We start from the raw sequence: 72,089 nt of genomic DNA on the forward strand, positions 1-72,089 counted from the left end.
CTTAGGACTATCTGTTAGATGAGAAGGGTTTAATTTGTTACAAGGGTATTTTGGTCCTTTCCATGTGTATTCAAGAGTGTGACACGTCTCAGTGGTCCTAGAGAGATAGTATATGCAAGAATATTGCATTTTTTAGAAGCTAAGTTTGGAGAAAAATGGAATTTACAGCTTTATATTGTATATGTATGAATTCTGGTGTGCAAGGTGACAAAACAGCTGAGGTGGCTTACTATGATTGGTTCTCTTTCCTGAAAATATCTGAAATATGCTCTATCAATCATTGGCTAAAGTTGACAGGTGTATATCCTTGGTGTGTGAGGTCTTGTGTATTCAGTGACATTATAAAAATGTTGTTATAGTGACTTTTAGGGTTTTAAACCTAATACAAATTCTAAAAAGTATGTTGCAGCTATTATTCTCTCGAGAGCCTTGAATGAACAAGTTTTTCTGAGTGTTTTGATGATGATTCATGCAAGAAAACTCAATGAATCAAGCCTTGTTAGTGTATTTACTGAGGAGATGATGCTGCTGTTAGTTTTACTGGTGCAAAGGCTGCTCTGAGTAGTGAATCTGAGTTTCAAGTTGTTGTGGTCTATTCTGAGGGTGGACATAGGTATAATTCATCTAATTACACTTGCTCAGTACTGTGTTTATGTTGAAAACATGCTGAAAATGAATTTGAGCTGTGAGATCACTTGTTAGGCTTATTTTCTGGTTTAATCTTGGATTCAAGTACTAATTGGTCATACTTAGCTATTCTATGAGTTATTAAACTGCTAGCAAGTATATTTTGATAAATCAAGATTGTTGAAGTTGGTCTTGTGAAAGAAAAATGGTATGCTTTGATTTTTTAGTGTTCAAACCCTGAGGCTAAAGCTGTATTGTGCTGAAACAAGGATTATGATTGAATTTTGATATATACTCATGCTATGCTTTATTGTTTTAAGTTATGAACATGAGTACTACAGTGAAAGAAGACTGTGTAAGGTGATGGTGATTTGATCTCGAGAGGAAATTCTTATTTTACCCCTAATTGCAGCAGATTGTTGTTTTGAGGTAGTAACTTGGAGTTTTGTGTTATTCAGCTTATTCTAATTGGTGGAAAGACTTGTTTATACTTATTTACATCTATAATGGTGTGTGTGGTGAACTATAAGAGCTTACTAGGTCTAAGCAAGGTTGCTTAGGACAGGAGGGGTGCTTGTAAGCACTGTAGTGTACTAGTGTGTGTATTGGTTGTGAAAACTAGTGTCTATTCTTGTACTTGGGTGTGTGCAGAGAGCGAGACGGCTGAGTGTGTAACAAGATACATACAACTAGTAGTGGACTTTATATTGGCTGAGGCCAAGAACCAAGGTTTTCCCTTGTTGAGAGGGTTTCCTTGTAAATCTTATTTTGACTGATCTTTGAATACTTGTTTAATTGTGTTGAGAAATTTAAACCAAGTAAAAGTTTTAACCAATTCACCCACCTCTTGGTTCAACAATAAATGCATTGAACTGAATCCCAAATCTGTTTAGCAGTTTACATAAATATATAGCCAACGGCTATGTTTGGCTGCATCGAATTGAATAGCCAAAACATAAGCATATCTGCAAACAACTATGGATATGTCTTCTCTTACTGAACTGGCTCTTTCTCAGAACCAGTAAGTAATATAGCCAATCTTGACTTTTTCACCAATGAACATCTTGGCAGATTGTACCCAATTCAAATAGTTGGAGCTATTAAACTTCCCTGTGGTGATTTGAAGTCTTGGATTTTCTGATGAGTTGATGGGAAAAATGGCACCACCACAAACAAAACTTGAGCTAAGAGAATTAACAGTCGAGGATCCTAAATCTACCATAATCTATCGCACGACAATAAATAACTCCAAAAACACCACAAATTCTGTTAATAAATCAAAGGCTCTCCTCTGACCATAAACAATAACAATGTCTCCTCACACCATTCCCGAAAATTCCAAATACAGACTTTTTCAAGGAACGCTACTCACTTACATATAGCCGAACATCCTCCTATTCAACATCCGGAACTTCTCTATAGATTCAAAAAAATTCACCCAAGCCCTTCTAGGTGTTGGAGACCAACTATCCCAATTTACCCAACCTTAGAAGAGTAAAAAAGAAAATGTAAAGCTTAAAAATACATGTTTTTGATCACAAATAGGAAGACAAAAAATCATGTGTAGGCAACATCACATGATGTCTCAAATAGCCTAAGGTGGCTATCGCAGAAGTAATAAGGCTGTTGAAAGATGTGTAAATGTGTTGGCTTTGATACCATGAAGAAATATAAAAAGAAGGAGAAGGAGAAAATTATGTAAAGGCTTAAATGAGGTGAATCACTCATTCACAACTCTATTATTTATAGATAAAAGAGCACATACTCATATTACAAGAAAGGAAATTAAATCAAATCTAAATCAAATCAAAAAATATTCTAAATCATATTCTATGGCATATTTTATAACATAATTAAATCTCTATTAAATCTACCGTAATCTATAACTGTTAGCTCGATAGGGGGAGATGCGGATTTGTAAACTCAATAAATCCATCTATGGGTTAAAGCAGGCATCCTGATAGTCGTTTGCCAAATTATCGTCTACTCTTCTTAAGGCTGGTTTTTCCCAATCAAAGTTTGATTATTCATTGTTCACAAATTGTCAAGGTAATTCTTCAATTTTTGTGTTAGTATATGTTAATGATATCATTAATACTGGAAATGATGATTTAGCTATTAAACGCCTCAATCAATTTCTTGAAGCCAAATTTTTTATTAAAGATTTAGGCAACCTAAAATATTTTCTTGGCATCGAGGTCGCTCGTTCTCAAAAGGGTATTTTTCTTTCTCAAAGAAAATACACTTTGGATATTCTCAAGGACACTAGTTTAATTGGAGGACGTATTTCAGATTTTTTTCATGGAACAACAGTTGCGGTTATCACCAGATGATGGTACTTTACTTCCTGATCCCTCTTTATATCGCCGATTAGTGGGACGTCTTATATACCTTATTGTTACAAGACCTAATATTAATTATTCGGTTCATGTTGATGCGACCTAGCGTGTGCACAAAATAATGTACAACATTTTAGGTTTAGAATTAATATCAAGTGGGCATCATATTTTATAATTTATAAACCGCTAGACACTTATACTATGTAGTATGAAGTGAGAAGGGATCGAACCCAAAAGACCTTTGGCTTGGATTTAAATAAGACAATTGGTTTTAACAAGTAATTACCATAAGAGAGAGAAAATAAAGAGATGAAAATAAACTAAATTAGAGTTAAGGGTTTAAGAGATAGAAGAGAATTTTTAGGGTTTATTGGAATCACCACTAAGCTCATGCAATTAACCACTTGTTTTTCATTAATGGGGAGAACATTATTGCAACTTAAATGTAGCTTCAATCACTAAAACAACTTGCAATCAAGTATGCATGAATTATCAAATGTAAGTATGAATTGTCTACTTAATGACATGTAAACTAGGGTGTAGAACAACCTATCAAGCCTAAGCATACTCCATCAAACTAACCACAATTACATCTAATGAGAACATACATTAATCAAGAGGATAATGGAATTTGCATATAATAAGTGTGGATTATCAATTCAAGCAATGAATTGTCTACCTACTGACAAGTAAACTAATTTGTAGCACAACCCATCAAGATAAAGTATAATCCATCAAATTAATCAGCAATCCCATCCAATAAAACTCATGCCATGGCCATCACTAAACCCAAATAATAATGGAATCTAGCGTTGAGTATAATCCTCTAATCACACATAGACATGCAATTACATAGAGAATTAATAAAAGAACTAATCTTTAACATCTAATCAAGGGCATAACCCTAGATTAATTATATATAGACATATAATTAACATATAGAGTTAATGGAAGAATTAAACCAACACAAGCCATGATTTGTCAAATCAAGCATGTAATTAGGAATCACAAGGCCATAACATCAACTACAACAATATATTAATCTCCCCAAAAATAGAAATACAAGGGTTTAGAAATACTTAAACTTAGGGCTCAACCAAGCCCTAAGTGGAGATCTAGCCCATCATGGTTGTGGTGGTCAAGGTATCAACAAGATCCTCCTCCATGCTTTGCTCCTTCTTCTTCTTCCTTGAAGCTTTAGAGAGATGAGTGTGTAGATGTTCTTCCCCAAACCTTGTGCCTCCACTCTTCCCTCTTTTCTAACCCTTACCTCGTTCTCCAGAGAGAACCTCATATTTTTTTTCCGTAAAATCCAACTTATATCATAAAATAAAACCCTCTTAATTAAAATAATAACTAATCCTAAACTAATGGTTCACTGGGCCTTAAGTAACAAACCCTATTAAAATCCATAAGTTACAAAAATAAGCCCAAAAAACAAAATCCTGTAGCCAAGTAAACATCAATCCCGTAATGCTACTAGGGTTGGAAATTTTTAGTTCTGTGAATAGTGGGGGATCGATCCCCCAGAGTTGGAAATTTTCTTTAAGTCTTATTTAGCTCCATTTTGGCCGCGGGCTAATTGGTTTGCTTCTTCATCTTTGGGAACATCATCAAAGGCCCGAGATTGACCAATTTTGAAGAATAAACACACTAGACGAGCAATGGGCTGCGACCTCTTTTTGCCATTTTCTAAACTTTTTCTGAATATTTTTGATCGATTCCAAAAAGGTTTTAGTGAACCAAAATTTGTCCGTTTGAACCTTATTGACTTGAAATTGACAAAAATATAAATTAGAACTTAAACATGAAAATAAGATAGATGTAAGGCCTAAAATACCCTAGTTTAGGTGATGAAATGTGCAACATTTAAGCACTTATCACATGTTTTAAGGCAATTTATGCACGCTCAACGTAGTGCTTATATGGATGCAACGCACTGTGTTGTACGTTATCTGAAGGGTTTTGTTGGTAAAGGAACTCTTTTATCATCGTCTAACAGTCTGCATTTATGAGGCTATTGTGATTCAGATTAGGTAACTTTTCCTGTTACTCGACAGTCGACCACTGGGTATTGCACTTTTCTTGGTTCCAACTTCATTTCTTAGAAAACCGAGAAACAATTTACATTTTCTTGCTCTTCTGCTGAAGCCGAATACTATGTTATTTCTACTTTAACATGTGAACTTCAGTGGTTAAAGTACTTGTTAGGCGATCTTGGTATTTCTCATTCATCTCCCATCACATTATTTTTTGACAATCAAGATGCGTTGCATATTGCCAACAATCATGTTTTCATGAACGTATGAAACATATTGAACTTGATTGCCACTTTGTTCGAGAAAAGTTCCAGTCCAAGCTTATTGTTCCCAAATACACCCCTTTTACTAGTCAACTTGCGGATATTTTCACCAAACCGTTGGGAAAATATCCATTTCATGATTTGATATGCAAACTGGGCATTATTTCCATACATGCTCCATCTTAAGAAAGAGTGTTAACATGTTACCAAATTTGTAATATATTTGACTTCTTTGTAATCTTTTATTTTAGGTAGAAGTCTTTCATTTCTTGTAAAATTCTTGTAGAGTAAGAATTCCTGAAAAATAAGAAAACGTGTATATTAGTATATTTGTCTATATATAAATAAAATATTAATTGATTTTCTCCTCAGTTGAGAAAGAAATTACCAAAACTATTTGTCTTCTTTACATCATTTGCATCCTTTACAATATGAGTCATATATATATATATATATATATATATATATATATATATATATATATTTTTTTTTCTAGTTGGTACTCACGCACATACTTCTACTGAGATTTGAACCATTGATCTCCCTTTGGGGAGTAAGGGCCTGATACCGTTAGGCCACTAACCCATTGGTAATATGGGTCATATGACATATCATAAAGTTCAAAGTAGACGTTTCATGAGGCAAATCAACTTTACACATGAATAAAATGTATTGCAATCTCAAATATTTATGTAAATAAAAGAACAAGATATATAAAACACATTTATCATCACTAAAGATTATACAATCATGTTTTCCCTCATATACCTCAACCTACATAAATGTCAACAACACGCATCTGACACAATAAATGCACAACACACACTATACCCATAAAACACAAGGAAATAATAGTTTAAATACATAATACACCCCTACCTAAAATCTAGGAGCAAACCCTAGAATCTCCGAAATGCAATGTGCTCTAAATGATGAATAAACCCCAAGGTTTGAAAGCCCTTGTTGTCCCCGTCGCTTATCCCTTCTATGGCTAACTCAAAATCAAAGTGGAAGAGGGAGATATGGAGTCTTGAATGCATGAAGCAAAATAAGGAAATAGAGGTGAGAAAAAGAATGGGGAAGCCGGCCAAGAGAGAAAAAGTGAGATGGTTTGGTGATTTTCTCTTTCCTCACACACAAATACACTTAGCTAGCTTTCCTCTCCAGTCTCCACCACTCATTCTAGTCAACCATGGGCCCTATCAAATGTCCACTTATTAAAAGTGCACCACAAAGTTATAAATATCAACATATGTGTATGTATATGTCACAGAAAATAAATTTGCAATGCCAGCATGTTTCAAATAAATAAATGAATAATGTCGGGAATAAATCCTAAACACTAGACCCGAACTGGGCTTACGCGACCTAAACATGAAAATGCACAAAAGAAAATAAGGAAAAAGGGAAAAGAATTTCTGGCCCTAACATACCCACAATTACCTCATTTCTAAATACATGTGTGTAACAAACTGAGTTGTCAGTTTCATTAATAGTCAGAGATGGTCAACGTTGATGTAACAAGTTTTTAAGCTTCATATGATAAGTATGCCTTTCAAATTAATGTGAAGAGACTTTTGTCTAACGTTAGGTCCAATAGGGGTGATTGTAACAAACTGACCTTTGCCATCATGAAGTAGTAATAGGATGTGTGACCTTTTAGAAAGTCGGTTCGGGAGAGCTAAGAGCAGATAATAATTACTTCCCCTCTAATTACTTCCCCTCTAATTATAATTACTTCCCCTCTAATTACTTGTGTGTAACAAACCAACCCCTATTGTCAACTTCACTACAAACCTGAGATGGTTAATGCTAATATGACAAGTTTTCAAATTGCATATAACAAATATGCTCTTTAAATTTAAATTACTGAAGAGACATGTTTGTTCAATGGCTTGTTATGCGAAAAGATAAATATACCTTTAATTAGTAAAAATTAGATTAACAAAAAACCAGTGAGTTTACTTAAGAAAATGAACTATTATTCACACTAAAATATTATCGATAATTTTTAAAAGGTAACTTTACATCAATTAAGTGTTTTATTTATTTATTTATTTTTTTTGGATTTCCAAGCTAGTACAGAAAATTATTACAAGGAGAAGAAAAGGAAAATTGAAAGATTTCTAACGCAGTTCCGGCAAAGCCAATTGCTAATCATAGCTTGGACTGTGTTATTCAGGACCAAGATGGTGATGTTTTTCTGAATTTCAGAAAATCAATAGATCTACCTAGATCTACATCTTCTAAAGGAAGTCATCTTCCTTATCATGTTTCTTGTCCTCCTTCTCGCCATTCGATTTCGTCGGATTACAGAAAGGACAATCTCCCTGAAGTCGTTGGTTCAAATCAACTCAAGCTGAAAGGAATACAGCAATCTCAGAATCAAATTCCAAGAGGAGTCTACGAGAAAGCACCAATACTGTCTGAATATACCTTTGATTAGGTATCCATGGAGTCTCTTGTTCAAGAACCTCTTTCATGGTTGGTTTCTGTTGTTTCTGTTGTGTACTGTTGCTTCCTTTAGAAGGTGTGTTGAGCAGATCAGCAACATGATCCAAATATGGAAATTGATCATCATTTAGTGGTATAACCACTTTGGCCTTAGCCTTGTTTTTGCCACGAGCCTTTGGAGTATTACCCCGGCCCTGCCCATGGGGGGGCTGATTCATGAACCCTACAAAAATTCACGAGTTAGAAAATCAGGTAAAGAATTAGAACTGCCTTTAATATATTCAATAGAACAATCAAAAGCAGATAAATCAGCTTGCCAACCAGCAAATATCTGTTTGGAAACCAAATTCTTTACATCTTTTTTCAGTACTTGTTTAGCAGCACTACAATCAATGCGTAACAAGAATTTCTGATTGATTAAATCATCTTGGAATTTATAAATGCATTTAACCAAAGAAAGAATTTCCTTTTTGATGGTTGAATAATTTAATTGTGCATTTTTCCAAGTTCCTGAAGTGAAGCGAACAAGCTCTTCTGTTCATGTATTTGGATTCTTCTATTTAAGAATACCACCATATCCAATATTGGATGCATCTGTTTCCACAATTTTGAACCATGAAGAATTGGCTAGAGCTAAGCAAGGAATTTGTTTGGCTCTGAGTTTAATCTTCTGGACGGCCTTGGTGTGTTCCAAAGTCTATGGGGAAGGAGATTTCCTTAACCTGTTGTACAAAATTGTTGTATCCTGTGCAAGATCTCTGTAGTGATTTCGAATATAATTCAAACTACCCAGAAACCTTTGAAGCTGAGTTTTATCCTTAATTTCATCTGGAAATTTAGAAGCAAACTCAATACTGCGATTAATAGGTCGAATTTTCCCATCACAAATTTCATGACCAAGAAATCTGACCTTAGTTAAAAACAGTTTTAGTTTAGGAACAGAAACTACTAAACCACTGCGGTAAATAACATCTTTGAAAATTTTCAAGTGTTTATAATGCTGATCGATTGTTTTTGAAAATATGAGAATATCATCAATATAAACAATAGAAAATTCAGTAAAAGGATTAAATATGTCATTTAAAATATGTTGAAAATTTGAAGGGGCATTTTTTAATCCAAATGGCATTACTGTCCATTTGTACTGTCCAAAAGGTACGCAAAAAGCTGTTTTGTACCTGTCCTCTTCTGCAATCTGTACCTAGTAATATCCAGATTTAAGATCAAATTTAAAAAAGATTACAGCAGATTGTAACCTATCTAAAAGATCTTTGATGTTGGGAATTGGGTATCGGATCCAACTCAAAGCTAGATTAAGTAGTCGATAATCAATAACCAATCGAGGAATTCCTCGTTCTTTTTCAGCATTTTATTGACATAAAAAGCTCTGCAACTCCAGGGGGAGTAGCTATTAGTGACAAGCTTCTTTGCCATTAGAGAGCTGATTTCAGTTTTGCATAATTCCAAGTAGTCAGCTTTCATGTGGCTGGGACTAGCTTTAGAAGGAATCATGAGATTTGTAAATCCCTTTTCATAGGGTAAAGAAACAATATGCTTCTTTCTTGCCCAAAAAGCATTAGGAATCTCACTACAGATTTCCTTTAGAAAGTTTTGTCGTATTGACTCAATTTTCTGTTGCTCAGTGGGTTGTACCAATCTTTGATTAATTGCTAAGGAGGATACCTCCTTTTGTAAATAATTCAGTTGCTTTTCCTTAAAGATAATATTATTTTTAAGAGCATTGATATGCTTGTTTACTGGTGGGTATGCTTGTTTACTGGTGGGGTCAAAAACTGAAAAGTGATTGACTAACCATGTAAATTAGAGCATATTCCATGAGAATCAATTTTCTCAATTGGCATAATCGAAGCTAAAAAGGGGGTGCCCAAAATAACTTGTTGTGCCATATTTCTGATGAGTAAGAAAGTAGATGGTAAACAAATACCTTCTTTACAAATGAAAACATGATTAAGTTTATACTTAATCTGCATCTTACCACCACTTGCACTGATAAGACCTTGAGTGGTTTTCTCAAAATATTGAGTAGGAACCAATCCTTCCTGGATACAGTTCATATCTGCACCATTATCAACTAAGGCAATAGCATTAGTGATAGTGTACTCTTGATTAATTACCAAATTGATAGAGATATACCATTTTTGGTAAGTAACTTGATTCAAGAGTTGAAGATAATTCGTGCTTTCGGTTTGAGGGACTTCAATCTGGGATGATGAAGTTTCAGTTACAGATGTTGCTTTTAAAAGAGTAATTTCCATTTCCATCTAATGTTGACGAGACTTTAACTGGCGAATTTCTTCTTTTAAAAGATTAATCTCCATCTTGAGATCAGGGAGATTAGTAGGACGAGAATTTTGTCCTTGGTGTTCTAATCTGCTTAGAACTTCTTTCATGCTGTAATGATTTTCTGCTCTCAGAAAATCTGGATTATCCGTATCCTCATTAGATCGTGCCAGAGCAGAACCTATTTCAAAGACTTTCATCTTGATTTGAGGATCCTGGATATGATCTATAAGATCCAATAAGGATTGTTGAGTCGAAGTCAAAACATTTAAGCTTAACCCATTCATCTCAACAATTGCCTTATAATAATCATCATGAGAGGGGTTACAGGAACATCTAGGATTTCCAATTTCTGCTTCAGAGGAAGAAGAAGACTGTAATTCCATAACAACATCCCCATAATCAGCTGATGATTCTGATTCAGAAGAACTAGTATTAAGTAACAATTTACTTAATTGAAGTCTCAGTTCATCTTCTATGTGAAGACTACTGAGTTTCTCCTTAGTTCTGCACTTGTTTGCATAGTGGCCTATACGTCCACATTTGAAACATTTAGCCTCAGCTTTGGGCTTTCCTTTACCCTTTGCTTTAGGAATATATTTCCTTTTAGGCTTAATATACTGTCTAGAATTATCCTTTTCCTTTGAATAATTCTTTCTTTTGGAATACTTCCTTTTATAAGGTTTTTCAACCTTATTTCTTTTCCTAGGTTTAGGATAAGATAAGGGAGTCTGGTAGGCAAATTGATCACAAAATTCACCTACTTCCTTCCTACCAGTTAATCTTTGTGCTTTTAACTGGGAGCTAAACCTGAGCTAGACCTTCCTGGATTACAATGTTGACTAATTTACCATAGGTATAGTTTCTGTAAGAAGAAGGTTGGTAAACCATCTACAAATTTGGCTTTCCAGTGCTCATGATTTGCATCATTAAGTTGGAGAACCTTTGCCAAAAATACATCTTTGTACCACCAGAAATGAGTTAAAGATGGACATCTTAGATTCTGTAGAAGTTCACAACTCCGTTCACTAAGGTTGGGTGAAGAAAAAATTAATACACGTGTTTTATTTACTACTACATCCGTAAAAAAATATAGTTTATATTTCAAAAATTATGTCAGTTCAATTTACAAGAGTCACGATTTTCTAAATTTGACACTTTCTGTAGGTAGTATTTTATTTATTTACTTTTAATTTTCTTACATATACAGGAATATATGTTTTTATCCCGGCAAACAAGCAACGGCACTTGAATCTGAGCCAGTGTAACTGAGAACCGTACATAAGTAAAATCCGAATAAAAAACCCAAATAGATCTGCGTTTCCCCGCAAATTTGACGTCGAGTCGAAGAAGAAGAGACTTGGAGAGAGTGGAGAGAGAGAGGAGAGAGGCGAACATGAAGACCACAAAGGGAGGCAAAGTCATGAACCCTACGGACGCCTATCGCAAGGAGATTCGCAAGAAGGAATTAAAAAGGGTAATATATATATATATATATATATATATATATATATATATATATCATCACTTTGTTATCTACTTATATATAGTATGCCTATTGTATGCAACTTTTTGGAAATTTATTGTATGTAGATTTGTTGACGGAGTGCCCAGATTGGTGCCCTTGTTTATGTTACCTGGAAAATTCACTAAATGCCTGCAGTTATAGCTCAGATTCTGATTGTTTTCTTAGAAAATGAAGGAGAAAGAAAAAAAAATCTAAAATTTCTTAATTAAGCCGAACATTAGTATTTAATCTAGTAAAAGTTGAGTTTGTTTCATACTGTGGAAACATAAAAAAATGTCAAATATATATATATATATATATATATATATATATATATATATAAATATATTTCCTCTCTCTCTTTTTATAGTTGGCATTGTTATCGAGGAAGCAGAAATTTGTAAAAGAAGTTTAATTGAATTTCTAATTTAGTAATTTAATTTTCAGGTTCTCTAAGGAAATTCATATTGGCTGTTTCAGCTATGCTACTTACTATATGTATATGTATACTGTGCATATATCTGTATAAGGGGAACACTGGGAGTCTGGGACGTGAATGCAGTTTCCCAATACCATTTATGACATTTGTTTGTTGGTGGGTTAGATTTTGTGTTCACCTGAAAGCATTATTGAACTTATAGCAAAACTTGTGGTTCTGCATACCGGGCACTCTCCATGTGGTGTTAGGGAGCCAGGTTTCGACTCACTTCGGCCCCACCCCCTCCAGGCTCTCCTTGCTAGGTTAAAAAATTATTAATAATAAAAATTATCAACATTCATGTCCCCACGAGGGTTCATAGTCATCTTTCTAGAGATGTCCATTTATTATTATTTATTTATTTTACTTATCAAAAAAAAGGTTTTCCCTTTCTTTTTGCGGGGTCGGGAATGAGGGGGGCGAGGGGTTGGATAGGAGGGCAGGCCTCTGTGGTGTTGTAATGGCTCTATGGTGTTGTGATGCTCCTTCTATTGTTTTGCACTTGCTCTTTTGATTGTTTGATATATATTTTTTATTTTGGTAAATCTGGGTGTCAGTCACTTGTGCTGTTTGGTGATCACTTCTATCTAATAATGCACTTTTTGTAAATTGTGTTCATGCATTTATATTAGTTCTCTTTTGGTATCATTTTTTTTGGGGTCATTTATGGATTCAATGCATCGTCTTAATTTGTTTATCACTTCTTGGGTTGTGTTTTTTACTGTTTAACAGAATAAGAAAGAAAGAAAGAAAGTGAGGGAAGTGGGGATCTTAAAGAAGGATCCTGATACACTGAAAGAGCAAATTGAGAAGTTGGAAATGATGAGTAAGCCTTCATCTGTTTATCTATATATTTTTATATGTTTAATTGTGATTCATGACCATGACTTTTTTTGATAAGCAAAATTCATGACCTGGACATTGTTTGTTATAATGATATATATTTATAACTGAAGTGCTTTTTTCTAAGCATGAAATAATGGAACAAGCAAAATTTTAATCTCTGATTAGGTTTGACTGACTTTGAAACTTCATTTGTATTTTATGCATCTTAATCATGGCCAACGTGCACAATGTTTTTGTAAAGTAAAATCATTCACAATCTCACTGATAGCATGTTTGATATACATAGTGGGTACTGAAAATTGAAGAAAAGAAATTCCTAATAATCTCAGGTTGGCATTGTGATTCAGCTTCCAGTGACATTGTATTTCTACTTGTTTTATAATTGGACATACTATTAATATTATACTGAAGATGGCCTAGTTTTAATATTTTGTATTTATATCCCATTAAATATTCTTTCCATGATTTCAAACGCAATTGAAATTATCTTCTCTAACCAAGGAATATATTTTGTGGTTCCTTTGATGAATTTAAGATCTTAATAGGTCCAGTCTTCTGTTTCGTTGCATTTTCCAATAAAGCTTGGTAAAGCAATGTTTTCCTATACCACTTAGAATACTTGAATGTTTCATTTTGTGCAAAGATTTTAGAGTTTAATTGTTAAGAGTCCTTTTCAAATGAATTCCTTAGGCTCTATGGGGCAATATATGACTTAATCTGCAAGAACAGTTGAGGTTTGGTCCTTAAACTACAATGATATGGAACCTGGTACCATATTGAGAAGCTAGATTTCAATAGCAAACTTATTTTAAAACTGGTATCAACTTGAAGAGCTACATTTCCAATACTAGGTGTCCTTGCTGTGGAATTTGGAAAGATGTAATTTTAAGAAACAAGTACATTGATTTGGAAATTGGAAAATGGTTGTTAAACCATATGGCGTAATTTATATATATTGTGAGCCCCACAAAATTGGACCCTCAACGCTTGAAGACTGTTAAAGTACTTCACAGGGCCTGCAGTTGATTTGGTTTTTTCAAGTAAGAGTAAAACTTATAGCATAGGTATGACTTTGACTTGCTTTGTCGTGTCATTCACATACTCCCAGGCTTGAGTTTCTTTGTAGAAAGACCACTTAGCATGGATTATATTTCTTTTTCTATTTCTTTTCATTTTGGTCTTAATTGCTTAGCATACTAGGTTGTATAATCAATTCATTTTAGTGATCTAAGTGCTTTAGTGGATCAATTACATTGACACCCTATGTGGTTTGCCCTAATTATACATGATTGTTATGTTTGCGACAACCTACACATTCGCTCCCTAAGGTTTGGTGTATGATAACTAACATGCCCTCCCATTAATTAGTTGATGTGTCGTTAACTTGTACCTTGCTATAGGACCTATTTATTCCTTGGCTAACTTACTAAAAGGACTCCCTTAACCCTAAAGCATGACGTGAAATGACCAAAGTGTTCCACCAGTAATTCTATGGGTAAATTACTCTGACCTCCCCTACGGTTCACCTTAATTACCCATAGATTAAACTTTTTGAAAAATAACTGTGACACCCCTGTTTGAGTTGGCAACTGTGGAAGAGTTTACATTCACTGGGAATTTACCAAATTACCCTAAATTTTAATAGTACAACAATATAAGATGTCATGCTGATGTATTCTAGCCAATAATAAAATGACAAGTTTACACCCCAAGCCTTTCTCCTCTCTCTCTCACCTCTTCCTCATATCCACTGCCACTGCCACTGCCACTGCCACTGCCACTGCCACCACCACCACCATGATAGCTACAACCACAAGCACTACGACCACGACCACGACAACCACAGTCACCACCACCACTACCTCTCTCCTCTTTCTTTATTTCTCTTTCTATCTTTTGTCTGTCGCAAATACTTGCCACTTCTATCTAGAACTACCTTCATCGCTTTTCCTCCACCACTACAACCCTCACCATATCTTTTTCGATTGCGAGAATTGCTTCATCTATTGACAAATTTGATGATTTCGAAGGCAGAGAAACAGACCCAGATTTGATTTTGCCTCCAAACCCATTATTCTCAACCGAATATATTCAATGGCTCATGAGTGTGATTCCAATTAAGTAGGAGTTATAATTTTGGACAAAATTTAAAAACAGACCTAGATCTGATTTTTGGTTTCAAACCCTCGCTGGAAAGCTGCACAGCTCACACCCCTTCATCGCTTCCATCTCTCTCTCTCTCTCTCTATATATATATATAACACAAGCACACACATATATGTGAGGTTAGACTTATTCATTGCAAATCATCCATGGTTATATAGTTGCCTTATTAATTTATTGCCTCATTTATTGGTGGCCTAATTGACCATGAACAAAGATTGATCCTGAGCTCTGTGTATGGTATGAGTAAAAGCATCTATAGACTGTGATGGGTTTTGTTGAGAAGGATAAATTATTGGGCTTGATTAAATTGGCACTCAAAGAATATTAAGAAACTGTGTGTTTGTGTCTATATATATGAGAGGTGGAGAGAGAGAGAGAGTGGGGAGGGCGGCAGCGGCGGTGTGGAGAGAGGGGTTGTGGTGGTGGAGAGATATATAGAGAGAGGGGAGTCTAACCCGTCTATATTTTTTTATTTATGTAATACATATAAGTATATAACACATAAAATTAGTTATAAATGTGTATAGTTGTATAAATTTTGTCATTAATTTTAATTATATTGTAATTATATCTATAACTTATTGTTAACAAATGAGCCAAAAAATCAAAATATTAAGGTTCAAATGGTAATTGAAAACTGAGTAAGGTTTATTTTGTCATTTTAAAATAGGAAGGGTAGTTTTGGTATTGCAATTTATTTATCTAACTGACTTTTAAAATGGCTAACGGTCAATTAAGGCAGGGGTAGTCCTAGTGAAGTCAACTGCGGTTGACTGAATTATTTCAACAAGTTTAAGCTGTGGGTAATTTAGGCAAACCTCAGCGGGAGGTTAGAGTAATTTACCCTACTTTTATTAGTCCCCCCCCCCCCCCCCCCCCCTTCTCCCTCTCTCTCCTTCTATTTTTCATCTCTACCCTTCTTCCATTTACCACTCTTTCTCTCAAAAAATTTCTACTCTTTGCAATACGCACACCACCATCTCCGTAGCCACCGCCATCCTGACACACTCTCTTCTCCACCGCCACCACCATGCCCCCACTCTCTCTCTTCTCTACAACACCAAGCCGCCAACTCCTCTCTCTACCACAACCGCTGCCATAAAACAAATTCAATTAGGCCTTAATCTGACACTTCGAATCACCTCAATAGTTTAGTGTATGCACAGTATATTGTACTATGAATTTTACTTACTCATTTCAGTTTTTTCCTTTTTTATGTAACGCGATTCTTGGATCTCTATGTAATGTTGTAAAACAAGAAGCACTACATTATCAAATAAAATTAAGGAAAACAAAAAAAATTATAACAATCCAAATTGGAAATATTTGATTATGAACAGCCTTTGGCCTTCAAATTTTCTGTATACGCCTTGACTTGGTACTTACTAGGTACACATTGACTATTTTTCACTTTTGCAATCTTTAAGTCACATATGCAGCTGGTTGAGTAGCTTTTCAATTTTCAATTGGTGCAGAGGCAGAAGGTGCTCTGGACAAAGCGAGAAAACACAAGAAGAGACAGCTTGAGGACACATTGAACCTTGTTATTAAAAAGAGGAAGGTAATAGCATATATATGACAAACTATGCATTGTTTGCAATATCATCCTCTTTTCAGGGAGAAAACAAGAATTTAGTTAATAACATAGTGATTCAGGGCGTGTGAACTACAAAAATGGCAAATTAGGTATTCTACAGGATTCAAGGTTAGTTTGCTGATTTTATATTATTTGAATGTGTGCGTAATAGTGGTCCATGGGTTTTAATTTGGGTCAAGTTACTGGTCTTTATATGTGGACTTGAGTAGGTTTAAAATAGTCTTAGTTGTTAAAAATTCCATGGGTTCTTATCTTGAAGACCTAATCCTATTATGAGGAGGAAAAATCCAGCAGTCTAAACATTTGTTTTCTTTCCTTCCAAAAGAGCTTCATTAGATAGTTAATTATTGTGTTTGCTTGATGAGTTGAAGCCGTAATACTTTCTTTTATTCTTTTTATTCTGGATCAAATTAGTTACTGGGGTCTTTTTATGTAATCTTTTGTAAGTTCTGGATAGACTTAATTGTCAACATTCTTAGTTTTCTTATTTTGAAATCTAATTCCTAGTCTTATTAGTAGGAAAAGTCCAAACAGTCTTGAGATTTAGAGAGTTAAATAGTGTTTGCTTGATGCAACTTAACACTTGATGGGATGATCTTGGAGACTTCTTTCCTTAACTTTTCTCCACTCTTATTAATAACCACCTGTTTTCAATTCTATCGTTCCTATTTCGACAAAGCTCCTTTCTGTTCATCGAAGTTTCAACATAACAATCCAAATGTGGTGGTGGATTGATCAATTTAGTCGGTTTGTTTATTGTTTTTGCACTATATGGTGTCTAGACATAGTTTTGAGGGCTCCGGTGGGGGTTGAAAAGTTCTATATCTTTTCCTTTTTGAATTAACTTAAGTAATAGGATCATTGGTGCAATCTCCTGTAAACAGACATGCATATAAATTAAACAGTGAAAGATAAGGAAGACATTTAATTTTTACGTGGAAAACCTCAACCGAAAAAAAAATTTGACATAGTATTGAGTAACTCATTCAGCTATGTCGAAAAAGAAGTTGCAAGTCAAACTTTATAACATTGTCGTGCCTAGTACAACTTGTCAAGAAAATGTCTCAGCTTAGTGTCTAGTTTTCACTTGCCTCCTACGAGCTCTGTTGTTGCCGGAGCTTGAATCTCACAAGCCCAGTTACTGTTTTGTTAATGCAATCATATCTCCCATGATACCCCTTCTTTCGTAGCAGTTGCGTGCTTAATTTTCCTTTGATCTCAAAAAATAGAGTATGAGGATGAAAAAAATACTTGATCAAATGATAATGATAATTATCTGAAGTTCTATGTTCTCAATCTGAATCTTGGTGCAATCTGGATGATTCCATGCATGATTTTAAATGACTCTAGGAAGAGAAGACTGTGATACACTAGAGCATTCCTCAATCTGCTGTAAAAAAAAAAATTGAAAAAACTATCAACCTGGAACATCGAAGTAGACTTCTTGGCGTTAGTCCATGTGAACCTTGCCCCTCCAAGCTGAATATCCATAAACTCAAATGCATAACTAAAATCCAAACTCCCCTCATTGCTGCAGAAAAGCCTTCGTGCTCAATCTTCCCCTGGGAACATAATCGAACTGAAGTCCCCTTTGTTATTCCATGGTTAAGAAAGAGTCATTTCCTAGTGTGGCTGGTAGGGTAGATTCGATACAGACTCACCTTTGACATTTTTGCACAAAGTGGCTGATTTCAATATTTGAACCTGTATTTGCCCCCATCTATTCTTTATTGACACCAGATCACCCCAGAGCTTAGTTCTACCGGAGTCTTGCACTGGGCCTATTACCTCCAGAGAAGAACCACTATCCCCCATTAGAGAACAATTGGGATACTGAGTAAGCACCAATTAATTTTGTTTATCTTGCTTAGCACTCTTTGATCCCAGATAAGGAGGTTTCACAGAAATTGATATCTAGGTGAATTGCTTTTTGGGCTTCGTGGACCTCGTGGTATCCATCCTCTCTTGATTGTTTTATTCCAAATTCACCCTAATTACTTAGTTTTACATTAATTGGAAAAGGTAATAATGATAAATAAGGTGAAGAATTCAGAATTATAATTTTATTGAATGTGCTGAAAGAATTGATTGATTGTTGTTGTTATTATTATATCATCACCGTCATCATTTTTTATTTTATTTTTATAACAGTCCATTTTCTTTAATGGACAAGTAACAGCTAAACAATTCTGTTTCTCTTTTTGTTGCTGGTCATTGGTAGAAAACTAGTTTTCTATACATTATATCTAACTTGTATGGCTTATTGATTTGTCTCATTAATTGTATGTCTTCCTGACTCTCCTGGGCAGGAATATGAAGATAAATTGCGTGAAAAGGGTGAGGCTCCAGTTATGTTCAGGTGAAAAATACTTATGCTTCTTCAATTAATTTTTCTTTAAGTGATTTGTTTGGGCAAGAGTTAAAATTATAAATTATCCAACCCGCTCCGTGTCAAAACCATATGGGGGGTTTTATCCGGCCATTAAAGTATGTATTGAAAAGTGGCTGCAAGAAAAGACTTTGATGATTAGACTTTTTATATTTATAATATTTTGTGTTTGGTAAGTTATGTTTAATTTATAATTAAATTACCGGGACCTATTCTATGGTTTGTTATAACTATAGGGACTTTTTCTTGTGAGCAGTCATTTAGGACCTCCTCGAAGACTGACAACAGCGGAAGAAGAAGAAAGAGTCAAGCACCCTAAACCTGAAGTAATTTCTTATTTCACTGTTATGATATTATAGTCTTTTGTTTATATATGACCCACATTTAGTTATTATTTGATGTAGGACTCAGTATACTATCACCCTACACTGAATCCTACAGGATCCCCACCGCCTGGAAAGCCTCCCATGTTTAAATCATCAATAGGTTTGTATAGTTTTTCCAATACTTTACTTAAATGTGTTTACTTCTGTACTTCCTCTCTTCCTCTGATTCTGTTCTCTCTGACTTTCAGGACCTAGAATTCCATTATCAGCAGCTTCATCTAGTGCTGCTGCATTGTCATCAAAGTCAGAGTTGGAGGATGGTTCTTCAGCTGGACCCCCTCCTCCTCCTCCACCTCCTCCTCCTTTGCCTCCTGCTGATGATCTGGATGCTGGAGATGGTTCTATTATGCCTGAATCTTTGCCATTGCCACCACCACCACCTCCAATGCCACCAAAACCTGCTGTGGCAGACTTGGGCACATCAATGCCTCCACCTTTGCCACCGCCACCTCCTGGCCCCCCTCCTAAAGAGCAAATTGCCATACGCCCTCCCTTTCCTCCTTCAATCATCCAAAATGCTCAGCCACCTCCACCTGGCACTTTGGGCAGTGAAAAGGAGAAAAATCAATCTGCAAAGTCAGATAATTCATCCTCCAAGGAGCCAGTTCTGGTAAGCTCTTCCTCAATTACTTTCATGAATTAGAATCACAATTTGAAATCTCTGCTTCAAAAGATGCCCAGGCAAGATTCTAGATCCAAAAAAAAAAAAAGAAGGAAAAAAAGGTGCTCATTTGAATGATGGATATATACTTTTAGATGAAAGACATAAGCATGTCATTACATGACCAATAGTATATATAGTTTGTTTATCCAATAAACATGAACTAGTGATTTTCTTTTTTCTTTCCGGCTAATGCCTTAAAAACAGTTATAATCTCTCTCTCTCTCTCTCTCTCTCTCTCTCTCTCTCTCTCTCTCTCGCGTGCAGGCATCTATTATGCTTCCCCCACCTCCTCCACCACCTGGATTGCCATCAAAATTGGCAAATCAGCAGTCCGAAGGTGTACCATCTGAATCTGATGCCAAAAATCCTTCAGGGGTGATGGATCTTCCTAAGATGGTTCCTCCTCCACCTCCTCCAAGGCAACAGCCTCCAGTGCCTGGGTCTTCTTTGGTCCCAACTTTGCAGCCTGACGTGCTACACCCTGGAATATCACGTCTTCCCCCACCCCCACCTCCGCCAGATATGCGGCCACAATTACATGCTCTTGGACTTCCTGGCCAAGTTGCTCCACCTGGAATGATGGTCCCACTAATTCCAAGGCCACCTTTTGGGCCTCCCCCCATGATGAGACCTCCACTTCCACCTGGACCTCCTCCAATTTCCCAAGATGATCATGCTGCAAGGTTTCCTGCCCCTCAAAAGCCATCATATGTTAAATCAGCTGCATCTACTGTTGTTAAGAGGCCGCTAGCTCAGCATACTCCAGAGCTTACAGCCATGGTGAGTACCTCTGCTGGTTATTCATTGAATTGATTTTATGATTTATTATAATCTGGTGCTTTTATGATGAAATTGTTAACATTTTAGCAATACATTATATACTGTAATTCTGCTTTTTTAGAAAACAATTTTGGTTTTCTGAGAACCCCGAAATTTTGGCTATTGGATTGAAATGCTGTACCATTTGTTGAAACATTGCCTCTGGGGAATGGCTTTTTGATAGCAAAAGATTAACCAGGCAAATTCAACTTTTTAGGAGAGATGATAGCTTTTAGGTCAAAGTCCTTTTAGGATATTTTTATGTTCTGTGGAGGTGGCAAAAAGTTTCCAGAAATTCAGGAACATTAGCAAATATGTAACTTTGTATATGGTATCCTTGTTAGGAGGCAGACCTATAGTGGCAGATTTTTATTTGATTTACATATCATTGAAGATCGTGAATTTAACATAAATATTCGGGGACACAACTCATGTACATGTGAGGTATAGACAACAATTCAAGAGCTCCACGAAGAATTCATATCTTGTATAAACTTAATAAAAGGAGCTGTCTCTCCTCCTGTGGTATCCGCTTCTCCCACCAGCAAATAGTACCTCTACCGAACCTGACACCACCAACTGAACCCCAAAAATAGAGAACACAAGGTGCGTAAATACCAAGCAATCTCTTACGCTAAAAAATGAAGAAAAAAAGAACTGTACGTTTGTTGGTCAAGACTTTGCTACCAAGTGAAAGTTAACAAAAAGAAATGCACCCGGTTGGATTGATATATATGGGTTAAGTGCAAAACCCCCCCCCCCCCCCCCCCCCCCTGTAATATAGGTTATGTGCAGAATGCATCCCTCCTTTTTGAAAAGGTGCATTCTAGTCCATAAAATTCAAAAAACGTGTTCCTGCCCCTAACAACTTCAAAAAAAAGTTCCCATATATTTTCTTGAATATTTGACTCAACTCAGATCTCAGGTAAGATTTTTTTAGGATTTACACTAAAACATTTTATTTGTATTATCTTTAATTTCCTTTTCTTTGAATTTTTTCTTTTTTTAGTATTAAGAAGGTTCTATTGATTGCTATGTGATTTTTCCTAGCAATAGAAATGGGTTTAATTCAACCCTATGTTTGATTGCTGAGAAAACGAAGGAAAAACGAAGAAAATTTGATACATTCTCACTCTGCTGATTATAAATGTTACTCAGCTCAACATAGCTGATTAATTTTGCTTGAGCATACACAGCCTTGGAAAATATACCTAGTACAACTTTTTGTGCTCTTTTCCACTCCGTTGTCTCAGTTATCAAAAGAAGAATGGACGAACTTGTAGGTATATATATATATATATATATATATATATATATATGGACGAACTTGTAGGTATATATATATATATATATATATATATATATATATATATATATGTATGTATATATATATATGTATGTATGTATGTATGTATGTATGTATAGTTGTATACTATTCGGGAAAAATACATATGTATATTAGTTTAAAGGGTATTAGTCTACTTGCGGTGATTTTTTCCCCAGGCCATCAGTTATGAATTTTTGTTTTTATTTTCAGTTTTTGACTTTGAATTGCTTGTAAATCGATAATTTACAGCTTGATATTATTTCTTTTGCTTATATGATTTCTAAGGCTCGAGGATATGATGGAATGGAGAGTTTGTGAATTGTGGATGTGTTTTCGCCATCTCATTTTCTTGCTTTCTGCTCCTTGCAATGGGGCAAATTACTGCTCCCTCTGAAGGTGAACATTATTAATTTTATTTTAAGTAAATATTATATCTGGTTTTGGGGTTGTTTGGTTTAGCTTATCCCATTCTTGGACAAAATGAGGTTTATTTTATTCTTGTCCCAAACAAACACAATCCTACACAAATTGGAGACAAAATGGTCATTTTACATGGCATGTATTTATAGTTGTTAATTTATTCTACTGAAATTAGGGTATTATCGTCATTTTAAGTCTCCAGGGGGCTATTTGCACCAAATTAATAGTATAGGGGTGTTTTACACTACACATGGACTATTTTACACCACACATGGTTTTTTTATTTTTTTGTACTTATCAAAAAAAAAGAAAAAAGAAAGAGAAATTTTTTTTGCACTAAACCCTAATATATATTTTGGTGATAAGTAAGTTGTATTCAAATGCGATCAATCAGGGAACACAGCCCAAAAAAACAAACGAGGACCAAATAGGGCCCCTAACCTTCAATTTGTCCAAAAAATCAACAATCTCCCCAGGGATTTACAATTCCTCCCAGAAACCAACAAAAGAGAGAACAATGATATAGAATTTCAGAACCCCAATAGAGGTCTCCTCCCCATCGAAGGATCCCCTATTCTATTTCTTCCATAGACACAACCAAACACATAGTGGCGCCACCCTCCAACAGTCGCAGGCTTGGGGACCCACTATACAACCTCTCCAAGCCTCAACCATGCCTAACATGGACCGGGCATGACCCACTGAACTCCAAACAAGGTCAAAAGCAACCCCCAGCTGTCCCTAGCCACAGGGCAATGCAACAGGAGATGGTCAACTGACTCTTCATCCCTCTTACTCGTTCAACACCAACTCCGATTGAATTTTAATTGATCTTAACTTTAATCAAATTAAATAATTAATAGTTATACTAATAACTAATTTTCTTTATCTCATCTTGCAATTGATAATCATGTAACCTTTAATCAAGGCAGCCATAAAGAAGTAAAACTAAGTGATTACGTTGATTACCAACGACAGATAAAAAACATGGGGACCTAGCTCAAGTGTAAATAATCCACTATAAGAAAAGTTTACAACCTTGGGTTCTAGAATTTTATCCTTAAAAAAATTACCCATGTTGATGTACCTCCAATCTAGTCTTATGTCTGACCCTTATCGTCACAAGTCTACTTGCTGATCTGATCAATGAATTTGTCTCCACCGAACTGGCCATTTCTTGTAATGATTGTCCTTGGTGCTTGATTTTCCATGAAATCCCTTCATAGGTAGCAATCTATCTCCACCTTTCTCAAGCCAAATTCTTCACAATCAGTGCAAAGATATGATGGATCATGTGATATTATACAAACTTTATGATAGTCAATTACAGCTTCGGCACACCGTCAAGGTTTATCCGCATAGAGGAACTCCTTAAAGAGTTTTTTATGGCGGGAGGGCCTCACAACCCCAACTTCTCCAATTCAAGGTTTATCTGTTGAGAGGAAGTCCTTGTTTCTCGAGGGCTAGGGGGGGATCCCATGTGGAACTTCCCTTGGAGTTGTAACTTGTACCTCTTTCACTCTAGGCAAGTTTAACATTTCTAGTCAGGAATGACTATCGAGGGTGACCTTGATAGGATCATAGCAGTGTTAATCAACAGTATACGAAATAGAATTCTCGCTGCTCATCACTAACACCCATTATTATTATTGTCATTTGGTCGTCGTCATTAGTTGGTCTCAATAATCAATGAACCAGCAGGGGTAACACCATGTGGCCCAATCACATCAAGGGGTGGTGGACTACCTACCCACATTAGACTTTATGTTAAAGCAAACATTGCATCCTCTCCTCCTATTCTCAAGACCCTTTTCCATCCATAATGTCCCTCCCAACCACCTCCAGAGTTCTTGCTTTTGGTCCCATCACTTGCCTTTCACATTAGAACCAATTACTTCCTTGATGGAGTGCCCATTTCTCTGTCACTGGGCTCAAAAGGTTGCGATTTTTCTAGCTGCCACCACTTTGGTCTCAACATAGTCCCATTGTCTGAGATAGCTTGAGGAACAACCTGCTCTTTCCTGAGTTGCATCAAAGCCCTGGGACTTTCACCTTTCAGACTCAGATGTACCACCACTGCTTCCCCTATTCGGTCTTCAATCTACATGTGATCTGGTATGGAAGGAGTCCTAGCTGGTTCTTGTATTTGGCCCAGAAATAAACGAGCCTCTAATCAGCCCCCATTGTGGTTGGAAGACTTCTCCCATCTGGTCTAGTCATCATCTCTTTCACCTACCAGAATGGGCCCCTTATATCTGATACACAGAAAGCCCAAATGATTTAATTTTCTGGTCTGTAGCCCACAATTTCTCCACAGAGCCCTAAACCAGGGCCTGAAACCTTTTATTCGTTCCAATCATATTAGATTGACCCACCTGTCTGAGATCATATTCATCTTTTATGTCTGACTTTTTTTTTTTTCCTGAATCTTTTATCTCTAACTTCTTCTGAACACCATAAACCCAACAATTTCACCCATATCTCCTTGGGCCCCAGCTTAGAGCTTATATCTGCAACCCAACGACAATCAAGAAAACTGGTTCTACATCTAAGATTCACTCTTTTTCTTCAGGAACCTCAGCTTCCTCGATTAACAGAAATTTAAATATAAACAACGGTTCACTGTGATCAACAACAGTAAATCCTGCCCCTATTCCCTACTTTACTCGTTCGTAAATCTTACCTTACTCTGTCACTGGCTGTTCGGGTTCGCGTGTCATAATCCTGTCGTGTCGAACTAGGGGTATAACACTAAACATGTCAGCCCGAACACGACACGATTAATAATCGTGTCACATATCCTAAACCCGAACATGACATGTTTATTAAACGGGTAACACGACACGTGTAACCCGTTTAATAAACGAGTCGTGTTAGACACACCAAATATGACCTGTTTAAAAACAGGTTCAACATGTTTACCCGTTTAACCTGTTTATCCGCTTAACCTATTTAACCTGTTTACTTGCTTAACCTGTTTAATGTGTTTATCCACTTAACCTGTTTAAGATGGCCAAAGATTAAAATACTAGCAAACATTACTTGAAATTTTGTACTGTAGTCCAAAAGAGAGATTAAAAGCCAAAGATATAAATAAAGTCACAAGTCATAAGTTACAAACAGAAATAAAGATAAATCATAAGTTACAGGCCGAAATAAAGATAAGTCATAAGTTATTACCGACCGAAATAAAAATGTTTAATAGAAATGTCAGGGTAACATGCAATCTTCTTAAAAGCCAAAGATCCACAACTCAAAAACTTCCTTCTGCAATCTGCATGCACTCTTTTCTGAAACACCCAAAAGTACAAATTCCTACAAAAACAAGCCAGTGTAAAATAAGTTTAGATAAAATAAAAAAAAATAAAAAAAAAAACAGATTGAAATATAAAAGAATGCATGTAATGGAAAGTTGGAAACGGAGGGGATCCACAAAAGTTTGTTTTGTTTTTTTCTTCATTTTTTTCTAATTTTTTAATTTTGTAGTTAGTCGTGCCCTTTAAGTCCTCACATTCAATCACTCCAATTCAATGATTTTTCTCCATCTATGTTGTTGTTACAGCTTTAAATAGTTTCTTAGCAATTCTGGAAAATGCACATTCAATTGGTGTTCAAGGTACCGTATGTACCTCTTGGAAATTGGAAGTTATTTCTAGTCATGTTTTGGGATTGCATATGAAAAACTGGTGGCATCTTAGAGTGTAATAGGATAATATAAACTTCATACAACATAAACCACCCGTGCATCGATTTTACAGAATTACATTCAATCTATATACAGCAACATAAAAGAATTTAAAAAATGCATCCTAGCTGACTGTCAACCATGATCACTTTCTGTTTGTCATTAAGCTTTCTTCAAACAAGATAAACGGTCAGACCATACTTCGTCACAACATTAACGTTTCCTTGGAATTTACTGGAGAGTTCCCAATCCCAATTCCCAACTTGAATAATGAATACCCAAGACTCTGCACATGTTATTTTACTATATATTAATCAAAATATTTATCTTCAGAGAGTGGACATGTCAAAATCTCAACAGAGTCCATCAAAATCCGTTCGACACACACAAAATATATAGAATCCATCTAAATATTTTATTCTTAAATTTATGAAAAAAAAAAAAAAAACAAAACAGAAACAAATAAAATCAACTAAATCAAGCAGAAAATGAGCTTAAATAAAATCATAATAGAGAGATATTGACGAGCTTACAAGAGATTAGATCTCAAGATCTACAGAAAATGAGAGAGTAAAGACAAAAAAAAATTAGAGAAAACTTGTTTCAAAGTAGATCTGAAAGAGGAAAGACAAAAATTAGAGAAAAGTAGAAAACTTACTTCGATTGTTCAAGGTTTGTGTTCTTCGCTGGTTGCTCGAAATGTAGACTGTAGTGATCTTGGTCGCTCAAAGTGGTGTGGATTTGAGAGAGAGGAGTTGTCTAGGTTATTGACTTACTGGTTAAGGATTCACCGATTCAGAGAGAGAGAGGAAAGAGGAGAGAGAGACTGAAGTCACTGAAGAGAAAGAGGCATTGCGTATAATATATATACAAATATAATAGGGTTTCTTATGTAACCATGAAATGACCAAAATGTCCCCTACTAATCAGGTCAAAACAGGTAACGGGTTAGACGGGTTCACGGGTGACACATTTAATTAAACGGGTATAAATGGGTTATACGGGTTGAGCCCCAAAACCCAAACACGACACGTTTAACTAAACGGGTTATTTGTGTCAACCCGTTTATGACACAAACCCGTTTATGGTAAATCCATTACCCATTTAACTCGTGTCATGTTAACGGGTCGCGTCGAACTTTGCCACCCCGTCGTCTTCCCCCATATGGTCTAGTCATCATCTCTTTTACCTACCAGAATGGGCCCCTTATATCTGGATACACAGAAAGCCCAAATGATTTAATTTTCTGGTCTGTAGCCCACAATTTCTCTACAGAGCCCAGAAACCAGGGCCTGTGACCTTTTATTCATTCCAATCATATTAGATTGACCCACCTGTCCGAGATCATACTTATCTTTTATGTCTGACTTTTTTTTTTCCCTGAATCTTTTATCTCTAACTTCTTCTGAACACCATAAACCCAACAATTTCACCCATATCTCCTTGGGCCCCAGCTTAGAGCTTATATCTGCAACCCAACGACAATCAAGAAAACTGGTTCTACATCTAAGATTCACTCTTTTTCTTCAGGAACCTCAGCTTCCTCGATTAACAGAAATTTAAATATAAACAATGAGCCACTGTGATCAACAACAGCAAATCCTGCCCCTACTCCCTACTTGCAAGTTTACTCGTTCGTAAATCTTACCTTACTCCGTCACTGGCTGGTCCATAAGCACTACTCTACCAACCGAAGCATCTCACAACTCAATGGTCCATCAGTACTTAAAGCCTAAATTCTTGTGTAAGCCTCTCTGCCCCACTTGTTGCTCTGGTCACCCTTTCTTACCATCAGGCATCAGCTTCAGTTTATGTTCTCCTTTGGATAGTTTTCTCAATGCTACTGAACCCCCAGTATGTCGAAAAGCTGCTGCAATTTTTCTCCACCCACCCCCTTTCTAACCTCTGGTCTGTAGAAACAACTTAGAACCTCTGCTTTCCAGACTTCATGAACAAAACCCTCTTATCATTGTAACTCTTTACAACATTAATCTATTTGTACTAGTACTGAATAAATGCACAAACAACTCTTCACCAATACGTCCATCGGAGGCCTGGACTAGAATTTACATATCCATTGAAACCCTCTACAATCTCCTACAACTCTTCAAACTAACTTCCCTTCAGTATTGCTATACAAACTGAAGCACGGAGCCTAGCTCCTTTCTAACATCAAATAGCTCTAAATACGCGCGCGCGCGCGCCCCCCCCTCTCCGGGGGCGCTTTTCACCACCACAGCAGCTGAGAAAAGGACCAACCACTCTGATAGCAGTGGGTTCCAACTCTACCCGATTCAACTTTTTAATGAATTGGTCTTAATTTATTGTGTTAATGGCTAGGTGAGTCAAAGACAATGCTGTACTAAAAAAAAAAAGTGTGCTTATGTGGTTGATCAGTACATAATGCACGCATGACGCACACATATCACTTGAGCAGAATCTCGTCATCCTGAAAAGGGAGGCGCTAGGTTCAAGTTTGGGTGGGGACATTGGTGCTTGCTTATAACTTTTAAAGAAAATTTAACACACATAAATCTAAATTCATTAAAGATGTATACTAAATGATGCAAAGGTTGGATTTGGCTCAATTTTATAGTGTAGTTGCATAAATTTTGGGTTACTTGAATTCTTCCGGTTCATTAGATGTGGGTTCGCATATCCTAATAGTTCTCAGAATATGCTGTTAGTTAGCTAAATGTAATATGGAGCTTGCATGTGCAGTCACAAGGAGCTATTATGGTACAATTGTCACATTGGCCAGTACTTATTGATTGAAGCAGGGTCATTATTTTGGAAACTGTCATTGGTTTTGTATTTTTCCCGTATTGGGTTGCCAAATCAACTTGCTTAATTTTTTTTTGAAAATCATCAAAGACAACAATTTTATATATGTATTAAAAAATAAGAAGGGCCAAATTTTGGGTTAATTTTGTCCTCCAGCTACAGACCTTTGGTTTCCTTCAACTCTACTGTTAACTGGATGTGCACTCCAATATTCTAATCTTAGTCCTATTAGTGGTTTAAAATTGTTTAAATTCAATTGGAGGCTTTGCATGTAGTATCATGAGCCAAGTTAAAACAAGGTTATATCGTAATTGCTATCAGCACATACTGCACATCTTGTCTGGTATCACGATTAGAGTGGAGCTCCTCGATTTTTTCAGAATCCAATTTGTTGTTTATTTCTTCCAATATTGTCTATTTTGTTGTTTGGACACAGGTTCCTGCATCTGTACGTGTGAGGAGAGAGACTGCTATTCTGAAGGTAAAACCAAAGCCATCACTCTCAACCGTGGCTGCAGCAGCTACCAGGCCAGAAGCTACTCCTGCTATTGTGAAACCAGTCTCAGTTAACTCCTCATCAGCACCGAAGGCACAGAGCATTGACGACTCATATACGGCCTTCTTGGAAGACATGAAAGCACTGGGCGCACTAGGTGATTGAACTGATTGTAGCCGATGAGAAGCTGCGAGGAAACAGGACTAGCATGCATGCATCGAGAGGAAAGAAATGTATTGGCCATTGCGATTGATCCGGGGCTTATTTGGATAAATTATTTATAGTTGTCCGTAGCCCTAATTTTCTCTCACAACATTCTTCTGTAATCTCTCCAATTCCTCCCAGTACCTCATTCATTTTACAATTGCTACAACTTTAAGCTCTCAGTTTTCTCAAATGAGTCACTGCTAGGTTTACCGGAAGGAAGAGAGGAACACTGTATGACATTGAAGTTTATAAAAAATTTCTTTCCTTCACATCTGTTTTTTTTCATATTTAACTTGGTAGACGTTTCTCAACTGATTCCAACTTTTTGTTTGAATCAAAGAGAAATTGATGCAGTATGAAAATTTGTGTTTATATTGTATGAAACCTATTATTGAGATTTATTATCCCGACAAACTAATAGGAGGAGAATCTGGGTGCTCGAAAAACTGAATTTTTTAGCAACTAAAGGACTGGATAATGCCCTATTACCACGACCCTATTACCACTTCAGGTATAATAGCATAATGCAATCTTAAATTAAAATTCTTTACAATCATATGAAACTATGAAATAGAGGCTTGCTAGTTTTTTTTTAACGTGATTTTAATAATCTAAATCAGGCCCTTTAGAAGGATACTCGTATGACTCTGTGGGACACATTTCTAATTAATGTTAATAATTGAAAATTTCAAAAATTAATAGAAAAAAAGAGTTGAAATAATAGGTTTTTTTTATTTTTTTTTTGAAAAAATAAAAAGTAAATTCCATCACGCATCATGATTTCGGAAGGTATCAAGTATCGTGTGAACACACACGCACTTTTTTTGCTCACCCCCGGACTCGAGCCCCTCCCCTTTTCTTTGAAGATGAGTAGGTTATACCATTAGGCTAAAGGCCCTTTGGTCGCATTTGTTTAATTATTGTGTGACGTGATTGATTACATCAATTATTTATTTATTCATTTACAGGATTTGTTTTGGGGTTAAGTAGGCTTCCTATTTTGACACATGAGAAATATATCATATAAATACGGAATATTCTAGATGTGAGAATTGAAAATTATATGCCACATTTGACTATTAATTATTCTAGATGTGAGAATTTAAAATTATATGCCTCATTTGACTATTAATTATTCTAGATGTCAGAATTGAAAATTAATCAAAAGTTCTAGAAGCCGCGTGGAAATTCCGTGCCCGCCTCTCTTCATCCAAAGCCATAAAAGTCTCCCAATAGATATCCTACCCGTATGTGTATTTACTTCACTGCCCTTTACAACAACAAAAAAAAATCTGAGTAATTAAATTTAAATATTTGTTTATCAATAATCGATAATTGTGTTAGACTAATCTAGTCATTACAAAATATTTTTTCAGAATTAAACTATAATTTCAAGATTGTTTGAGCTGGCATGCAGCTCATATATTTATGATGATAAAATAAAAGAATGACGTGAATTTATATCCTATCATATAATTGACATTTAAAAATATAAACCTATTAAAATCTTATCATTTGTGTAATTAAAAGATACAGTGAATAATAGTAATATTTGTGTACATTTAATAAACTATAATGAATTTACTCACCAAAAAAAAAAAAAAGCTTAATAAAAATAAAATGACAGCCAAAGGGACATGGAAGAAAGGCAGGGGTAGCATGGTCTCCACGCATGTAAAATACCCGTGCCATTTGTTGAAGGTTGACCAATTGCCAAATATATGGTTGATGGTCACCGCCACATGCTTATTTATATATATATATATATATATAGAGCCTCCAACATCAACTCTTAATTACATAGAAAGACATCATATCCAATACCTGAACGCCCCTCTCTCTCTCTCGGAGTACTACTACATCATTTTCTTTGTTGAAAATTAAGCAAACTGTGTGAAGATGGAAATAAACAGTTCTTATACATCATGGGCTGATCAGTGGGACCCCAACCCAGAAACAGTTCCTCAGGGTTCCAAGAAGAGTAGTGGCAGTAATGGCCTGACCGCCAAATATGGAAAGAAAGTTGGAGAAGGTTTTGGGAAGACAAAAGTGGTGGCTTCAAATGGCATGAAGAAGGTGAAGGAGGGCACTTCTTCGGGCTTTCAGTGGATCAAAGAGAAGTGTCATAAGACCCCCCAGAAGCACTGATCACACACACACACATATATATATATATCTTGTATATTAATCTTAGTATAATACAGAGATCTCACTCTATATGTATCTTATATAGTAATCTGTCTTTGTATTTATGCTTTTTGTAAATTTTCATAATGTGATCACTATTTGTTGATTTTGTTATATTTATTCATTTGTTCATGTAAAATATAACCTGCACTAGATTTCTATATGAGATGTATGATTGATTTTATTTTTTGTAAAAAGTTTCTGAGCATATCTTTTGTGGATGAAGCCCTAATTCTAGTTTCTTGGTCAAATATTTGAATTAAATATACTATACACAAATAGTAACTTGATTCGTGAGGTACACACAAAGTTTTTTTTGTCTAAAAATAAAAATAGATAACAAAAAATTAATATTATTAATATTTTTTAAAAAGATATAAAAATATTTGTGGCGGTTATTTTACAATAAATAATTGATCATTTCCCTATAATTGTTTGATATTTAGTGGAAGCTAAGGGATTGATAGGGATCACTGCAAACTTTTCAAAGAGGTTGATAGGGATCATACATTAATAGCACATAATATGGAATCGTAATAAAATTCCATTTAACACCACACACAATTTCCAGTTTAGTTTTCCTCTAATATCACAATTATTTGATTACTTTTGTCAAATTTCAAAAGTAACAACGACGTAAAACTTGTGTTTAGAAATTTCAAACACCCATTATCATACGTATTGGTTGAAAAATAAAACCAACATCAGATACCAACTTATGGTTATGAGTAAATGTTATATATTTTATATTCATGAAAGCATGTACATTCCAGTCATGTGATTTTTTACAAGCAAGAAACACATGCAATCATGCAATGCAATCATGCAACTCACTCACATTAGCCCTTTTTTAAGAAACTAAAAATTGTCTTAAAAAGGAAAAAAGAAAAAAAAGAAAAAGCAAAAAAAAGAAGATCGAAGAAGTTAGAAACAAAAATTTGGGTAACTTTTGTATGAAGCACCTAAATAATCAATTTTGGTGTGAAGCTCTGAGCCATCATGCATCGGGCTTGAGCACAACCTGAACCCGAGCTTGTTCGCGTGTTAGTTTGGCTAACCTGATGGATTAGGATTTTGTGTTGGTATCTAACTAATTTAACAAAGGAAAAAAATTGATAGAAAAGTTGCGTAACACCCTCACCCTAATCCATCATGTTATTGTTCACTTTTGACTTTCTGGACCAGAGATTTTCTAGGGATCAACCATCCTAATGCTACTCCAAGCTTTGAGAGGTGAAACTTATTTTTAGAAAAAAAGAACAAAAAGAAAAAAATAAAAATAAATAAAACAGAGGAAACCAGCACTCCATGGCGGTGCAACTCATCCATCTAAATCTGAAGTTTTGAGCCAGACCTATGACAATGAATAGCTTAGCCTTACGCATTCATGTGAGCAAAACTCTACCATTAGTTTCTGATGGGTAGGAGTAAGTTATTAATGGTTTTACCTTCTCTTTGACGGATACTTGAAACCTTATTTCCATCTGTTAAAGCCAATTACCATTTCAAGTCCTTACTAGTATATATGTACAATAATCTGGTCCCAAGTTTCAATTGACAGAAACTTCAAATCTGGAGTAGCAAGCAACATGTGCATTTGTTTGAGAGAAAGAGAAGTGTAGGGTGGGTGGGGGGTTTAATACATATAATGTGGGGGCAATATAGGGAGGGAAAAGGGCAAAATTGGGTTTTAAAGTTTACTTTTCGTTGAAAGTGGTCAATGGTGAGAGAGGGGTATTTGCACATTTTTAAAAAATAGGGACTGACATGCACTTTTTTAAAAAAAATAGAGGCTGACCGCGCTTACTTTTGAAAATGAATGAGTCATTGTACAAAGGATAATGTCATTCAAGTTACTTGTTAGGACATCAATGACCTTAATTGTTTTACTTTGAGAAGTAGGTCTAACAAGTGGATCACAATATCATCTCTTGTACAAAACCTATATTGTAATGGTACCCAATATCGCATTATGGAATAAAGCTTCAGTTCTGAAACTTATATGGTAGAAGAGGTAAAAACTTATAGCTAGATTGGACTCACACATACCTGCTCAAGAACAAAAGTGTAATGTCCCGAATTTTTTGGTATTTTTCTTTTATTTATTTTTCGTGCCTCATTTTGCGTGTCACGTGGGCCTTGAGGGTCGTTAGGTACATTTTCACGAGCTTGGGAGTTTTGGGAATGCATTTTTATTATTTTATACATGTTAGAATTTATGGGATTGTTTTTAGAATTTTCGGGGTTGGGACTGACTGTGTGCTCAGGAATCTTTTCTCAATTTTTCGTTAGTGCTTAATGTTGTATTTTGAATGATTTATATATATGTGTATATATGTTTATGAAGTAGATATTTTTGGGGGCATTGTGGGAATTTATATGATAAGTGAAGGGCAAATGAGTAACTTTAGCAAAAAGGTGGATTGCACCACATGGTGACACTTGACACAAAGAGGATCACAAGACCAAATTGAATTTGGCAAACCACTCTTCCTTCTTCCCTATTTCGGCCAAATCACCCCTTCTCTTTAGTTTTCTTCTTTCTCTCTCTATATCTATATACGCACACATATAACTTCATGCTTCGAACCCATTTTTGGGAACCTTAGAGGGAGATTTGAGAGATGACCAGAAAGGCAACTTTGATATACACCTCAAGAGCTTTCATTTGAGACCAACATTGGAGCCATTTGGGGGAGATTTGAATTTGACCTGGCTTAAGGGCTTGTTTAGCTTGCTTCATTGAGGTAGGGATGTTTAATATATTGTACTTTGCCTTTTGTTCAGTTATTCTTCTTGATTTCTCTACTAAGCATGCTTATACGTGAAGAACTTGAAGTAGAATGTTACTTGTGTTGTGTTAGATGAAATAAAACCATGTTTTAGTATAGTAATTGTGTTAGTATGTGCAAAACGGTCTTATTAGTGAATACCCAGTTGACGTGGAGAACTTGTATAGACGCTAGCATGATAATTTACTTGATTATAAGTCTTAAGTATGCTATAATAATTGATTTTGATATATCTTACAAATCCCTATTGAATGCATAATTGAATACCATGCTTATACATATGTGTGATGTCGTAGAATTAATAATGATAGTAAGTGATGCATGTATACATTTATGGTGTGGCATGGTAAGAAGTTGAGGGGGATTTGTCAAAGGATTTGAATTTTGCTAAGTTCAAGAAACAGTTGTAGAAATGAACCGAATTTTGTGAGTCTGGTGCTAATTTGACCTAGAGGGAGTGCGGGTCGAATTTGGATGTGTAACATTGCTTTAATTAGGCCCCAAATGGTTGTCGGATTTGAAGTCAATGATAATTAAGCAATCTCATCTCGGTAAAGTCATTTGGCTATTTTCGATGTGAGTTGTGTCAGTTTAAGACCAGGATTGGGGATGGGAATGAACTTCATTGCATTGTTCATGTTTTAAATTGTTACATTGTGAAATGGATGTTATCGTTGTTGAGTTTGTGATTGTATCCCCAAACATGATCCCGGTCACTCTTTAGTTCATTTTCTTTGGTTGACGACTCAATAGAGTCCAAAGTAGATGCCTTAATTATCTCTTACTGAGCCTCCGTGCTCACTTCTTTCTCTAATATTTTCAGGATATGGCAAGGACGTTGTGGACGATGCACCATCTAAGAAGTTGTTGAAGAAACCAACTTTTGTAATTTTTATATACAATGCTCGGATATGACGTTTATTTTTGTAAAGTGACTCCAATTCGTTCATTTTTTTTGTAAAAGGCATTGTACTCATAACCTCAAAGGTCTCAAACTTGAAACTATATTCTTTTGGACCACTTTTGTACAATTTGGGTTTATAAGTATTAAACTCGTTGACGCCTCGTAAACAAATGAATATGAAAGCTTAAAACTGAATGTGATGTATTTTGGAGACGACATTTCAATTTAAGGGGTATTTATGTTATTTTATTCACGAAAATGTTTATACATTGTTTTGTATATCTTATTTATATTTCGGGACAAGTTTATGACCAATTGGGGGACCAAGGGGTTCGGGAATCATTTCGCAGTTCATGGCATTGAAATTATCTCCCAAGTCACTTCTCAGTCCGATTAATTGGATTTCAATATGATCAATCAGATTTTTCCATACTTAGAAAAATTCCCAACAGCCAATAATCACCTCTCGGTCTGATCAATCGGATTTCAATTTGGTCAATCGGATTTTTCCACACTTAGAGAATTAAAAAAAAAAAAAAAACAAGGCTTGTTTACCCGAAATTGCAATAGTTATAACTTTTTCATTTCTAATCCAAATAGGTCGTTCTGGAGCCCAGATTGTATGATTTTGAGTCCTCTTTCCATTAGTATCGGTCACATTTCATAATTATGATTTGAAATGACCGTTTTACCCTTATCAACCCTAGGGTCTCGGAATGAACCTGAAGTCGAAACTACCACTTTTTATTAGCCGATGTGGTTAGAAAAAATCAGTATGACTTCATTATGACTTTTAACACATGTTAAGGTCTATAGGACTGTTTTACCCTTGGTGTTTATTGGTCCTCTTAGAGACCCGGTTAGTGTTTCGGATCCACGGGTTTGGGTCGTTACAGATTTGATATTAAAGCGATAGTTCGAAAACCATTAGAACAACATGTAGAGGCCTATCTAGGAGGGATGAAGCATGACTCGTGAATAATATTTGCTTATGTGTTAAGGTGTTTATTTATCGAAGCATGTTTAACTTGACCACGTGTTACATATTTAAGTTTATGGAGGAATGCTAAGAACTACTTGTTTGAACCTTAGAATAAGATTTATGTAATGAAACATGCTTAGATGTAAAGACGTGATGCATGTTAATTTTAGATCTTGAAATTATATAAAAAAGCATGTTGAATGATGATTATATGATCAAATATGCTATATGACTATGTACTAGTGAGCTAGGTATTTTACTATATGATGAAGCAGGTAATGGGTATGTTTAGTCACTTACTTACAAAACATGGTATATTGATGATCTAATTGTTACATGTTTAGTGATTACATGATGAATCATGTTACAAATTAAGATAGGTTAGTACTTGTTTGAAGTATAAATTCTATCACATGTTAAAGTATGCGTAGTGGAATTTCTTATAAATTATTTCGATTAGAAATCATTTGTTGTGTGGTAAAACTTGCCGTGTGTACTAGTTGTTTGAGTTAATTGTGAAGCATGCTTAATTGGGGATACAACGTAAAGATACTGAGTGTATGAGGGTTAAACTATCTTATGTGAAAGCATGATTGTGTGAAAAATTGTTTACTTAATAAGTGGCGAAGCGTGCTTTAATTGATTAAGTGCATGCTACTTGTGAAAGTTATAGGTGGTGTAATTCGCCAAAACGTGTTGATATAAGTACCTGCTAACTGTTTAGATTATGAGGTATTCGTTATGAGTTGAAGCATAATACTTGTCTACGTAAATATGGCTTATTTATTAATTATATAGGTCGCAAGTTAATGGTTATATGAGAAGAATGCACTATGTAGTTGTTTAAACATGTCGCCTCATGTCATGAGTTATTTGTTAAGTGTATTTTTTTATTTATTTATATAAATGGAGTAAATACGTGATGGATGGATTATGTACTTAAAATTGTGAGATATGTGTAGAGTTTTAACTCTTAATGGCATATTTAAGGGTATAGAGTTATAATTTGTTAACTATGATTTTGAACTGAAGCATGTGCATTCCATATGCATCCATCACATGCATGAAGTTGGTATAGGGGCATGGTGAAAATTATGTGGGTAAGCATAATTTGTAAAGTTTACGGATGGAGTATGGTTGCATTCATTACAATTGTCATGGGGATGGTTAGAGAGTGTTACGGAAGTGTTATATGCATAAATTACATTAGCTTTGGTATTTTGAATACACTTGGAAATGTATATGAGACTTTGTTGGCATTTATTACTAATATGATTTAATTAACGGTCATGGCATTCACCCCTGCACAAGTATGACCCATTCTCTTGGTCTCCCTTTCTTTACGTACTCATTGATGTATGTTGTGCGATAGGGACTAGCATGTCATGAATGTTTGGGTATTAGGTACGATGTTGGAGGATTGGTGGCTAGGTAGTTGTATGATTGTCGTGCATGCATGTCATGGAAATGAGTGAGTTGTGTTGACTAGCATGGTCAAATGTGTGGTCTGTAGGTCTTGTAGATATTGTTCGCCTTTTAAGGTCCATTGATGATAAGAGAGTATGGTATAGTGGTAGAGATTGCATTTTAGATTCATGGGATTATAGTTCGAGATTGGGACTTGGATTGCCATTGTTCAGGTTTGCTTAGTAATTGGGATTGCGAAGTTGATGTTGGGTTATCACTTTGCCAATGTCAAAGGTATTATGGGTTGAGAGTGATAGGGAATTGGTTACAAAATAGGAGAGTTATGCTTTCTATTTTGGGCTTCGGTGAAATGAGCGAAGGTTTGAGCTGATTTTTGACAGTCAAAGAGTGTTGGTCACAGTTTGTGGTAAGCCAGGGTGAAGAGTGACCCCTTGGGCTTGAAGGCTTTATTCCATTTGATCCATTTGTCTTGTGGCCTAGTGGGTGGGTGTTCGTGAGCGTGCGCAGATAGCACCAGTAGTTTACCACACTAGGTGAGCTACACACTCACAATTCAAATGAGATTAGTTTGGACATTGTGGGGCACTGTAATAACCCTAATTTTTAAAGGATATATTTGGAATTTATTTATTTATTTTATTGCATTTAAATTTATTATGTGGCTATTTATCTATGAGTTTATTTGATTTAAATTGTTTAAATGAATTGTGCGTTTTAATTGTGTGTTTTAATTAATTGATTGTGTATGATTGCTTGTTTAATTAGGTAGAGTTATTTGTAATTATTTGCTAGGTTTATATATTTATTTTATTTAAATTAAAGGAGTTAGATTTGGATAGTAGTAATTGACCACCAACCAAATGGGTCACATGGATTACTTGGATATGAAGTTTAGACGGGTATGGATAATTACCAATGGATATTAGTTATATGTATATATAATGGTATATATGTATATAAGGATAATATTGGTATTATTATTATTGTTAGTAATATTATTATTTTTATTAATAATAATAATATATGGATAGCCAGTTATATATATATATATATATTAATATTTAATTATATATATATATGTATATGTATATATAGTTATATATATATATATATATATATATATATATATATATATATATATATATATGTTTATTTTCCTTTTTTTCTTAATGTAGAAGTTTAATTGGTGAAGGATTAGGAGTAGGGTTAGTTTATATATATAAGTAATATAGGTCTGTGTGAGGGTTATTTACGCACATAATTATAGAGGAGGCAATAGAGATATAGAGAGAGAGAAAGAGAGGCCGCGTGAGGAAGAAGGAGGCCGAACCAAGAAGAGAGGAAAGATGGATGTCTCGTGCGCTAGGACGCGAGTAGTAGAAGGCAGTGAAGGCAAAGCAGAGAGTAGATCGGAGAAGAAGGAGATAAGGTTTTCAATCTAAAACCTTAAGGCGAGTTCTTTTCTTACTCTTCTCATTTGGCTATGTGTTCAATACATGCCTAGGTCAATTCTAGGATAATTAAATAGTAACAACAATTATGTTTGAATGCTTAATCGGATTTAAAACAGTGAGTATGTTTATGTATGTGTATTTGTTTGATTTTGAATCTAGATGCAAAATTACTTGTTTTAAATCGGTCTTATAGTGCATAAAGGTTTTAAATAAATAATTGGGATCGTTTGGGACTTAGTACATACCCTTAGGACCCTTAACGGAGGAGAACAGAGCAAGCAAAGGTCGCCGGAGCTGGAGAAAACGAAAGGTCACAGGAACCCGTTGACCAGTTTGGAGAACCCGATCGACGTCTGGGGGAAAACCGTCGACCGATTTAGCCTAGTGCAAGGTTTTTTGGGTTTTGGTGTCTGGGATGTGTTCGGGTCTATTTTAATGATGTTAAAGTATTGTAATTGAATTGGTAAAGGACTGAAATGCATAATATATATTAATGTGCTAAGGTTTAGATAATATGGAATTTTTAAATAACTCATAAGTTGTTTAATGAATGATTTTGTCATATTAAATTGTTTTAACAATTAAGTGGATATTTAAATGATTTAAACAAGGTTATGGAGGTTTTTGCAATTTAACTGAGATGTATGTTAATTACTTGTGATGTAAGTTAACTGCATACTACTTAGAATTGTTTATAATGCTTAATTAAATGCAATGGAAGAATGTATGATTATTATCATATTTGTTTATGAATTATTTGATGTATATACATGCTTGCATCAATTATTGGATTGGAAATCATTATTAGGATATGATTATAGATTAATGCACCATTGTCAGGATATAGGGGCATATTTTGGATGGATTGGCTAATAAGTTTAGTCTCATTTCTTCGTGTTAGGTTACGGAACCAAATGAATGACATGTATGATACCACTCGATTCTATAGCCACAGGTGATCAAGTCCGAGCATAGATCCGAGGGATATCAAACAATTAAAGTATTTAATCGAAAACAGAATATCAAATGAACTAAGAATAAATAAATAAGTTGAAAAAAAACTAAATAATAAATCCTTATATTAATGAATAATTAATCATCCAAATGAAGTATCCAAAACCTCCGATATTATTACTACTCGGGAATCTATCTAGTGGACCCCTAATAATAATCCTAACTGAAAAACTGAAAAGAAATATAATTCGAAACTAAAACATAAAGAGAATCCTACGTAGAATTGGAAGAGTGATGTGGACTGTCTCTGCTCAGTACGAACAAGCACTATGTCTAAAACTGATGAACACCTGAAAAATAATAGTGGGTCAGGCCCATGAACAAGTTCTTTCTATGACAACCCAAACAGAGACCGGAGAAACTACATATCTATAGTTAATCCATGCAATAACTACATAGTCCATAAATACATATACACACTAAAGGAACCTCACTAGATTATAGGGTTACTTTAACCTGAATAGTAGGCAACATGCAAAACGCACATATAGTGGGCATGAGTACCTAGACCTACCAGGGCACACAACTACGCTATATATAGTTACACATCCCTGGCAATATACTCATCATAACCACTGATCCTGAGACTCAAGCTCATATCATGGTATATATATATATATATATATATATATATATATATATATATATATAATATCCCATCCACTACAAAACTAATCCACTATGTATCATCCAACTTGTTCAGTTGACCTGACACGAATATAAGTAGGACTTAACATTTTAGTTAATCCGTTCACTTATACAAAAATAGGTAGGACTTAATTGATAAGTTAATCCGTCCCTAGAATGCCACTATCCCATACTGATGCATTACATCCATACAATCCAACAGTTGATGTAACAAATAAAATAATACATCAAATAATCCAGAATAAGCATAATAGCAGAATATCTTGCTATCACAAAATAGGAATGACTTATAATTTATTTAAGCTTCCTACACCATATATCCTACACAAACTGAATCTTAATTATGCTGATATTGTGACGACCCTAGATTTTTACAAACCCAGTGTGTCCTATAATGACCCGAAACGGATCTAAAATGCGAAAGCAAAATTTGAACAAGTCTATAGAGATGTACGTCAACCCTAAAATACAAGAACGATCTTCCGAGGAGTCCCGTGACTCAGCGGAAGTAAGACCAGAGTTAAGGTTTCAAAACCCTTCAAGGAATGGACCAAGGGCAAAATGGTCATTCCAAATTGGAATGGGTGACATCGTGCACACCTGGTTCAAGCCATGCATTCCGAGTCACAATTTTATTCTTTGGCTTGCCTTTCATGAAAGAATTCAGGTCCATGAATATCACTCAATGCTTCATTATCATTGGCCAAATTTCTGCTCACTTTGTAGGTCCTTGGAAGAATCATACTCCCATATGTTCTTTGATTGTGAATTCTCCAAACCAATATGGAAATACATTCAGACAAAGTGCAGATTTCATATTTTGGCCTATAGCTAGAACGATCTAATAGCTTGGTCATCTCACTTGGAAGGACAGCTCACAGGATTGTGCAAATTGGTTGTGCAAGCTATGTTTTACAGCATGTGTTTATGCGTTATGAAGGGAATGAAACTCCAGACTGTTTCAGGGGAAGTACTCTTCCCATGCGAACAAGGTTATGATACCATTTTGGACACCATCAAGGGGAACGACGGTGAGATGGAAGCCAACGACAACAGTAGTTAGAATGTTGAAAAAGTGGGACCTCCCTTCTTCTTTCATCCTTAATGGATCGAATTCGTCCTCAATTCAGATGAATGATGCTCTGGTTGTGAACCAGAACACCATTCCTTTGTATTAGATGTTGGGTTGGCATAGGTCATGTTTTTGTGGGTTAGGCTTGTTGGGTAAGTCTGCCATGTTTTTTTTGTTGGATCCTAATTTCCGGTTGGGTCCTCTTATCTTGTACAGTTCTCTTTTTCTAATAAATTGATTTACTTTCAAAAAAGAAAATGAAAGTGCACTAAAGAAAATATAATAAAGGGTATCTTGTGATTTAGAGTAGCAAGCAACATGTGCATTTCTTTGAGAGAGAGAGAAAGGTGTAGGGTAGGGAGGGGGTTTTATACACATAATGTGAGAGGGACAATGTAGGGAGGGAAGGGGAAAAATTGGGTTTTAAAGTTTACTTTTCACTAAAAGTGGTAAGAGGTCATAGAGGGGTATTTGCACATTTAAAAAAAAATGGAGATTGACATGCACTTTTTTTTTTTTGAAAAATAGAGGCTGATCGTGCTTACTTTTGAAAATAAATTCCTCGTTACTTGTTAGGCCATCAATAACCTTAATTATTTCATTTTGAAAAGTAAGTCTTTGGTGCAAAATCTATATGGTAAATGTTTTTTTTACTAAAGAAAGTAGGGGTAAGTGCAAGAAACACCCTGAAGTATACCTTTCATAATACTTTTACCCTTTATTTAAAAAGGTGTGCAAAAAATACCCACATTCTTTTCAATTTGTGCAAAATCAACTCTGGATTAATATAATGTCCATTTTACTCTTTTGCTCTTTCAAAAAAGTCCCTACCAAACTGATTTATTTATTTATTTGTTAAAAAAATAAGACCAAACCGATCTTGTTGTCCCGGTCATCAGACTGGAAATCGAGCTTAAATATATATATACACACAAGTTAATTGAGATCTCTTCCATTAATTAAGGAGCTCATATATATACACACACACACACTCCGTATATATGTTTGTGCGGACCAGGAATGTTAGGATTATTACAATCTCTTCCATTAAGGCATTAATCAAGGTTGGTAGGTATTTCCTTTCAAATCTGAAATCTCCTACATTGTGTGTGTTTTTTAGTGAGAGAGATGGCAACGATGGCAAATAAAAATAAAAGTTTTTTTAGGCAACCCGTCACAAAGTCATCCAAAAAGAAGAGAGAATAATAAATTTGGAAGAGACAAATCCCAGGAAAATCTTGAACAGATCCACCGCTCCAGCCATCATCCCCGTCGCCAGATACGGTGCGTCCGGCGCAAACGCCACCAACACCTATCTGTTCGCCCCTTACGCCGTTCGCCTGCCTCACCATCACCAAAACCCAAACAACCCCATCGGCGAGGATGAAGAAGGCGGACGCGAGAGCTCGGCTGACCGACGGCGGCTCAGATGGGTCTGAACGGCGAGCAAGGTGGTTCTCAGAAGGCGACGCCTCCGTCTTTATCTCCTCCACTCCCCAGCGTTGTCGACATCAACCTGATATATATGTCTGTGTATATATGTGTATATAGATTTATCTGTATATATATAATTTGTAAATTTACAATAAATAAATATATTTATGTGTATATATATCTGTATATATATGTGTATAAGAAAGGTCAAGCACAAATGTCATAATTTATAGTTTATAAGTGTTTTTTAGATCTTGGGGCTCTAATTTTGTTTCATTATTAATTTTTATTTTACTTTATTTACATTTGACTACAGTTTTACAGGGGCGTCCTGAAAGTTCTAGAAGCCGCGTGAAATTTTGCCGCTAGCCCGAGGAAGATTCGTCCGAAGGCATAATAAAGTCTTCCAATAGACATTGAAAACGTTCATGAATTTACTTCACTGCCCTTGTAGTATGTGAACACATAAAAGCTGAACAGGAAAAAAAAATTTCTTTCAGGAATCAAAATTTAAAACTTTATTTTTCAATAATCAACCTAGTTAATTATTCTCAAGTGATTTCGTTGATAAAAAAAAAAAAAATCAAAATTAAATCTAGTTAATTATTTTTAGCTAATTTATTAATTAAAAATTATTTTATCAAAATTAAACGGTAATTCCAAGATTGTTTGAGCATATATTTATGATGATCATAAAATAAAAGGTTGACATAAATTTATATCCTATCATTAAATTGAGATTTAAAAATACAAACCCGTTAAAGTCTATCATTTGTGTAATAAACATATATAAGTGAATAATAGTAATATTGGTGTAAATTTAATAAACTATAATGAATTTACTCACCAAAAAAAGTTAATAAAAAATTAAAAATAAAATGACAATCAAAGGATGGAAGAAATGATTGTCACAGCCATAAGCTTATATATATATATATATATATATATATATATATGTATAAGGTTAGAGCCTACAACATCAACACTTAATTACATAGAAAAACATCTATCCCAATACTTGCACGCCTCTCTCTCTAAGAGTACTCTATTCCATCATTTTCTGGTGTGAAAGTTAAGCAAACTGTGTTAGAGATGGAAGGAAACAGTTCTTATACATCATGGGCTGATCAGTGGGACCCCAACCCAGAAACAGTTCCTGAGGGTTCCAAGAAGAGCAATGGCAGTAATGGTGTGACGGTAAACTATAATAATTCGTATTAAGCCATTAATCACAAATTTACATGAATCCCATATCTTAAAACTTCATGATTTTCACATATCTATAATGCATAAATAAATACTAGTTAGATATAAATACCTCGATTCACGATATCAATTCTTGTTGAGATTAAGTCCAACGTCCAGATCCTTTGACCACGAACTAATCTGCAACTCTGATCAACAGACAAAGGTAGAAACTGGTTTCTCTCTCTTGGCCTTTTGCACACATAAAACTTTTACGTGTTGTTTCATTAATTCTACATAATTGATGGAGTATATGCACTTTTATAAAGGCAGAGAGAGGACCAGTTTTCCTTATAGTAACATAATTATACTTTCCATCAAAGTAAGGAATAAGAAAGGAAAACACTTCTCCAATAAGTAATTACCAAAAAGATAATTATAAGTTGACCAAAAATAAATAATATTAATTGATATCTATTTACTTACCTACCAAGTAATATGTCACATGTCCAAATCATGTGGGCCACAATTAAATAAATAATCTTACATTCTCCCACTTGGCACATATGATAATTTCTGTAGTGGTTTAGTAAAATAGTCATTAATGTGCACCATAAATCATATTAACTCATTAAATTGGTCATCATAAATACCATGGTAAATAAATTACCAATGCGAGTCATGGCGGTTATATATCCTTAAATGACACAGTCTCTTCCATGTACCACAATACTAGTAATCTATTCAACATAGTCTATAAATGAGAAGTATCAATAATGATCTAACAAAAATGTCTTTTCCAAGACTATTCCTATTACCACTTATTAAAGCAATACGTACATGTACATTAATTAATAGGAAATATCAGAAACACATTTAATCAGCGCAAAATGTCAAATATATATAAGCATTATTTAAGCAATCCACAATTAAAAAATAATCATCATTGACTACATTTAAGACCCATTCTTTCAACATGTTCCATAAATGTCTTGGATGGTAATCCATTCATTAATGGATTGCAATCATAAGTTGTGTGCTTGTAATTTCAATAGACATTCGTTGTTTCTAAATATCTTTTTTAATGATAAAGTATTTCAACTTTAGAATACCTATCATTTTTCATACAAGAAAATCAACAATTGCAGCATAAATTTTCAGCAATCTGAAAACGATACCCATAACTCCAAGTCCTGAAATAAATTCTGCAACCATAAATTATAACCTCAAAGCATGCTACAAATTAAAATTTCATAATAGACAAAGTAATCATAAATTACTTTGCGCTTTTTCATAATATTGTTCCTCCAACCAAATCTTCTAGAACTCTTTTAATATATGCTTTATGAGATAATTCTAAAAACAAATCAATGTGATCTATAATGAAATATTTCTATTCCTATCACATAAGATGCTTCATCCATATATTTCATTTCAAAGTTCTTAGAGATAAAGTTTCATATAATAAACTAAGATCACTACTAACAAATAAAATATCATCAATATATAGAATCAGAAATATAAACTTACTCCCACTAACCTTCTAGTATATACACTGATCAACAGTATTTTTCTTAAAACCAAAAGAAATAATGGTATCATTAAACTTAATATACCATTGTTAGGAAGCTTGTTTAAATCCATATATTGACATCTTAAGTTTACGGACCATGAATTCTTTACCCTCTAATATGAAGTCTTCAAGTTGTTCCATATCGACTTCCTCTTATAAACTCCTATTCATAAAAATTGTATTCACATCCATTTGATATAACTCTAAATCATAATAAGCTAGTAATGCCATGGTATTTTAAAAGATTCCTTCTTAAATACTAGAGAGAAGGTTTCTTTATAATCTCTTCATTCATGACACTAATCCATTTAATAAAATCATTACTGTTAATGGCTTGTGAATATGTAACCGGATCCGTATATATTCCACTATATATCAAAATCAGATTCTTACAGATATATCACATAGTCATTCGGAATAGCAGATCTCCTTTCTCTTTGGATCGTCTTAATGTTATTTCTTATGATTCTTCTACAATCTATTCATTAGTGACAGTCTCATTATAGAGTTGTTGATCATTTAATTGTTCTTCGTTATTATACGGTTCAACAACTGAAGGAACAATTATTTCCTTATAAGTTATGGGTAAAGATATTTGTACCCTAACTTCTGAAATGATCAAATTCTTATTTTTATCACTCCCACTGATTTTACCATTCTTAATGAATCTGACATTACCGGTTTCAATAATTATCGTACTATGTTTCGGATAGTAAAACTTGTACCCTTTAGATTACTTAATATCCACAACATTATGGGTAACGAGGAATTACTTAACATACTCCTAACCAATTCTATAAGAGTACAATTACACCTTACAGCTACACGCTTCTACTGTGGCATATATAACAAAGTGTATTGAACACAAATGGCATACATTTCAAGGAGTTTAACAAACGGTTAGAGTATTAACCTGTTTCATCATACTTTACATAATATTCACCACCTCTATATGACCTTATGATTTTCACTTTCTATCTAGTTGTTTTTCAACCTCATTTATGTATACTTCAAGAGTACCCACTGTTTGAGATTTTTCATACAACAAATAGATATATCCATAACGTGAAAAATTAACTATAAAGGCGATAAAATACTTTTCTCCTCCAAAAGATGGAACATCAGAAGGTCTACAAATAATTTCAAGAAGCTATGTACTTATTGTGGCTCATTTCTTTGTGCGTTTAGTTTGTCTACCCTTAATACAATCTACACACACATCAAAATCAGTAAAGTTTAGATTCAGAAGAATCACATCCTTTACTAATTTTCCTAACATTTCACTAGATATTGACCTAGTCTTTTATGCCACAGATAAATTTTCTATTAATTGAGTTACGCTTAATTCTAACATTATGATACAAGATCAAAAGGATTTTAATAAATAAACCATCAAATTTGAATTTACAGAAATCATCAACAATAATGCCAAAACTCACAAATTATAATTTCTTAAATAAATATCATTACCAAATTTAAATGAAAAACCATTAACATAAAGTTTTTGAAATAAAATCAAATTATGGGAAATTGAATAAACATAAAAATTTTAAAATAATTTAAATAAAATCCATTGTGTAACATTAAACATAGTGTCACAATGGTTTCAACAAAACTTTTTCCCAATTATCATAAATAAGAAATTCTTATTTGAATTTGTGGTTTAGGCCATAAAAAATTCTTGCATATATTGGAAATATAAATATTAGTACTTAAGTCAACCTATCATGTATTAAAAAGAATTTCAACGAGTAATTCGCAATATACAAAAGCCAAAAGCGTACTTTTCTTTTTCGAATTATTCTTTATATGTCATGTAATCTTTCTAAAAGTATTCAATACATTAATAATACTTTTTCATTATTACATTACTTTCTTTTAGTAGATTGACCTAAATCTTTTAATTTTGGGTGTTGTTCACTTATTGCCTTTTCTGACTTATTCCCAAATTTCTTTCTAACTTCTTGAGTCGTCAGATGAACATAATGATTACCTTGCTACTTAAGTTTTGTCTCCTCATAAATTAACATAATGGTCAATTAAATCACTTTCTACTTATCTTAATAGTGTTAATTCGAAATGACCCATACCAAGTAAACAAAAATTGAGATAAATTGAATAAGAAAATTCTTATCTACAATTATCTATAAGGTTCTCAATTTGGTAGCAACATTAGTCATCCTAAGAACATACCCATACATGGTAAAAGTACCAACAAAAATGCATAGTAGTGATATCAATTAATAATTTTCATTTTAAATATTTATTTACAATACGAAAACATTCTTATAATCAAATATTCCTTAGCACTATAACTATGAGGAATAATTATTCGCATAACCATAATGCTTAATCTGTTCGATCTCTCCCAAGCTTTATAGAGAATCTTTTCTTCCTCACTGTTTTTATCAGTAATAATAGTAAGTTTCTCAATTTAAAATGCTAAATCAAGATTTAACACATCTAAATTTTGAACTCAACTTACTCATTCCATTACGAGAAGTTAGTCATATTGAGAATCAGAACAGAAGTAACATGCGCATTAAGGGATGCAATAAAACAAACATAATAAGATAAAATCTTAACAACAATAATGCTTTGAGTTAACAACACGTATGTATAACTTAAAAATATAAATACAATGTATAACTATAGTACCCCTTTGGGTGGCAACTATAAAATACTAATAATGATGCTTACATGTATTTATATGTATACTTTTATTGGTGATGCATTATTTAATTAAACAAATAAGTTACCTTTAGATATCCTATATTTACCTAATTAAAAAATACATACAACCCCTTAATTTTTATTTAATCACTTGAAAATCAATTCCCTTTGAGGAATTATTTCTCATAATTAAAAAAAGTCAATATTCATGAATATCACAAAAATTATAAGCATCCTAATTCATGAAATATTTTAATTATGTTTACTACTAAAATTAATATTCATCAACTATTATGGTTAGGCCACTTTGGTAACTACCAACCTTTACATAATATGAATATTAAATTAGATAGTAACTAATTTATGATTAATTATGTCTATTACAAAAATTAATATTCATCAATCATTATGATTGGACCACTTTAGTAGCTACCAATCTTCACATAATATGAATATTAAATTAGACAGTAATTAATTCATCATTAAGTTATATTTACTACTAAAATCAATATTCATCAACCATTATGGTTAGGTCACTTTGGTAGCTACTAACCCACATATAATATGAATATTAAATTAACTAGTAATTAATTAATTATTAATTTACCCATTTAACATTATACACACATACTCATAATTGTTGATTAAAGTTTAAGCAACTTCGATCTCAAAAACTTAATAGTCCGAAATTTCATAGAAAATATCTTTTTATTTTATATACATAATAAAATATATTATTTTATTTTCGAACTTAAAGATCATAATTGAATCAATTTAAAATTGATTCTACAATATGTATGTATGTTTGGGTACGAAATAATAAGTTATTTACATGTCTAATTTATTAGATTAAATTTCTAAACTCACAAATTATTCTAGAAATTCAAATTCCTAAAATAAATAAATCAATACATATATTTTATGTATTCAATAACTTTAATTTTAATTTATTTTAAATTAAAATCAGAATCTTCAAATCATTGGACAAATACTTATAACAATAATTTAAACCTCTTTAATAAAATAAATAAATACACAAACTTTATGTATTTATTAATTTTTAAATAATAATAATAATGAGTCTTTCTAATCCTTTCACAACTTACTGTTTCTATAAAACAATAGCAAGACAAATGCTATTATTATTATTATTTTTTTAATTCAATGTTCTTTATTAGTCATGCACGAAAATCAGTAACCTAAAGCATTGAAGTTGTTTATCTTACACACATTATGCATACAATTGTACTATTACACATATGTAAATTATGTATCAGTAACCAACTTTCATAATTCAATTTTGGCTCAGAAATTGAGGTACCTAAACCCAAAAACCACACGGACTGATCTAAACATACGATTCTAAAAGAATGGATTATACAATCATTTAATTTTAAAATTATACATATTATTTATGCAACTTTAATGAAAAATAATGAGTTCATAAACCGTTAGCTCTGATACCACATGTAAACTATAATAATTCGTGTTAAGCCATTAATCACAAATTTACATGAATCCCATATCTTAGAACTTCATGATTTTCACATATCTATAATGCATAAATAAATACTAGTTAGATATAAATACCTCGATTCACGATATTAATTCTTGTTGAGATTAAGTCCAACGTCCAGATCCTTTGGCCACGAATTAATCTGCAACTCTGATCAACAGGCAAAGGTGGAAGCTGGTTTCTCTCTCTTGGCCTTTTGCACACATAAAACTTTTTCGTGTTGTTTCATTAATTGTACATAATTGATGGAGTATATGCACTTTTATAAAGGCAGAGAGAGGACCAGTTTTCCTTATAGTAACATAATTATACTTTTCATCAAAGTAAGGAATAAGAAAGGAAAACACTTCTCCAATAAGTAATTACCAAAAAGGTAATTATAAGTTGACCAAAAATAAATAATATTAATTGATATCTATTTACTTACCCACCAAGTAATATGTCACATGTCCAAATCATGTGGGCCACAATTAAATAAATAATCTTACAGTGACTGCCAAATATGGGACAAAAAGTTAGGGAAGGTTTTGGGAAGACAAAAGTGGTGGCTTCAAATGGCATGAAGAAGGTGAAGGAGGGCTCCTCTTTGGGCTTTCAGTGGACCAAAGAGAAGTGTCATAAGACCCCCCAGAAGCACTGATCACACACACACACATATATATAATAGATCAATCCCATCGAATAATATAGAGATCTCACTCTATATGTGTCTTCTATAGTAATCTGTAATAGTATTTATGCTTTTTGTAAAATTTCATGATCTGATCACTAGTTGTTGATTCTGTCATATTTATTCATTTGTTCAGGTAAGATATAACTTCCCTAGATTTCTATATGAGATGTATGATTGATTTTATTTTTTGTAAAAAGTTTCTGAGCCTATCTTTTGGGGATGAAGTCCTCGTTGTAGTTTCTTGGTCAAATATTTGATTTAAATATACTACACACAAATGGTAACAAGTGATTTGTGAGGTACACACAATTTTTTTTTTGTCTGAAAATTAAAATAGATAACAAATAATTAATATTATTAAATATTTTTGAAAAAATATAAAAATATTTGTGGCTTTTCTTTTACGATAAATAATTAATTTCCCTATAATTCAATATGTTAGAAATTTAGTGAAATTTCTTTTCACTTGATAGGGATCACTGCAAGCTTTTCAAACAGATTGATAAGGATCATATATTAATAGCACATAATGTGGAATCGTAATAAAATTCCATTAAACACCACACAAAATTTTCAATTTAGTTTTCCTCTAATATCACAATTATTTGAATACTTTTGTCAAATTTCAAAAGTAAAAACGGTGTAAAACTTGTGTTTAGAAATTTCAAGCACCCATTATCATACATATTGGTTGAAAAATAAATCCAATAACGGATACCAACTTATGGTTATATATTTAATATTAATGAAAGCATGTGCATTCCAGTCATGTGATTTTTTACAAGCAAGAAACACATGCAATCATGCAACTCACTCACATTGAGCTTTTTTTTCAAAAAAACGAAAAATTGTCTTAAAAAGGAAAAAAGAAAAAAAAAAACAGAAAGAAGAAGATCGAAGAAGTTAGAAACAAAAATTTGGGTAACTTTTGTATGAAGCACCTAAATATTTAATTTTAGTGTGAAGTTCTAGCCATCATGCATCGGGCTTTAGAGAAGGATTTTGCGTTGGTAACTTACTAACTGGCGGATCTAGGGGTGCGGCCCACCCCAATTTTTTTTTCACTACTATATATCCTAATTTAGCCCAGCCCCCCAAAAAAAGTTTATTAGTACTATTAGCCCACCTAAACAAGCCCAACCCAAGTCAGCTAACACCCCAAAGCCAAACAAGCCCTAGTCTGGCAGTGTGATAAGAAATCAGAATTTGCAAACCTAAAACCAGGGCCCTTGGGCCTCAGATTTTAGAGGGCCTCATGAAAAAAAAAGAAAAAAAAGAAAAAAAAAAAGAGAATATAAGTTAGGGCAAGTTTGTCAGACGACACAATCTGCTTCGACACTCCGCAGGACGCAGCCTCCGCTATCTCCTCAGGCTCAGGTGACACCGTGATAAGGTATGTTCATCCTCTCTCTCTCTCCTCTCTTCTCTCTTCTCTCTTCTCTCTCCTTTTGCATGAATCGATCTTTTTTTTTTTTTGTTTCCTCTCCCCAAGTCCACTCCGATCTCACAACAGCAGCAACCATACCCCTCTTCCTCATAATTTTTTGCATTTTCATATTCAATCCTACGAAAATTAAGGATCCCTTCTAGTGGGCTGAGGACCTGAGGTAATAATTAACTTTTTCGATCTCTAAATTATGCTCATACTTAAAAGTGCCAAATTAAGGGTTTTTTTTTTTTTAAAAAAAATTTAAAATTTTATTTTTATATGAAGATACATACCACCATCATTGATATTATTTGAAGTTGGCTCAGCTAGAATTTCAGTTAATAATACTGTCAAAGGCTCAAAGCACTTGCCATCAGAATGTACAAACACATGGAAATCAAGAGCAGGCCTTAACAAAACAAAAGTTAATGGTTTTTTTCTATTAATTTGCACAGGTCTTCTGTAGCAATGATCAATCAATCACTGCTACTAAAGTTGACTCCTCATCCTAAAATCAAGAAAGGGGGTAGTTGGCTTCCAAAAAAAAAAAACACAAAAACAAAGCTCCAGTGAAAACTCCTCAAATTTGGAGTATTTGAATATTTGATTTTTTCATTCTATTTTTATTGATAAATGCTTAATTACTTATATCTAGTGTAATTTGCTAGGAGGAATAATAGCAATTTTGTTTGATTTATGTATTTTTAATTTATTTTATTAGGTTAAAAATAACAATGGCTCAACATCAACCTTCAAACAAGAAAGTAAAAAGAATGTCTATTCTCTCATTCTATCAAAAGAGAAGCCAAATGAGTGAGGATGATCAATCGAAAATGGATATACCTAGTGCATCTAACATTGTCAATGATCTTGATTCACAACCTCCCGCCCTACCTCAAGTTATTGAACCCAAGCAACCTCACTCCACTTCTATTGAAAGAGATTCCGGGCTACGTATTCAAATACATGAATACCCGGTGAATCAAAGGGATGGGATTAGACGAGCTTATATCAATTTAGGGCCTTATCAACCTGAACTTTCCAATTATCCTAAATCTTGGAATGGAAAGTAGAATCGGCGATTTAAGTATGAATGGTTCAAACATTTTCCTTGGCTAGAGTATTTTCCTTCAAAAGATAAAGCATATTGTTTTCGATGCTTTCTCTTTGAAGAGAGAAATGCAATGATGAGTCGTTCTTTACTTATTGATGGTTGATATTACAATTGGAAGAGAGTTAATGATGGAGATAATTGTGTATTCTTGAAACACATGGGACTTCAATCTTCACCGCATAGAAAATGCGCCATGCTTTATGGAAATTTAAAGAAATCAGCACAACATATTGAGTCTATTATCAACGAATTTGAGTCTTGAAAGACTCGTCGAGCATAACTTAGATAGATATTTTGTAATTTTTGAATTCAAATATTTATTTAGATTATGTTATAAAACTTTTTTTGCTTAAGAAATTGTGTTATTAAATTTATGTTTAATATTTGCTCACCCCATTGACAATTCCAGGATCCGCCCTTGCATACACCCGACGACATAGTAGCAGCAACACTAATTGGAAAATCGAACCCACCGATCCGGTGAGAAACATGCCTCCTTAGTCATCAGGTATCAAACTCCTACTCTCCCCTACCGATTTCTTGTTGTTTATGTGTTTCTATATTACACACACATATATAAATATATATATATGCATATATATATATATAACCTTTAAATTTTTCTCTCTGTCCTAATAATAATTATAATATAGGTTACTTTTCTGAAAGAAGAGAGTTGCTGGGAATGGGTGGAGTAGGCAAAAAAATATAGGTATGTTTTTTTTGAGATATTATTATACTTGTTTGATTAGATGCTCTATTTTGTACTTTAAGGATGTGACATTAATTATTAATTGCTTTTTCTCATTCATTCTAAAATATTTATGTTCACTCTAGACTTTTTCTTTATTTCTTTCTCCTCTTCTTCTTTCTTCTCTACATTTACTCATGGTGACAAATTACATTTAATTTAGCGAAAATATATATATATATTTTTTTTGGGGGGGGGGGGGGGGATATACTCCCCTTTTGAGCGCAATTTAATGAAAGTAACTTATCAATATATATATTTGAGTCATTTTTTGGAAGTCAGACAAAATTTTGGTTTTAAAATGTCTTTTTTTTTTTTTTTTCAAAGGTTTTATTTCTTCAAAATTGGAAACACCCAGCTCCAGTAATCATTATACATCAGTCCTTATGCACTAGTACATATTTTGGTAGTAATCACCATGGACTAGTACATCCAACTTATGCACTTGTGCATGGACTTCGAATTGAAAAATCCAATTGAACTTGGATATCAGATGTATTCTAATGATTTTTTTTTTTTTTTTGACTCTTTTCCTATCAGATTTAACTCTGAAAAATGTCTACGAACACATGATTTTCATATTGAAGGATGCTTTTAAAAGATGTTCAAGCTTTATGCTTACTTGTGTGTCTTGAGAGAGAGACTATGATTGTTTACTCCTAAGCTGTTTTTGCACACAATTGCAGTGTTAGTTTTTGTAGATTAGGAACAAGTGTCGGAGAATAATCAATGGAAATTTTTTTTCCCATGATTATAAAAATTGAAGTATTCTAAAGGGCTTAAAAATCGTTGTACACTTTTTCATACAATAAATTGGTTTCCATTAAGATAGCATAGTATAGTCTTCATTGTTTTTCTCGTTTGGTTTTTTACATTACAAATTTATGTTATTTTATTTTTCAAAAAAAAAAAGAAAAGAAAAAACGTATGTTTACTTGCATCCTTCGTAAATTGATTAATTTAATAATTAAAATTCAAATTGAGAGACATGCATGTTTAGCCCTTCTACATTATTTCACAGAGAATCCTTATGTTAATTCTATCTGCTGCAAATTGTGCTACTTTCATTTGGTTTAGTGTTTGTTGCTCTAGATATCGAGCAATATTTTATTGCTTAAAAATAGTTTTAAAAAAAATATTTGATTTTTTAGAGCTAGGATGAGCCGATTCCTTGATTCGATAGATGAAAAGGAAATTCTTTTGGGGAGGGTGGTCTTGTCTTCTCAGGAAGGAAAAGAGTGTCACTGCATCACCAACAAGCTTGAATGTAGCAAGCATTTGCTTCTGAATCTCCGTGCATTCAACCATGCGAAGATGACGCTCTATATCATTCTTGTATTCTTGTACTGATGAGCTACTTTCACATTGGTGGAGCCTAAGAACTTAGGTGGGCTCCCCTTTATGAAAGAACTTCTGGCCTTCTCCCAATTATTAGTCTGAACCACTGGTAATGGTATAAGTGTCTGTTGAACACGTGGCTGATTTTGAAGTGCAGCTGCTACAGCCTGAGCAATGATGTTAGCTATCTGAGGAGGATACTCTGGATCCCTATCCTGATTGTGGTCATGATCATGAGGTTCCTGATACTACTGCTCCTCCTCATGAACTATAGGCAACTGTTCCTCCTCCTCGTGGAACAAAGGTGTATGTTGCTCTACTGCAACTTGCTGACGTCGTAGGAAATTCTGACACTTAGGCTCCACCTTCCTTAGCTACCTTTTCTTGCGAATCTGTTCCATTTCCCATCTTCCTACGACTTTAACCATTCGGTTAACACAGTAAGATGGAAATCAGTACGCAGTTTAATGGACCGTAAAAGAATACAATGAACCCTGATACTTAAGCTCTAAATAAACAAATATGCTACGCAGAAGTCGATATACAAAAGATCCCTAGAGACACTTGAACATGGAGTGCTCTGATACCAGTTGTGATATTCCCTAATTTCAAAGCCATAGGTTGATCAAGTCCATATCCAAAACCAAGGATATCAAAACAATTAGTTAATAAATGAACACAGAATATAAAAGGATAAATAAAGAAAAATAAATGTTGAAAGAAAAACTAAAATAATAATTAAATCCTCAATGAATAAAATCCAATAAATAATAAATATCTCTGATACCATTAATCCTCTGAAATACATTTCGATCCATACCATGTGAACCCCTAATAAAATCCCAACTAAAATGAATAACTGTCTAAAACTTAATACTAAAATATAAATAGAATCTTACGTAAATAACTAAAAGAGTGATGATAATTGGTCTCTGCTCTGCACGAACACAAGCTAAGTCTGGAATTGACGATGACCTGAAAAATAAATAGAGACACACCCACAAACAAATTCTTTCTGCTACATCCCAAACAGAGACCTAATGAACGAATACATCCTAGTCAACACATGCAATAGCTACATATTCGGTATACGTATATAAATACACACTAAAGACTGTCACTGGACTATAGGGAACCCTCTATATCCAGCTATGCATCCTAGGGGCAATACATCATTCCTAACCATCGAGAACTCAAGCTCATATCATAGTACATACTACATACATATATATAGAGCCTTATCCTAACAATGGCATATCCATGTTCGTCATCCATATCATGACAATGGCAAAATCCATGTCCGTCATCCTTTGACAATGGCATGACAAGGAATGAGTCTAAACTTATAAGCCAGCTCACCCTTAATATACAACTATATCTTGACAATGATGTATAAATCCGAAACCATATCTTGATAATGGTTCACACACAATCAAATGAATAACAAATCAAGTATAAGATCATAATATACTGTATTTCATAACATACTGTATTTCATAACATACTGTAATGACATGTCTTAATCTTTCTTGTGATTTGTATTTTAAGTGTATATATATATATATATTCATTGTGATTTGTATTTGTATTTAAATTTCTGTTTCTGATATTTTATATTTATTTATTATTATTATTATTTTTTCAGAAGAAGAAGCATGACATAATTAAAAACTACTTCAAAAATTATGTTTTTAATCTTAGGGTCGTCGCCGAGTGGTGTCGAATATGGAAGAACTTCTCTAACCAACAGTATATCACCCACTGATATTTTCCGGTATGCATATATTACTTACAATTTTATTTTACTTTTAAATATTTCAGAGATTTTTTAAAAATTTTATTTTATTAAATTCAATTGATTTATCATTATTTTGAAACAGTGACATCTGTAATGGTTTGAAGCTTCTGTTTAACGGACGTTGCCAAGGAGACCTTCTCGAATGTGCGTCGTCACACGAGTAGAGAAAGGAGAAGGATGAGAGTATGGGAAGATACTAATGGCCACACAAGGGTTTGATCGTAGAAGTATACTTTTAAACATATTTTAGAAGATGCTAAATCTTTTTTTATTTAGAAGTATAGTTTTGAACAGATCCTAATTTTTTTTTTTTTTTTGAATCTTCATTTATTTATTTTTTTTGTCCACTAGATATTACTCCTGCTCAGGTGGTTGAACTAGCTATTAATATCCTTATGGTGGGAGTGATAGGTCGGGATTTATTTTTGTTTCTCAACCGACTGAATTGGTAGCTTTCACTGACTCAGCGAACAGTAAGTACAATGGGTTACATTTATTGTTTTTCTAATAATGTTCATTTATATATTTTATCTTCTTCTCATTGTTTTTTTTTTTTTTTTTTTGATGATAAGACACTACCTCAAATACAAATGGGTTCTTGATGACCTTTATTTTTGGGATGATGAAGATAGATCATAGAAGTTGTTTCATGAGGTAAGTCTGGCACCTACACCAACTTGATGAAACTTCCTTTAAAGCTATAAGAGACCTTTTACGTACCCCAATATTTCCATCCCACATATCTGGACGGGTGGAAAAATCTGCTAAAACAAAACACAACATTAATATACTGATGCAGGACAGTTGGTTGAAGGTTTTGGAACTCGTTTGAACCGTCAAAAGGTCCAAAGGGTGGGCTGCTTAGTTTTTATCGGATGATTTTGAGGAATCTTTTTTTTTAACTCGGAAAGAGTCCAGTTTTATCAGAAACTGCCCAACTCGCAGATATCGGCAGCGTAGAGTGTCGTTTGGCATAATTCAATCATTTAAGGCTTGGTAATGGCGTTTTTTTCCAATTTTGAATATTTTAGGATTTTCTAGAAGACTGTAATTAAGTTTCTTTCCTTATTTTTACAAAATATTTAGAGCAAGTTTGTTTTTGAGCAGTTTCTTTGCATTGCTAATTTCCTTATGTTTTTAAGATTTTCTTTATGCTGTTACGATTTTTATTTATAAATACATGTACCGTAGAGCAGATCATTCATTTAACTATTAATATATTATCAGATTCCTTTGCGAATTCGTTCATTTGTGAACAATCTATCGGTTCCGCTTACGTCATATACAAAAATGGCTATGAGCACTACAACAAGGGTGCCAACAAGAAAGAAAATGAATTAAAAAGTATTTTTTTTTTTAACAAATTTAATAGTGTGTATATATATATATATATATATATATAGATGTATATATGTATAGTATTTTTTTTAAACTTAATTATTGGCAAGTCAGTGATGTGGCTTATAGCAAGAAAATGAATAAACTCTAAAATTCTCTTGTGCTGAGCTAAGAGACGTTTTGACTTCTTACTTGTGGGATAGAGGTATTGGGGTGTATGGTCAAAAGCTCGGCGGTTTTAATGTATACAGGCTATGAAGCACCGACACCCCTCCCAGGTCTTGTACCAATGTCGGATGCATGTCCGAGGCTCGGACACGTGTCCGACACTTCTGTGAAGTGTCCAGAAATTATTTTTTATTGGATACGGGGTGGACACGGCTGGGACACGCAGAGGACACGTACCAGATACGACGAGGTATATTTTGTAATTTTTTTTTTAAGAAAAATGGGGTACCTAATGTAATTTTAGAAGTTTAACTCTTTTGATTCTTTTGTCTGTGATTCTGAACTTCTACTTTTATTAAATTTTATGATTGCATTATGTTTATTTTTTTATTTGATACATTTATCTTAGTACTGGAATTAAATAAACTTTTAAACCGTAGTAACAAAAACAAAGAGAAATCAGAAAACTTTATTTGTGGATGCGTGCAAAATGTAAAGGGTTAAGTATAAAAAAAAAACCTTGATATAGGGTTTGTGTAGAATTAGTCTTTACTTTTTAAAAATGTGCATGTTAGTCCATAAAATTCAAAAAAGGTGCAAATAAGCCCTTTTGACCACCTTTTGACAAAAATTAAATATGAAAATTCTATTTTACCCTTTTGATTTCATTTTACCCCTCACCTTTGAGAATTATGGACTGAACCCATCTCATCCTCGTTATTTTGACTTAGATACCAGCAACTCTTTAAGAGTGGAAACTGAAACACACACACCCCCCATGGTGGGGAGGAAGTGGGAGGAGGCGGCGGCAATGGTGGGGCGGAGGTGGCACCGGTAATTTTGGGAATTTTGTTTTTGTTCTTTTTTTTTAAAATAGTGCTACAGTGTGTGTAGCAGGGGACTATTTGGTTTCGATTTTTATTATATCCAGTTTTAGGTTTCCTTGGTTTAGCTTATCCCAATTTTATACAAATTGAGGTTTATTTTATTCTTGTCCCAAACAAACATAATTTTACACAAATTGGACAAAAGTGTCATTTTACATCGCCAATATTTATAGTTAGTAATTTATTTAATTGAAGTGAGGGTATTATTATCATTTTATACCACACAGGGACTTATCAAATTTTTTTTTTTTATACCACACAGGGACTTATTTACACCAAGTTGATAGTATAGGGGGGTTTTATACCACACAGGACCTTTTGCACGATATCGATAGTAGAGGAGGATTTTTTGCATTTAACCCAAATATAAACTGTAAAGTTGTTGATAACTTTACTTTGTTCTTAATTAATTGAATTATTTATTTTATTGCAATATTTTTTTGGGGGAGGTTAGATTTATGGTATTGTGGATTTTGAATATATATATATATATATATATATATATATATATATATATAATTTTATAGGCGTATCCCCGTCGTGTCCGTGTCCTATTTTTTTGAAATTTGGCGTGTTGCCGTATTCGTTTCGTGTCGTACCTATATCCGTGTCCGTGCTTCATAGTATATAAGTAACACTATATCATTATCTTCTCATAATATTAGTTGGATGTCCTGTAACAAATAATTTTATTTATTATTGCAGTGTAAGGTGAGGGAGGGAAGAACTATTATGCTATTAAGGTTCTGAATAGCTCAAAGGATTACTAATCGTGATATTTTGTACAAAACTTTTGTCTGGTCTGCATTAGTAAGCTCCATCAACTCTTCTATCACATTGTTGCTCCGTCAACTCTTCTCATAATATAAGTATGAATGGTTCAAACATTTTCCTTGGCTAGGGTATTCTCTTTCAAAAGATAAAGCATATTGTTTTCTATGCTTTCTCTTTGAAGAGAGAAATACAACGATGAGTCGTTCTTTACTTATTGATGGTGGATATTACAATTAGAAGAGAGTTAATGATGGAGATAATTGTGTATTCTTGAAACACATGAGACTTCAATCTTCACCACATAGAAAATGCACCATGCTTTATGGAAATTTAAAGAAATTGGCGCAACATATCTATTATCAACGAATTTGAGCCTTTAAAGAGTCGTCAAACACAACTTAGATAGATAATTTGTAATCTTTGAATTCAAATATTTATCTAGATTATGTTATAAAACTTTTTTTAGGTAAGAAATTGTGTTATTAAATTTATATTTAATATTGGACCACCTCATTGACAATTCCAGGATCCGCCCTTGCATACACCCGACGACATAGCAGCGGCAACACTAATCAGAAAATCGAACCCACTGACCGGGAGAGAAACATGCCTCCTCAGTCGTCAAGTATCAAACTCCTACTCTACCCTGCTGATTTCTTCTTGTTTATGTTTCTATATTACACACACATATATATAAATATATATATAACTTTTAAAATTCTCTCTCTTTTGTCCTAATAATATAGGTTACTTTTATGAAAGAAGAGAGTTGATGGGAATGGGTGGAGTAGGGAAAAAAATATAGGTATGTTTTTTTTTTTTTTTAAGATATTATTATACTTGTTTGATTAAATGCTCTATTTTGTACATTAAGGATGTGACATTAATTATTTTTTTGTTTTTTCTCATTCATTCTAAAATATTTATGTTCACTCCTGGCATTTTCTTTATTTCTTTCTCCTCTTCTTCTATCTTCTCTAGATTCACTCATGGTGACAAATTACATCAAATTTAACTCTGACAAAAGCCTATGAACACATGATTTTCATATTGAAGGATGCTTTTAAAAAATGTTCAAGCTTTATGCTTGCTTGTTTGTCTTGGGAGAGAGTATGATTTTATACTCCTAAGCTATTTTTGCACACAATTGCAGTGTTAGTTTTTGTAGATTAGGATCAAGTGTCAGAATAATCAATGCATTTTTTTTTAAAGGGGTTAAAAATCATTGTACACTTTTTCAGACAATAAATTGGTTTCCATTAAGATAGCATAGTATAGTCTTCATTGTTTTTCTCGTTTGGTTTTTCACATTACAAATTTATGTTATGTTATTTTTCAAAAAAAAAAAGAAGGTATGTTTACTTACATCCTTCGTAAATTGATTAATTTAATAATTAAAATTCAAATTGAGAGACATGTTTGCCCCTTATATGTTATATCACAAAGAATCCTTTATGTTAATTCTATCAGCTGCAAATTGTGCAACTTTCATTTGGTTTAGTGCTTGTTGCTCTAGATATCGAGCAATATTTTATTGCTTAAAAATAGTTTTAAAAAAAATATTTGATTTCTTAGAGCTAGGATGAGCCGATTCCTTGATTCGATAGATGAAAAGGAAATTCTTTTGGGGAGGGTGGTCTTATCTTCTCAGGAAGAAAAAGAGTATCACCACTGAAGTGCATCACCAACAAGCTCGAGTGTAACAAGCATTTGCTTCTGAACCTCTGTGCACTCAACCATGTGAAGATGACGCTTTATGTCCTTCTATTGATGAGTTATTTTCACATCGGTGGAGCCTGAGAACTCAGGCGGGCTCCCCTTTATGAAAGAACTTCTAGCATTCTCCTAATTATTAGTCTGGACCACTGGTAATGGTACAGGTGCCTTTTGAACATGTGGCTGCTTCTGAAGTGCAGCTGCTATGCTTGCTGCTACAACCTGAGCAATGATGTCAGCTATCTGAGGACGATACTCTGGATCCCTGTCCTGATTGTGATCCTGAGGTTCCTGATATTGCTGATCCTCCTTATGAACTATAGGCAACTGTTCCTCCTCCTCGTGGAACAAAGGTGTATGCTGCACTACTGCAGCTTGCTGACATCGTAGGAAATTCTGACGCTTAGGCTCCACCTTCCTTAGCTGCCTTTCCTTGCGAATCTGCTCCATTTCCCATCTTCTTTCGACGTTAACCATTTTGTTAACACAGTAAGATGGAAATCAATACGCAATTTAACGGACTGTAAAAGAATACAATGAACCCTGATACTTAGGCTCTAAACAAACGAATACGCTACGCAGAAGTCGATATACGAAAGATCCCTAGAAACACTTGAACCTAGAGCCCTCTGATACCAAATGTGAAATCCCCTAATTTCAAAGCCATGGGTTGATCAAGTCCATGTCCAAAATCAGGGAATATCAAAACAATTAGATAATAAACGAACACAGAATACAAAAGAATAAGTAAAGAATATATAAATGCTGAAAGGAAAATTAAAATAATAATTAAATAATTAAATCCTCAATGAATAAAATCCAATAAATAATAAGTATTTCTGATACCATTAATCATCCAAAATACAACTCGGGAATCCATACCATGTGGACCCTTAATAAAATCCCAACTAAAATGAATAACTGTCTAGAACTGAATACTAAAACATAAATAGAATCTTACTTAAATAATCGAAAAAGTGATGATAATTGGTTTTTGCTCTGCACGAACACAAGCTAAGTCTGGAATTGACGATGACCTGAAAAATAAATATTGGGTCACACCTACAAACAAGATCTTTCTACTACATCTCAAACAGAGACTTAATGATAGTTAACTCATGTAATAGCTACATAGTCGGTATACATATATAAATACACACTAAAGACTATCACTGTACTATAGGGCGAAACACACAACCCTTTATATCCAGCTATGCATCCCAGGGCAATATAACATTCCTAACAATCGATCCTGGAAACTCAAGCTCATATCATAGTACATAAATATATATAGCCATATCCTAACAATTGCAAAATCCATGTCCATCATGCATATTCTGACAATGGCATGACAAGGAACGAATCTAAACTTATTAGCCAGCTCACCCTTAATATACAACTATATCCTGACAATGGTGTATAAATTCGAAACCATATCCTGATAATGGTTCACACACAATCAAATAAATAACAGATCAAGTATAAGATCATCATAACATACTGTAATGATATGTCTTAATCTTTCTTGTGATTTGTATTTTTAGTTTGTGTGTGTATATATATATATATATTCATTGTGATTTGTATTTGTATTTAAATTTCTGTTTCTAATATTTTATTTTTATTTTTATTTTATTTTATTTCTAGAGGAAGCATGACAGAATTAGAAAATTATGTTCTTAGTCTTAGGGTCGTCGCTGAGTGGTGTCGAATAAGGAAGAACTTCTTTAACCAACTGTATATCACCGACTGATTATTTTGAGATTTCACTTCTACCCTATGACAAAAAGGACGCGGAAACTAACCAAGTAAACGCAGAAAATGATCTTTGTATTGACGGAAGGATATTCGTACAAACTCTTGTAAAACAATTTGATAAACTCAAAACTTAATGAAATTCACAGCTAATATAGAAAGAAGAAGAAGACAAAGAGTTGGTTTGATTTCATTGATTTAAGATTCAGTGACATTTTCCGGTATGCATATGTTACTTACAATTTTATTTTACTTTTTAATTTTTCAAAGATTTTTTTAAAATTTTATTTTATCAAATTCAATTGATTTATCATTATTTTGAAACAATGACATCTGTAATGGTTTAAAGTTTCTGTTTAACTTGGGACGTTACCTTCTCAAATGTACCGTCGTTATACGAGTAGAGAAAGGAGGAGGAGGAGAGCATGGCAAGATACTAATGGTCACACAAGGGTTTGATCGTAGAAGTATACTTTTGAACAAATCTTAATTGATGCTGAATCTTCTTTTATTTAATCGTAGAAGTATAATTTTGAACATATCCCAACCAAAAAAAAGAAAAAACAATGGGTTATCCAAGACATTAACACCTTGTGGCTGAATTAGAGATTACTCCTGCTCAAGTGGCTGAATTAGCTATCCAAGACATTAACACCTTGTGGCGGCTTATGGTGGGAGTGATAGGTCGGGATTTATTTTTGTTTCTCAACCGACTGAATTGGTAGCTTTCACCAACTCAGCAAACAGTAAGAACAATGAGTTACATTTATTGTTTTTCTAATAATGTTCATTTATATATTTTATCTTCTTCTCACCATTTTTTATTTTTTATTTTTTATGACAAGACACTACCTAGAATACAAATGGGTTCTTGATGACCCTTATTGGGATGATGAGGATAGATCATAGAAGCTGTTTCATGAGGAAAGTCTGGCACCTACACCAACTTGATGAAACTACCTTTAAAGCTATTTAAGAGACCCTTTACGTACCCTAGTATTTCCATCCCACATATTTGGACGGGTGGAAAAATCTACTGAAACAAAACACAATATTAATATACTGATGCAAGACAGTTAGCTGAAGATTTTGGAACCCGTTTGGACCGTCAAAAGGTCAAACGGGCGGGTTGATCAGTTTTTAACGGATGATTTCGAGAAATCCGTTTTTAACCCGGAAAGAGTCCAGTTTTATCAGAAACTCCACAACTCGCTGATATCGGTCTTTTGGCCGAATTCAATCATTTAAGGCTCGGAAATGGCGTTTTCCCAATTTTGAATATTTCGGGATTTTCGTTAGAAGACTAAACGGATTCGATTTGCTTTCTTTTTTGGTATTTAGTACTTTTTAGTAATTAGGTTTCTTTTATTATTTTTACTGAATATTCCGAGCAAGTTTGTTTTTGAGCAGTTTTCTTGCACTGTTAGTTTTCTTACGTTTTTTGGATTTTCTTTATGTTGTTAGGGTTTTTATTTATAAATACATATACTGCAGAACAGATCATTCATCCAATTATTAATATATTATCATATTCCCCTACGAATTCTTTTTTCTTTCTTGTGGATTCAAGGTACCACCTTATGGATTCAAGGTGCCCTCGTTCCTTTGTGAACAATCTATCGCTTCTACTTACGTTATATACAGAGATGGCTACAAGCACTACAACAAAGGTGCTGGCAAGAAAGAAAATGAATTAAAAAGTAATTTTTTTTAACAAATCTAATAGTGTGTATATAATATATATATATATATGTATACTATTTTTTTAACTTAAATTATTGGCAAGTCAGCGATATGGCTTATAGCAAGAAAATGAATAAACTCTAAAATTCCCTTGGGCTAAGCTAATAGACGTTTTGACTTTTTACTTGTGGGATAGATGTATTGGGGTGTATTCGGTGGTTTTAATGTAGACAAATAGCACTATATCATTAGCTTCCCATAATATTAGTTGGATTATTTCCCTTAACAAATAATTTTATTTTATTTTTGCAATGTAAGGTGAAGGAGGGAAAAACTGTTATGCTATTAAGTTTCTGAATAGCTCGAAGGACTACTAGCCGTGATATTTTGTACAAAACTTTTGTCTGGTCTGCATTAGTAAGCTCCGTCAACTCTTCTATCACATTGTTGATTAGACTAATTTTGTAATACTAACATATACTGCACTAATTTTGTAATACTAACTTATACTGCTCTAGTGATTGGTCATGAATCTGGTCCATGTATTTTGTAGTACACAAATACACACATATATTGCACTGCATGTGTCACGCCCCAAAATCTTAAATACATGAACTCCTGTCTTGTATTAAAGTCTGGCATAACTTTCATTATAGAACCACAACATTACAAAAAAAAAAATAAATCAAATAAAGAGGTAGATTCAACCACCCTCTAATTATTAAATTGATACAACCATAGTATTAAACAACCTTGTCAAAAATAATCCACGATAATTGGACCTAAATGAACTAACTCAAAAGAAAATATCGCCATTCTTATTACAATGCGAAAATTAACTAAACCAAAAAAATACATAAAGCTGGCCAAAATCCATCATCATCATGTGATTTCATCACGTTCCTACTCAACGTGTACCTGAAATGTGATAATAGGGTGAGCTCACAAGCTCAGCAATAAATGCTAAACACAATCATCGTTCAGCAAATTAACCTCACATTGTATTCTTATATATATAAGCAGCTCAAATAAGTGCATTAATCAGATATGTAAATCCCACTTAATTATAAACCCAATAAATATCTATTATTTATTATTTAATAAATCCACATATCTCGCATGAGCCCCTGGCTCCCGTTCAATAAAGTGGTGTGAATCGTATAGTCCCTGACTACCAAAAACACACGTGTGGCTGGATTGTACGTCTACTCCCAGATGATCCCTGATCACGTTCACACAATAAGGGCTCATTAGACCCATGGCCATAACAAAAGGGTAGTGCACTCCCAAATAGGTAGGTCCCTGACCATACCCAAAAGTCATCACTAAGTCAGTCCTGGACTACTCCTCCGACTAATCCAATCATATCCCATGCTTATATATTACACTGAAAATATATAATGATATGTTTATATATACATTAAACAATTAAAAAAAAAAAAATTCCACCACATGATTTGAGAAGCTAGAAATATACCATAATTTATAATATTATTTAACTACTACTTTGCACAATTCCTAATATTTTAAAATAACTATTGAACCTTATTTTACACTATTTCCAGTAACTCAACCAAAGCCTAACAATAGCTTGCTCGTGGGTTTGCTTGCACATACTGGCCCATTTCATTCTCAAGACTGAATTCATTTTCTTAAGTCTCTAACCAATAACCAATCATCCTCTCAAACTTTACAAGAAGACAAAACCAATTCTAGTCAACCCACAGTTTGTACTATAGCTATCAATTATGACTCATGAACCATCTAACACATAAAGAGAAAATCAATTCTTACAAGTTGTACAACAACCACTAATAGAACTTCAGCTACTCCATGACTATTATATTATAAGTTCTGGAACTCTTACCAGACCAATTTGTTTACATCTCATGACATGCGGCTAACCCATGGTACATTAATTATTTAGAAAAAAAAATGAATCTTATGCTCCAAATTGTGCCCTTGTTCACGAATAAAACTATTGTCCTTTGTCCGATCACCACACTGTATCATATTTGTCCACAACTGTGGTTGCTTTATCCATACATGACTGTCAGGAAAACAATATATATATATATATATATATATATATATACACACACACACACACACACACACACACACACACACCCACACACACGCGTATACAAATCCATATACTATTTTAATTCCCTACTACCTTAACAAACCAATAAATAAAATTATTTTACAGTTTCTATGATCCAGACTTTAAAAATTAATTCAGTCAGTTCATACATGTATAAAGTTATATAAAAATATTCCAGATTAGATCCTTCTATCCCAAGTTCACATAAAAATAACTTAAATATAATTATCATCTTGTTCGTAATTATAATTAAAATATTTTATATCAATTTAATAAGACATAATAAAAATAAATTATATAGACGAAGAACATAATATGCCGAGTCACATTTATATACAAAAGTACAAAGCAAGATTAACTTGCCTGGTATAAATAGTTCTTCCTTTCTACGCGACTTCCCGATTACCGTTCCTTTCCCCCGGCTACTGCAGGAAAACACGACGTCAAATCACTCTCTCTGGTCCCTTCTTCTCCTGTTATCGTGCTAATATATCTTTTTTTATATATATAAATAAAACGTATTAGAGAGTTATAGAGATATAAGGAGTCTGGTGAGATAAATTAGTTTTTTTTTTTAAATTTAAATTATTTAACAAACTTTATCACAATCACCCATTTAAATTAAAACAGAGATAACCATTAAATTATATTAAGTAAATAAATATATGATATAAATATATATATATGTATTTTACACGGGTCTTACATTCTACCCTCCTAGAAAGAAATTTCGTCCTCGAAATTTGCGTACCTTATTCGAATAGATGTGGGTACTTTCCCTTCATTTCTGACTCTAGCTCCCAAGTAGCCTCTCTCTCATCCTGATGATTCCACTGTACCTTCACCAGAGGTATCTCTGCCCGCCTCAACTGTTTCACCATACTGTCAACAATGCGAACAGGCGTCTCAACATAGGTCGTATTAGGGCAAATCTGGACCTCTGTGCAGTCAATGACCTGAGTTTCATCCCTCAAGCACCTCCTCAACATAGAGACATGGAAAACATCGTGAACAGCTGATAGTCTAGGTGGTAGAGCCAATCTATATGCCACCACTCCAACCCTCTCTGTGATCTCAAAAGGTCCAATGAATCGAGGAGCTAACTTCCCTTTCTTCCTACCAAATCTCGTAACCCCCTTCATTGGTGATACTTTCAAGAACACCAAGTCACCCACGCTAAACTCCAAAGCACGACGGCGTCGGTCTGCATAACTCTTTTGTCGACTCTGAGCTGTGCGAAGTCGATCTCGAATGATGGCAACCTTCTCCGTAGTCTCTTGCACCAACTCTGGCCCCAAAAAACTACCATCACCAACCTCAGCCCAACATACAGGTGAACGACAAGGTCTACCATAAAGTGCCTCATATGGTGCCATGCCGATACTAGCCTGATAGCTATTATTATAAGCGAACTCAACCAATGGTATGTGATCCTCCCAACTGCCCCGAAAATCTAGCACACAAGCACGAAGCATATCCTCCAACACCTGAATGACCCTCTCAGACTGGCCATCGGTCTGAGGATGAAAAGCAGTACTCAAACTCAAAGGAGTACCAAAAGCTGCTTGGAAACTACTCCAAAATCGAGATGAAAAACGAGGATCACGATCTGAGACAATAGACACCGGCACTCCATGAAGCTTAACTATGTCTCTAATGTAGATCTTACACAATTCCTTTACAGTATCAGTAGCTCGAATGGGTAGAAAATGAGCTGATTTAGTCAATCGGTCCACTATCACCCATACTGTATCATGGTTATGTATCGACCTCGGTAACCCCACTACAAAATCCATTGTCACATGCTCCCATTTCCACTCAGGCACAGGCAAAGGCTGTAATAGTCCTGCTGGTCTCTGGTGCTCAGCTTTCACTCGCTGACAAGTGAGACATCTAGATACAAACTCTGCCACATCACGTTTCATGCCTTCCCACCAGAACTGCCTCTTAAGATCATGATACATCTTAGTGCCACCTGGGTGCACTGTGTACCTAGAGTGATGTGCCTCCTCTAAAATCTCTCTCTTGAGGTCTGCTAAGTCTGGAACACATAGCCTACCTCGAAATCTCATACCACCATCAACTCCATACGCCAAGTCAACATTACCTTCATCATTAACAGACTCAACTGCTTTGGTCTGTAACCTGTCATCCAGAGTCTGAAAATGAATGATCCGGCTGATCAAAGTAGGTTGTACAGTCAAACTACAAAGAATAGCCCCTGTATTCTGAGAACTCGGCATGATAGAAAACTCTGCCAATGCCTCTAACATCATCCACTCCTGAATCATCATAAAGGCAACTAATCCTCTCGGTTTCCGACTCAAGGCATCTGCTACCACATTCGCCTTTCCAGGATGATACTGAAGAGTCATATCAAAATCCTTCATCTTCTCCATCCACCTTCGTTGCCTCATATTCAACTCCTTCTGAGTGTAGAGGTATTTGAGGCTCTTGTGATCAGAGAATAACTCAAATTCCTCGCCATACAAGTAATGCCTCCACACCTTCAATGCAAGAACCACTGCTGCCAATTCCAGATCATGTGTAGGGTAATTCTGCTCATGTGGCTTAAGCTGCCTAGAGGCATACGCTACCACCTTGTCATCTTGCATCAAAACACAGCCAAGACCCTGATGTGATGCATCTGTGTAAATCACAAATCTCTCACCACTAACAGGAATGGTAAGAACTGGTGCCGAAGTCAATCTCGTCTTCAGCTCCTCAAATGCCTGCTCACAGCGGTGATCCCAAACAAACTTCACATCCTTCCGAGTCAAACGGGTCAATGGTGCAGCAATCTTGGAGAAACCTTCAATGAAACGCCTGTAGTATCCTGCCAGTCCTAAGAAGCTACGAATCTCAGTGACAGTAGTAGGCCGTTTCCAACTCATCACAGCCTCCACCTTGGCAGAATCTACTGAAACTCCATCCTTAGAGATCACGTGCCCCAAAAACTGAATCTGCTCTTGCCAAAAGTCACACTTCTCAAACTTAGCATAGAGCTGATGCTCACGCAAAGTCTGAAGTGTAATGCTCAAGTGTCTCTCATGTTCCTCCTTAGTCTTGGAATATATCAGAATGTCATCAACAAATACCACAACAAACTGATCCAAGTAAGGTTGAAACACTCGGTTCATCAAATCCATAAAAGCTGCCGGAGCGTTAGTCAACCCAAAAGGCATGACTAAAAACTCATAGAGGCCATAACGAGTCCTAAAGGCAGTCTTAGGAATATCCTCATCCCTAATCCTCAGCTGATGGTACCCAGTCCTCAAGTCAACCTTAGAGAACAACTGCGCCCCTCTGAGTTGATCAAACAAATCATCGATGCGTGGCAATGGGTACTTGTTCTTAATAGTGACCTTATTCAGCGCACGGTAGTCAACACATAAGCGGAGTGACCCATCCTTCTTCTTAACAAAAAGAACAGGTGCTCCCCACGGTGATGTGCTAGGTCGAATAAACCCCCGATCTTGCAACTCTTGAGTCTGCTTCTTCAACTCACTCAATTCAACTGGCGCCATTCTGTAGGGTGCCCTAGAGATAGGTGAAATACCAGGAGTGAGGTCGATGCAGAAATCCACTGCCCTCCTAGGAGGCAAACCCGGAATATCCCGAAACACATCTGCATACTCTGACACTATAGGCAACTGCTCTATAGTCACGCATTGCTCAACCACCTCGATGTGGGCCAGAAATCCCATAGTCATAGTGCCCTCAAACTCCCCACACTTATATCGAGAAGGAAACTGTCCCGGAACTGAGAATACAATAATCCTCTCATGGCAATCCAACTGAGCATGATATCTAGCCAACCAATCCATACCCAGTATAGCATCAAATTCTCTCATACGTAATACTATTAAATCAATAGGATACTCCAACTCCCCAATTGTAAC

The 72,089-nt window shown here is 34.3% G+C and overlaps 1 protein-coding gene and 1 long non-coding RNA gene across 3 annotated transcripts; both read left to right on the forward strand.

The window, feature by feature from the left end:
• Positions 1-11,266: 11,266 nt before the first annotated feature.
• On the forward strand, positions 11,267-30,063 carry LOC132280857 (protein EARLY FLOWERING 5-like). Of its 2 annotated transcripts, XR_009471704.1 has the most exons (10): positions 11,267-11,500; positions 12,741-12,834; positions 16,496-16,581; positions 18,927-18,976; positions 19,263-19,332; positions 19,411-19,492; positions 19,581-20,002; positions 20,321-20,836; positions 22,488-22,598; positions 29,528-29,659. XR_009471704.1 is itself a non-coding variant. In XM_059782616.1 (9 exons), exons 1-9 carry the CDS (start codon positions 11,420-11,422, stop codon positions 29,750-29,752), a joined length of 1,626 nt encoding a protein of 541 aa, XP_059638599.1. In that variant the 5' UTR covers positions 11,269-11,419; the 3' UTR covers positions 29,753-30,063. The 2 variants fall into 2 exon arrangements, 1 of the variants encoding a protein (XP_059638599.1); XM_059782616.1 differs by lacking the exon at positions 22,488-22,598 and having other exon boundaries at positions 11,269-11,500; positions 29,528-30,063.
• A 22,515-nt stretch (positions 30,064-52,578) lies between these two features.
• On the forward strand, positions 52,579-68,143 carry LOC132287158 (uncharacterized). Its single transcript, XR_009472940.1, has 12 exons — positions 52,579-52,722; positions 54,282-54,380; positions 54,526-54,584; positions 57,663-57,735; positions 57,842-57,986; positions 58,111-58,232; positions 58,332-59,515; positions 59,997-60,099; positions 60,858-60,962; positions 61,453-61,551; positions 61,673-61,731; positions 66,399-68,143. It is a non-coding gene; the product is annotated as an uncharacterized LOC132287158 (long non-coding RNA).
• The last annotated feature ends 3,946 nt before the right edge of the window (positions 68,144-72,089 follow it).

The sequence above is a fragment of the Cornus florida genome, unplaced genomic scaffold (genome assembly GCF_030987335.1).
Source record: "Cornus florida cultivar Cherokee Brave unplaced genomic scaffold, ASM3098733v1 CherokeeBrave_3.0.0_Hap2_Chr11, whole genome shotgun sequence".
NCBI lineage: Eukaryota > Viridiplantae > Streptophyta > Magnoliopsida > Cornales > Cornaceae > Cornus > Cornus florida.

Excerpts from the sequence above, each read along its gene's own strand:
- LOC132280857 (XM_059782616.1), top strand. The coding sequence starts at position 11,420 with ATGAAGACCACAAAGGGAGGCAAAGTCATGAACCCTACGGACGCCTAT. Across the intron at positions 16,582-18,926 it reads TTGTTATTAAAAAGAGGAAG|GAATATGAAGATAAATTGCG; the intron begins GTAATAGCATAT and ends TCTCCTGGGCAG. Across the intron at positions 18,977-19,262 it reads GAGGCTCCAGTTATGTTCAG|TCATTTAGGACCTCCTCGAA; the intron begins GTGAAAAATACT and ends TCTTGTGAGCAG.